The sequence below is a fragment of the Dipteris shenzhenensis genome, chromosome 27 (genome assembly GCF_047967505.1).
Source record: "Dipteris shenzhenensis isolate YYH24624 ecotype China chromosome 27, Dip_SZ_1.0, whole genome shotgun sequence".
Taxonomy (NCBI): Eukaryota; Viridiplantae; Streptophyta; class Polypodiopsida; order Gleicheniales; family Dipteridaceae; genus Dipteris; species Dipteris shenzhenensis.
The window spans coordinates 21,814,305-21,886,393 of NC_141622.1; the positions used below are offsets into that span (position 1 = coordinate 21,814,305).

The 72,089-nt window shown below is 41.5% G+C and overlaps 1 protein-coding gene across 1 annotated transcript; it reads right to left on the bottom strand.

The window, feature by feature from the left end:
* Positions 1-14,810: 14,810 nt before the first annotated feature.
* Positions 14,811-16,494, bottom strand: LOC147884040 (ubiquinol oxidase 3, mitochondrial-like). Its single transcript, XM_087398304.1, has 4 exons — positions 16,152-16,494; positions 15,942-16,070; positions 15,074-15,562; positions 14,811-14,983 (listed from the first exon to the last, which is right to left on the bottom strand). Exons 1-4 carry the CDS (start codon positions 16,362-16,364, stop codon positions 14,924-14,926), a joined length of 891 nt encoding a protein of 296 aa, XP_087254430.1. The 5' UTR covers positions 16,365-16,494; the 3' UTR covers positions 14,811-14,923.
* Positions 16,495-72,089: the final 55,595 nt, after the last annotated feature.

Genomic DNA, 72,089 nt, shown 5'->3' on the forward strand with positions numbered 1-72,089 from the left:
GCATGGATGGTGAATACGGCTCCACCAGTGCAGGCGACAGATCTTATGAAGATGGCGACTTTCATCCCGACACTGCAGAAGCAGGCGGCAGTATGGATCGCGCAATATGGAGCTACCCATTTCGCCACGTTTGATCTACTGCGGGATGCCTTTTTGCTCCGGTTTCGGGAGGACAAGACCCGTGTTCATGTCCTGGCCAAACTGGGGAAACTGGAACAGAAGAACCAAGAAGTGGAGGCGTATGCGGCCAGGTTTCGGTCGTTGATCCGCCGCCTCGATGCAGCAACTACCCCGGCAGTCCCCATCCAAAATGCTTACTTCATGGAGGGGCTGAATAAAGGATTGAAAAGGTCCCTGGCATCGTTGGATCTGGAAGCTCTTTCATTGGAAGAAGTCGTCCAAGCAGCGGTGAGGGCGGAACAAGTTCTGTTTATTTCCAAGGGAAGGAAAGGAAAAGTGAAGTATGAGGAGGCTGAGGGAGACTCCGATACCGATACTGAGGAGGAGTCGGATCAGTCGGATGAGGAGGAGGACAAACGTTCCATGAGGCGGAAGGCTGGAAAAGCAGCAGGGAAGTTATTTCCGGAAGGATCTGCTGCCGGAGCCAAAAGCCGGGATAGTGGAATAGGGTCCTCTTCAAAAGTTCGCAAGGATACTTGGTGTAATCGGTGCCGGAATGCAGGACACTTAGCAGAGGAATGCGGTTTGAATGAGCGGTGGTGTGCGATTTGCCAAACAGCGACGCATACCACGGAGATCTGCCGCTATAACGCACGAATAGCCCCGACACCAGCGGTGGCGGCGGTAGTTGCGACACCAGCCGCAGCACCAGCCGCGGTACCAGCCGCACCGGCGAAAAGACCTTGGCGGCTGAGAACGGCTGGAACAGGTGCAGATGAACCAGCAGGGGAACGGACGTTCCTATGTTTTTATTGCAATCAACCCGGACATCGAAAGGTAGATTGCGAATTATTCAAGCGCCACAAGGCGGAAAAGGAAGCAATCCGGGGATCCGGAGAAGGCAAGTCCGCACCAGCACAGTGAATGCGGTTCTGATTATCGAATGCGATGATGCCAGTCAGCAACAGGATAGCAAGGAGCCTAGTCCGAAGTCCGAAGAAGTACCGGAAGTACCGGCGGGTGTCCCTGTTGAAGGCAAAGTGGGAGGAAGTGCGAGCAGAGATGTGCTCGTGGTCACACGATCCCAGGAAAAGGTGCGGGAATACAAGGCCCAGCAAGAGAAGGGGAGACCTACGGCGTTGGACTGGCAGGCACAACAAAAGGTGCGGTCGACGGTCGGTGAATGGGTCCAGAAAACCCCAACGGTGTTACCTAGGCCGAGCGCGGAAAAGGCAATCTCGGTGACGGAGAATGGTGCGAAGGTGGCAAGGCGCCTGCAAGGAGAGCAGCCAGAAGCGACTTGTCTACCTACCAGTCAGAAGGACAGCCTGATGACCGGCGAGGAGGGTGTTGAACCATATGATTTATGGCAGGATTTGCGGAAACAGCAAATACACATGACAATGGAGCAATTGTTAGCATTGGTACCCAATTTCCGGAGTTCTCTCATCAAACAATTGACGGAACCAGTCAGGGCGATGGAGTCGGAGATGGAAGCGGTAACAATGGAAGTGTCGTCAGACGGATCTGCAAAGCCTGAAGCGGAAGTACAGCCTCCTGTTTTTGACGAAGCGGTCCCGGTAATTTCCGTAACACTGGAGAACAGCCGTGTGGGAGGGGTGTTGCTGGACGGAGGGTCTGGGGTCAACATCCTGTCTGAACAAATGCTGGTGCCATTGGGTATCACAAAATGGGAATCAGCACCCTTCGCCGTTCGGATGGCAGACCAACGGAGAGTGCAGCCGTTAGGATTGCTCCGTGGATTGAAAATGGAGGTTTGCGGCGTGAAGTTCGAAATCGCTGCAGTGATTCTCCGGATGGAGGATATTAGCGGGTCATACCCGTTATTGCTCGGAAGACCGTGGTTGCGGCAGGCCCGTGTGAAACAAGACTGGCAATCAGACCGCATCACCATTCGGAAAGGAAAAAAGAAGCTGAAGCTCTCGGTACATACCAAACAAGGGCTGAGGACACCATTCCGACCGACGATGGCGGAAGGTATCCATATGATGGACGGAATGGGGGTCGAAGAGGAGGATGACTACTTCGGTAGGAATACGGAGCTGGTAAGCTTGTTCGAGGTCGATGTGGTTGCCGTTTTAAAGCAATATCAGCATCAGATTCCCTCGGCTACGCAAGAGTCATCCAGTTCCACGAAAGAACCAGTCGAAGGGAGTCTACCGGAAGGCACAGGAGACATGCCGGACGAAGCGGGAGTGGCGGAGGCGGAAAGAGTTTTCGAGCAGGAACTCCATCGCTCGCGGAGGGTCAAAGAAGACGAGCTGCTGGATCTTAACCTCGGGACGGAGGAGGAGCCAAAGAACGTCCGTGTCAGTGCGAAGCTCGATAAAGGATTTCGGGGAAAATTGGAGACATTGCTGAAATCCTTCAAAGACGTGTTCGCCTGGGACTACACAGATTTGCTCGGCATCGATCCCAAATTCTATCAGCACAGGATCAATCTGCAGAAGGATGCGATACCGGTTCGGCAACAACGGTATAGAATGAACCCGAACTATGCCCAGAGGGTGAAGGAGGAGCTGGACAGGCTGCTAAAGGTCGGGTTTATCTATCCGGTTGACCGTGCAACGTGGCTTTCGCCAATAGTGATTGTTCCGAAAAAGAATTTGAAGTTGCGGGTCTGTGTTGACTACAGAAAGCTTAACGCGGCGACAATCACGGATCCGTTTCCCTTGCCGTTTAATGATACTATGCTGGATACAGTAGCAGGTCACGAGATGTATTCTTTTCTGGATGGCTTCAGTGGGTATAACCAGGTGCGGATGGCACCAGAAGATCGAGAGAAAACAGCCTTCATCACGGAGTGGGGAGCATTTGTTTTCCTGGTGATGGCATTTGGGCTAAAGAATGCTCCGGCAACATTTCAACGCATGGTCCAAGAAATATTTGATGATTATTTACTAATCTTTATGCAGGTATTTCTGGACGATTTCAGTGTTTTTGGGAGTCGCGAGCAGCACCTTGAGCATCTGAAGAAATGCTTAACCCAGTGTAGGGAGGCACGGTTGTGTCTGAACCCTATGAAATGTGCATTCGCCGTGGGCAGCGGTATGCTGCTGGGTTGCATTGTCTTGGCGGAAGGCATTGCGGTAGATCCGGCGAAGGTCGAAGCGATTCGGCAGCAGGCAAAGGTTCCTGGCAACGGTAAGCAGCTCGGGAGATTCCTAGGGCAGGTTAAATGGCACAGCCGAATGCTGCGGTATCTGGTGGATGTGGCGACACCACTGTATGACCAACTCAACAAAGTACCGGTAGTCTGGTCTCCTGCTTGTGACTTAGCTTTTCGACGGCTCAAACTGATGTTGGCGACAGCACCGGTGGTTCAGCCGCCAGATTGGACGAAGATGTTTCATGTCTTCGTGGATGCCTCGGACGTGGCTATTGGTAGTGTCCTCATGTAGGAAGCGACAAGCAAGTGGTTCCGACCGGTGTATTATGCAAGTCGCAGGTTGTCAAAAGCCGAACGGAATTACTCTACGACGGAGCGGGAAGCATTGGGGATGATTTATTCCGTAACAAAGTTTTGTCACTACCTGTTGGGGAATCGGTTCACGTTTCATGTGGATCATTCCGCCTTGTTGTATTTGGTACACAAGCCCGAGCTCACTGGAAAGTTGGCCCTGTGGATGCTGCTTTTACAGGAGTTCGACTTCACGGTGGTCCATCGACCAGGAAGTACACATGCCGTAGCGGATTACCTTTCGCGGTTGGAATCTGGCGAAGACCCGATGGGTGTGGAAGACGATTTTCCGGATGCCCAGCTGTTCGAACTGGAGGCGGTGGTACCGGCAGCTCCAAAGACGTGGTACGACGACATGTTTCACTTTGTCGACACGGGCCAGATGCGCGACGGAATGTCGCGAGACCAGCGGAAACGGCTCGCGCTCAAGAGCAGAGACTTCCGGATCATTGCTGACCAATTGTATAAGCAGGGGCTAGATGGTGTGTTGCGACGGTGTGTGTACCCACATGAGCAGGAGGTCATCCTGGAAGAGGCTCACCAAGGAATCAGCGGTGGACACTTCGCAGGAGAAGTAACCGGACGGAAGGTACTCCAAGGAGGTCTGTGGTGGCCAACATTAATGGGGGATGCGCATAGGTTCGTCAAAAGATGCGATGTGTGCCAGAGGTTGGGCCAGCCATCAGGTCGGGACCGGATGCCGCATAATCCCATACTGGCCCTCGAACCGTTCATGAAGTGGGGGCTGGACTTTGTAGGTCCGTTTTCGCCGCCGGCGCGGAGGACAGGTAACCGGTATATCCTGGTGGCGACGGATTACTGTACCAAATGGGTGGAGGCCAGAGCACTGAAGGATAATTCGGCAAAGGCTGTGGCCAGATTCCTTTATGAAGCCATTATGACCCGGTACGGATGTCCGGTTGAGCTCGTCACGGATCAAGGTGGGCATTTCCTTAATGCGGTGTTACGGGAACTGGTTACCCGGCACCTAATCATTCATAAGAAGTCCACAGTGTATTACCCTCAGGCAAACGGACAGGCGGAGTCCTCGAATAAGGTGTTGCTAGTCATTCTGAAAAAGCTGGTCAATGAAAATCGGACAGATTGGGATGAAAAACTTTACTCCGCATTATGGGCGTTCCGGACTTCCTATAAGGTTGCGACGGGGTTCACGCCATTCAAGTTGGTTTACGGAGTTGAAGCAGTGGTCCCCATGGAATTCCTAGTACCGAGTCTGCGGATTGCAGCGGCAGAGAAATTGGGTTGGGATGAGTCCGTAGACCGGAGGATTGAATAGCTGGATCGGCTGGGTGAGGAGCGGTTCAACAGTGCGTATCTTGCACAGGTAGTCCAGGACAGACGGAAGGTCTGGGTGGACCGTCATTCAAAGAAGAAGACCTTCAAACGGAGAGATGCCGTGATATTGTTTAACACTCGGATGGGTCCGCATCCGGGTAAGCTGAAGTTACGGTGGGGAGGTCCGTATTGGGTGCTGGAGCGTTATGGTGACGGCACGTTCCGATTAGGAACATTACAGGGGGAGCTGTTGCAGAAGCCGGTAAATGGATTTCGTCTCCGACCATATACAGGGCCCATGCCACCTTACCCATTTCCGGAGATACCACCTGTGAAGATCATTTCCAATGCATTTGTAGCCATTTCGGTGGAGAAACCGATGATGGGGGCTATTAGTACGCACGTGTGGTATCACTCACTTTATTCCGAGAAACGGTGGGAGCAAAGCTTCGGGTTGCGGAGCGAGGACGTCGCCATGCAATCTACTGAATCTTCGAAGTGGGGCTTTTATCAGGATGATGGGACACTTGATCGTTGCATGCAAACAAGGAGTTCACCAGGGCATCCAAAAGGCAATTTGGAAGCAAAAGGGGGCTTATTTCCAACTCTTTGTTTTCCAGAACTCTTCTCCCTCGCATCCCAGCTTCTCGCCGCTATGGTGGTCTTCCATCTGATCAATCCGTTACCTGTTGGGGATGAGGCTGTGCAGTCTTGGCTGACACGAACTCGTCTGGTGGAGTTCGCGGGTTTGCCATGGGCTACGACACCAGTTCATCCATTGGCGCAAGATATCTTGGCGCAGCTTGCACGCGGGCGCAAGGTCGTGGTGTATGGAAAGACTTTCACCTTGTGCAAGGAGCTGGTCGCGGCCCGGTTGCACTTGCCGGTGGATGGTCCATGCAAAGTCACGAAGCTTACCAGCAGTGCCATGGAGGCAGCTCTCGGCGCAGGTTGCAAGGGGGAGTACAACATGAAGAAGCTGGATGCTTCGAAGAAGACATGCTACAAGTTTATTGCGGAGGCACTCTGGCAGAAGGTGAAAGCAGAGCTACTGGGACAGACCCAGTTTACCTATTTCCAGAGGGCGGAGCAAGGGAAACCGGTTCCCTGGGCGAAGCTGATGGCGGACAGAATTCTGGAGGTGGCCAAGAAGCTCTTGAAGCCCACGGCAACATCCCGGATGGGGCAAGTCTTATTTCTTTTGTTCGGACCAGATGCGGAACCGGTAGTCCCAGGGTCGTATGTGGAGGTGGAGGAGTCCACAGACGATGCTTCGGACAAGGAGTCCAAGGAGGTGGAACCAGCAAGATCAACAACGGAGGGAGCTCTGACGCCAAGGAACCAGGTGACTCCGGTAGTACCTGCGGTGGAGGTTACGGCGGTAGTACCTGCGGTGGAGGTTACGGCGGTAGTACCTGCGGTGGTGGTTCCGGCAGAAGTTCCACAGGGCAGCCAGAGGAGTAGGCCAGCGGTCTCAGCAACATCGAGCCGCATGGCCAGTTTATTGAAAAGAAAGTTGGCTCTCGTGCCGGAAGGAGCAATGTTGAAGAAAACCCGCCCGGAAGCGGAGGCCTTGCAAGGGGAAAGCTCAGTCCACACTCGGGAGGACAGTTCGGGGAGACAGGCATGTCAGGAGGAAACCCGTGTAGTCCCAAGGGGGAGTGGTGAGCTGCAGCTATCTCCGCCGGTGGAGACATATGATTTGGTCACGGCACGACGGTTGGCGGAGCGCTTGTTCCAATGTTTTCAGAAGGGGCAGCTGGAGGAGAATGAGGCGAGGTTGCGCCAGGAAAATGCCAGGCTGCTCGAACGCAATCAACAGCTGCAGGAGCAGTTGTTACGATTCCAACAGATGGATGCACGGCGACAGCAGGATATGGAGGAAGCAAGGACGGCGATTGTCGCCCAAACTGAAGAACACCTGCGGCTGACGGAACAATTGACGGAGAAGGCTACAACTGCGACCGCCAGGGTGCAGTTGTTGGAAGCGGAAGTCATGGGGTACCGGCAACCCTCTAGCTCTACACGCATGCTGGACGAGGCACTTTTGTTGGATTTATCGGAAGCCTTCGTCGCAGAGATGCAGGGTATTTTTCTTGATCATCAACGTCAATTGCGAGTAGAGCTGGAGCGGGCTTGCAGGCCTCTCGATCGACGGTTGGCCTGGAGGGATGAGGATGATCCGGCGGGAGGGGGCGCAGGAACAACATTTTTACCACCAGTACCGGTGACGGAAACTGCGGCACAACTGGAGGGTGGAAGTTCTACATCGGCAAATACTCTTGGGAAGCAGACAGCGGCGGGACCGGTGGATTCTTCCGAAGTCTATGTCAAACGGATCGCCGAACTGGAAGAAGCCCTCCGAAGAGCGAAGGCCCGAGGAAAAAGACCCGAGATCGCACAGGTTCCCGCAATGAAGCCACGACCCCAAGTGGACGCAGCAGCCGCTTTTGTGGCAGCTTTTCCGGAGCCAGCGGACGGGGAATCCTTTGACGCAAGGCACTTTTTGCAGCTGAAAGAACACGTCGCGGTGGTGCAACAGCAGTGTGACGATGCCAGATCTCAGCTGTTGGCACTCAAGCTCGCCCGAAAAGAAGAGCACCATCAACATGAAGTTGAGGTGAAGAGCCTCATGGCAGATTTGCTGAAGATCAGAGCTACTACGGCAGAACAATCAACAGGTGCCCAAACCAAGGAATTGGGGCGGGTAATGAAACGACTGGATGGTGTGGCGAAGAAAGCAGATCGCACTATGCGGGTAACCGATCTCGAACTCGCTCTATCTGAGAAGACCCGACTGCATGAAGAGGAGCTACAACAGCTGCGGAGAACGAGTCATGTTGAGAGAGCAGCTCTGTTGGTCGACCTGCGGACAGCATGCCGCTATATTCATCGGATGGCGGCAGTAGCTCAGCAGGCGGGGGCGGCGGCACCACCTTTCTATGGACAGCTCCAAATTTTTGTGGATGCCCATGCTCTCAACCCGCATCAGCTACCTTTACTTCGACCGGCGCAAGTGGCTCCGGCAGTACAAGTACCGGCGCCGGCGGCTCCAGCAGTTCCGGTGGCAGCAGCGGCGGCGGCGGACGATGACGGTGGCGACGTCGAGGATGAACCGTAGCGGAGAACCGGTGGGTTCGGATGCGGATCCGGAATCCGATTCACCGGGAGTGCCAAGTGTTAAGGGCAAAAGCAGCAACAGCAAAGAGGAACTAGGGGGGGAGTCCTTAGATCATTAGTCCTTAGATCATTAGTCCTTAGATCATTATCATTAATACGTTGTATCTAGTTTATAGTGAGATATGAAAAGACGGAAGTTCTAGGACTAGGCGGAGAACTGAAGAGGCACGGCAACCGTCACGGCAACCGTGAAGGAGTTATGTGTGCCGGTTAGATAAAAGAGAAGAGAGCGATCGTTCAGGGGGCTCATTGATGAGGATCGGAGCAAGGATCAGTGCTATGTATCAGAGAGTACGGTGTTGTACTGCTCGGAGAAATGTAATACAGAGATTCTATTGCATCTACCTTATTGTTTTATCATGAATGATTCTGTCGATCACTGTTCTACTCTATGAATTTTCATACGCAGTTCTGAAGTACGATTACGCATGTAAATCTGTCGCAGTAGTGCGTTTCGAGTTAGTCTTCAGAGTAGAGAGGGCTAACACCCTCCCTTGACTGAAATGGGAGTAGCATAAAAAATTGTGGACATCGTAGTCCCAGTGAAATCTGGGCATCATAGCCCTACACAAAATTCTATCATGCATCGTAGCTCAGCAGTGGCATCGAAGCTAATATGACGATCATAAAAAAGACAACCAGGGACACATATTATAACTCAAAATAAACTTGGACTCAGAAAGCCCAGCCTTGATCAAGGAGATTGTTGGATACAAACACCCTATTGCAAAATCTCTCTACGTGACCTTGTTTGCCATAGTAGTAGCATGTTCGCTTGTCTCTGTTCGAACTTTGCCTATCCTTCATCGTGTATGCTATATCTCTAGGGACAAATTTTCATCTCGCTTTTCCCTTGCCATAAGAAGTCCCTTGCAGTCAATAAAATCTGCCTCATAATCTAGTTGAAGTGAGTATTGGAGGGCAAACTTTTTAATAGGATTGCCTTTTGATCTTTGTCTTCTATATTTGAACCAAGATAAGCTGCTTTAGCACTGATTGCATACGATTTACGAAGGTGGCTAGATTCTCGTTATTATTCATACATAAATCGTAGAGTTGTTGCTTCAAAGTTGCCTTTGAATGACACATTTTAACTCCAAACAGTGCCTCAAGAATTGTCCTAGTTCGCCGTAGCATTTTTTGACATCTCAAGGTGATGAAAATAATCCTCACCTAGAGCATGGCCCATCATGCCAATGGCTTTATCACTCTGCTTCCTCCAAGCTTGTTTCTCTACTTCTGATCCATGATCCAGAAGTCGGCTCCTTCTCTGTGCCAGACACAACATCTCATAAAATCTTTTGCATGAACCACAACTTGGTGGAGAGTTTCTAGCTTGCGAAGTTTCTCCCATTGAACTTGACAGTCGATGCCTCAAACTTCGTCTTCTTCACCAACTCCATAAACTTGTGAAACTATACCCAATTGGTCTTGAAAGCACGCCTCAGCCAACACGTTTGGACCAAATCGTCTTCTCCGATTGTACTTGCTTCTCGGTCTTCTTAGTTGCTTTGGAAACACCAAAAGACGTCTCTTAAAACTTCAAGGAGATCCTTTCGACATGCATGTAGAGCTAAAGAACTTGCACCACTCTCTCAACCTAGGACTTGATTAATCCTGCTATGATACCACTGATAGCACTTTAACAATATTCAACTTGTTATTCATAAATGTGATTACTCAGATTATGGAAGGATACTCAATATGAGAAACAACGCGATGCCTTCTCTTCTATATTATTGGCCTCAACCCTATGAGGTTTGTTCCAGCTATTACAAAGACAAATGAAAATGACTCGACTAGGGACCCTAGAGAGTAAGCTCTAATATTCTAAACTAGACGACACACAGACAGAAAGCCGCAAGGGCTTGAATAAAAGGAAAGAGCTCATAAACTGTACTAGGCTATATGGAAGGAGCCACCACCCATGTTCACCACCAGCACGTCATGAGGATTGCCAAGGGTTGCCATGCACCAAAGTTTCTAAATCCACCACCGTAGATGTCTACCAAATGTCTTCTACCAGTGACATGATCTGACCATTGTGCATGGTCCAATCACAGCTTGTTAAAGTAAACATACCAAGTACGTGCACCTAAGTCTCCCATGAGGTCGCACACATCTAACACCTCACCTCTCTCTCTCTCTCTCTCTTTCTCTCTCTCTCTCTCCCCCCCCCCTCCCCCCACCGCTCAGCCTCTCCACCTGTCTCATCGCTCAACCTCTCCACCTCTTCGGCCGCTCAACCTCCCCTCAGCTCAGCCTGTGTGTGTGTGTGTGTAGTCCGCAACGCTCCTCTAGCACTCCCTCTTCCGTCTCTCTCTCCTCCCTCTCTCTTGCTCTCCTCGCCCTCCCTCTCTTTCTCTCTCTTTCTCTTGTGTATTGCCATGGCATTGCGGCTTCTCCCTCCCTCTCCCCTCTCACTCTCTCTCCCTCTCTCTCTCTCTCTTTCTCTCTCTCTCTCTCTTCTTTCTCTCTCTCTAGAATTAAAGGTTCAAAGATGAAAATTTGAAAAAAATACCTAGAATAAAGTTGAGATTGAAATGTGTGGTTGTTCTTGCTTATGCTCTTGCTCCTCCTCCTGCTTCTCCTCTTGCTCTTCCTTGTTGAAATGGGAGAAAGAATGAGAGGAGGAGGGTATATATGAGAAATGCAAGGGTTTAAGTGCTTTTCTCTCATTGGTCCCTACATCTCATTATCTCCTCTCCCATTGGCCCCTCCATCCAACTCACTCGTCTTCCATTGGTCTCTCCTACCCTCCACTCTCCCACCTCCCCGTCCCCCTCTCCCACCCACTCCCCCTCCGACTCCCACTCCCAACCTCCCACGCCCACCTCCCCCTCTCCCACTCTCACACTCCCACCCTCCCTTTCTCCCACTCCCATATAGCTTTACTCCTACCCTCCCTTTCTCCCACTCCCATACAGCCTTACTCCCACCCTCCCTTTCTCCCACTCCCATTCTCGTCATAGCGAATTCAATTCCTCTCTCAAGTTCCTGTTCTACACTTGTCACTTCATAGTTTGTAGTAGAGCATTCTCCTATTGTCATCGTAGCAAAATGTAAACCTTTCTCATGAGCATTATCACACGTTATGATTCTTCACATGTCGCTTCAAACTATCTATTAGAGCATTCTCTAAATCTTAAATCTTCAACTCACTTTATTCGTAATCTTTCACCTCACTCTCTCATTATCAAACATTATGATTTGTCACATCATCACTTCACACTATCGAGTAGAGCGTTCTCTAAATCTTTATTTCAAATATTCAACTCACTTTATTTGTAATCTTTTACCTCACTCACTCATTGTCAAACATTTTGATTCTTCACATATCACTTCACACTATCTGCAACTCACTTTATTCGTAATCTTTCCCCTCACTCACTTTTCTTGTAATCTTTAACTTCAATCACTATATTTGTAATTATCTTTCATCTCACATTATGGTGTGCACTCTAGAATCCTTAAATTCCTATCTTTGACATGCCTTACTCTCACACTCTTAGCTCCTTCTTTCTCCTTTCTCCTATCATTCAGCCTTACTGTTGCTCTTTTGCTTCCTTCCCCTTACTCTCACATTTTCAGCTCCTTCTTTTGACTTTCTCCTACCCCCTCGTCCTTACTCTCTCTCTTTCGCTTCCTTCACCTTACTCTCACACTCTCAGTTCCTTCTTCTGCCATTCTCCTTTGCCCTACTCTCATCTCTCTCTTTCGCTTCCTTTGCCTTACTCTCACACTCTCAGTTCCTTCTTCGGTCATTCTCCTTCCCCTTATCTCACACTCTCAGTTCCTTGTTTCACCTTTTTCTTCTTCATCTCAAAGCCTTACTCTATCGAACTCTCCTTCTTTTGCCTTTTACTTCTTCATTTCACAGCGTTACTCTCTTAGCTTAAAGCTTCATGGATCTTTTCAAAGTCATCAATTCTGTGGAGGAAGCCATTAGCACCAATAAAGATTGGATCACCAAGAACAGAGAGCAAAGAAAGAGACAACGAGCTCCATTAACCCAGGAGGAAAAGGAGGAGTTTGCTCTTCAAAAGCACCTAGAGAAGGAGGAGAAAGAAAAATAAGTAGGTCTACTAGCGAAATAAATAGATTACTTTCATATAGGAGAGAGCTAACAAACTTTCTAAGTGAGGTTACTTCTCATAGCAATCGTTATGGGAGATTTCCACCCAATGAAGTGCAAGTCATATGGAATTGAGAAAGTGCTATCCAGGGAAAAAAAGTATAACTCCTTACTTCTCTTGTGTAGTTTTAACTATATTCATCATGATGAGATGGTATCAACACAAGAATGGGTTGAATCTTGAATAAAAATGGCAAATATTAATGCCTTCTAGTGAGAGGCTTCTTGTAACTACTTTGAAGGAGTTTGTTAACACCATTATATATATTATGAGAGTTTTCTTATTGTAACTAATATTTTCCTTCTAGTGAGAGGCTTATTGTAAGTACTTTGAAGGTGTTTGTCAACACCATTATATATTTTATGTGAGTTTGCTTATTGTAACTTTTGAAGGTGTTTGTTAACACCATTATAAATACTATAAGAGTTTACAACTGCTTCTTATCTTTTGGTGTAACTTATCTTTGCCACCTTAAAATTTATAATTTTGATTTCATTTCCTTCAAAAAGATCTAAAAAATTGCTTGTTTTTATGTTTTCATCTATGTTTTGTAGAGTGGTTTTTTATGCAAAAACTAGTCCAAAAGTATCTATAAAAATGAATTTGTACATTGACAAGTCCAAAATTAATTAAATAAGTGTTTCCTTCTCTATGGCTTGTTGAGCTTGATTGTATATAGATCTTTCCAAGTATTTTTTGGTTTCAGCTAGCTTACAGAGTGACTCTTGTAATTTTTGTCGCTCCAAGTCCAACGCCTTTCGCTCCAAGTACAATGCTTTGGCTTTATCATGAAGATCCTCATTCTAACTTTAAAGCTCTTGCATAGAGTTATGCATTGCAATTGTTTACCCGATTGCAATAACTAAGCAACCTCGCATGTCCATTTCCAAAAAACCAAACTACCTCATGCATTGTAAGAAAAGGACTTGGAGTAAAACAACGTCTACCAGGAGGGGCATCGATCTGGCCACCACGCTAGAGCGAATCGGGCATAACTTTATGTAGGATCTTTATGATAAAGCCAAAGTAGTGGACTTGGAGTGAAATGCATTGCAATAATGGTGCTATTTCCTAAATGTGCTAGCATCTCTACTTGGGCTCTACACATCTTGCTTGCTTGCATAGCCATTGACTGAGCATTGTTTTAACCGATTGCAATAACCAAGCAACTCTGCATATCCATTTCCAACAAACCGAACTAGCTCATGCATTGTATGGAAAGGAGGGCTCTTTTGGTTAGTAGGATCTAAAGGATACAAGGATCCTTCTACCCAAAGGTCGAGATGCTTCTTTCCTTGCGAACGAAGACTATGGATTTTAGAAGCTCCCCTCAATCCCAGACTATGTGTGCTTGCATATTCAACCTCCAACCTCACAACCCTCTTGAAAATAATTGAAAAGCTATTCGGTGCATAGAACTTGAAGCCTCAAGAAGAGGGTGAGAGGATGATAGAAGAATTGAGAAGGTTTTTGCAGATATGGTATTGCATTTGGCCAAGTAAAGTTTATGAAAGATGAGAACAAATCTAGAAAACCAAGCAGTGTCAAAGCTTTAAATTTTCTTTTTGCAAAGAAAAAGAATGATAGGCTCAAGCATGTGGATGAGTTTGATGTATGGTGAAAGCTACACAACGCCTATTGTGAACAAGTGAGAAGGGGGTAAAAAGATTTAAAAATCATTGTTCCTTGATATCTTGGTACCTCCACTACTACAAAAGAAAAGGTTTAATGAAGGTGATTTGGAGAGCCTCATCAATGCTGTGAATGACTTTTGCATCAATACTAAGATCAATTATGGAAAGAATCATCTCACATAGTACATGGTAATCTCTAATTTCAATATTGAGAGAGCCACTTCACAAGGCAGCTAAGAAGAGGAAGGCAATGGAAGACTTGCAATTTCTCTTCAATGATCCTGATACAAGGCCCTTGACTATCACAGAGCCCCTTACATCCACCCTTACATCCACATTGGCAAACATATCTTTTAATCCAACAATTGAAATTTAGTCATTGGCCCCAATCATTATTGAGGGAGAGAATACCTATTGCTCCATGTCATCGAGACTATTTTAGGTTTGAGAGAGGACGAGATACTGGGGTTTTATCAAGTTTTGATGTAGCATCAAAGATCCTAGATTTTTGAGATCAAGAAAAGATTGGGATCAATTCCTTATCACAACACTTGCAAATTTGAAGGATGGAGACACCTGGACGTATGACTTGCTACTACATGTACCATGAGCCAAAGAAACTTTGACCTCTTAAAAAACACAAGTTGTAGTTGACAAGACTATTTTCATTGGAGATGATAAAGGTGCATAAAGGACACTGATGTGGTGCTAAGCAATGTAGCATCCCATCTTTAAGTAATCTTTGAACTAATGTAGAATGCCTTTGAGATTAGAAAATTTCCTCTTAAAGGGTCATGCTTGCACTACCTTTGGTAAATTGGTCACTCAACTGGCACACTACATTGTCCGTTTGCCCATAGGTATGATGGTGGTGTTCCACAAGAGCTCTTAACCATATGGATAATGAAGCTGCTTATAAAGTGTATGGTGATTGTAAGGCCCTATCCCTATCACAAGAACATCTGAAAGGTACGATGGTAAAGTTGTTTGAATTGTGCACGCCAGAATCCTATTGCCAATACCACAAACTTATTACATGCACGTGTATGTCTCTTGAGATACTTTCTTGAGCAACTTTAATGGTAATCGATCGGAGCAGGCGCAAATCGAAGCTCCTTCCCTTCAGCGCAGATGTCCTGGTAGCCCCCAAAATGAAAATGGAGTGAGTGCTCAAGATTACAATGAGATGTAAGGCAAATGAACAAAGAACGGAGGAGACTTCTTACCGCAGCGAAGTGATTGACATCTCGATGATGCGCCTCATCCGCACGAATAGCCAACACTACGTCCCTGATCTTAGCATCATGAGGTAGTCTCCAATAGTCAATGGCGATGGGAGGAGCAGGATCGTTGGGCAGCTCCTTATTATCAATGGCTTGGAGAAATTCGGTATAGGACTGCACCGCTTCTTCTTCCAAATAACCGGCAAATCGATGGGCAAGACGAGGAGATAGAGCATATAAGATGAAGTAACAATTAAAGAAGCCGCCCTGGACGGCAAGAACGAGAGCCCTCTCGAATGCGTTGGGCTTGAGCACCTCTATCCAGGTCATGAGGTGCATCCTTTCGTTCTCAGCTTCGCCAAGAAGCGTTCGAATCCATCCCCCGCTGTGTTGGAACTTCCTGAGGGATTTGCAATGCAATAGCATACCGCCCACCATGCCCGGAACGGCAGCCACCGTCTCTAGGAGCAAAGCGTGACTGACATGACGGTTCTGCAAGGCAATCAGAAATTGTGAAGTGAGTAGGACTGCTGCAGAAAACACCGAATGAGAGGCTTAGACGAGGCATGGAAGAAGGGCATTCCGGGCCGATCACTCACCTCATCGCTGCTGACCAGGATCGAGCTGGTGCTTGGCGTTATCCATAAGCACCTCTCCTGGCTCGCAGAGAAGGGCGGAGAGCCCGTGTTGGATGCCTCTCACATCCATACCAGCAGGAAACGAATTTGCGAGCGGCCAAACAGTCGCTCGCATCGTGAGCCCTGCTCATAATGCCCACATCCCTTGCCATCGACAACGGGAGGCAGAGTAGGAGCAACAAAAGCTACTACATACAGATTCTTACCCCAAAGCACGAAAACCATCAATATACCTTGAAGATGAGATCCCGAGGGATCCTCAGAGAGGCAACGGTGTGCTGTGCAAGCTTGTCCACCCACTGCTCGGCTTTGTAATGCTTAGTGACATCGATGGACAGATCCGGATGGTAAGAATCTGCAGGCTGGAAGCAAAGAAACAAATGAGATCCTGAGAATGGACGAATAAAAAAAGAAAAGGGTGTGGAAAGGAAGGGAACAGGTACCGTGAAGCAATGCCAAGGCCAAGGGGAGCCATCATCGAGGGTGGTATTGTTGGGAACGATAGCCCAATTGGAGCTGCTATGCTGAGGGAGGGGAGGTTGAGGGGCAAAAGAGCTGAGTTTACAAGATGGTGCAAGAGCATCAAGGGGAAGGGAGCCTCTTTGAAGCAGGGCACGGGAGAGCAAAGCTGCTGTTGGACGCAGACGGCTCATCATCTTTACCAACAAGGAGAACTTGAGTGATGTTTTAGGACCCAAAATGTAAAGAGTCAAAGAAAGTGGCTTTGGAGTGAGCACAAAGAATGAATAGTCAAGGGTGGCTTACTAGGAGGACTCAAGGCAAATGATCAAATTGGGGTGCCTAGCCTTAGTTTCACTCCTTTATATACATACATAGAGACACGTGTCCCGTGCTTGAATAGAGAAGCTTCCCTTGCACGTGTCTCGTGCTAGAAGCCTCCCTTGTTGGCTTCCTCTTGTTGGAAGCTTCCCTTGCTCCTTCCTCTTCTTGTGGGTTCCTTCCCTCCCTCCTTCCTCTCTTCTCTCTATAAAGTCATCTTGTTCAAATAGGACTCTATATTCCTCTCATTAGGATAAGACTTAGTAAAAAGTCTATGTCATATCAAGGACCTTGTTGACTATTTATATCATATTGGGATAAGCGTTAATGTGATAAGATTGGATCGTATGCAAGAAAACATTGACATTTCTATCATTAGTACTTCACATCGCTTAGTTTTAACTTAAAGGATTTTGTAAGTAAATCTACTAATACGAAGGATTATTGAACTATCAAAAGGTTGATATGCCTTATCTATATTGTCCTAAAAGCCAACTCTAATATAATGCAACCCAAAGACAAGCCCCTCGAGATATTGCTCCGAAAAAAGAGAAAATGTGTTAACTACTTGGGAGAAGGATTTTAAATTTATGTAATCACTAAAACTATGTAAGTCTCATAGTAGATTGCTATGTATCTAGCAACATGAATAAGATTGCACAGGTGCAGCATGTGAGCCTTTCCTCTTAGTATAGTTGAAAGCAAGCTCTTTTGGAAGCAAACGAGAAACTAAACGATTTTTTAATGGGTTTCAAAACAATTTTTAAAAGGGCTTTGGGCTATTAAAAGGCAATTCTATAGGATGATCTCCACAAGAGTGCACAAGTGCGTGTGAACATTGGCTCTTAGTATAGTTGAAAGCAAGCAATTTGGATGCAAAAGAGAAAGCAAACAATTTTTTAAAGGGTTTCAAATGATTTTTAAAGGGTGTTGGGCTATTAAAAGTTTATAGGATGATCTCCATAAATTAAATTTGAAACACATAACTTCATTAAATTTTTTTAAAAGTACATGTGAGAATTCACAAAGGAGTTTCAATGCTCCACTATAGCACTACCTCTAAGGAGGCAGTGCTAATAAATGCTCCCCCTCTCCCACTCTCACACTCCCACCCTCCCTTTCTCCCACTCCCATATAGCTTTACTCCTACCCTCCCTTTCTCCCACTCCCATACAGCCTTACTCCCACCCTCCCTTTCTCCCACTCCCATTCTCGTCATAGCGAATTCAATTCCTCTCTCAAGTTCCTGTTCTACACTTGTCACTTCATAGTTTGTAGTAGAGCATTCTCCTATTGTCATCGTAGCAAAATGTAAACATTTCTCATGAGAATTATCACACGTTATGATTCTTCACATGTCGCTTCAAACTATCTATTAGAGCATTCTCTAAATCTTAAATCTTCAACTCACTTTATTCGTAATCTTTCACCTCACTCTCTCATTATCAAACATTATGATTTGTCACATCATCACTTCACACTATCGAGTAGAGCGTTCTCTAAATCTTTATTTCAAATATTCAACTCACTTTATTTGTAATCTTTTACCTCACTCACTCATTGTCAAACATTTTGATTCTTCACATATCACTTCACACTATCTGCAACTCACTTTATTCGTAATCTTTCCCCTCACTCACTTTTCTTGTAATCTTTAACTTCAATCACTATATTTGTAATTATCTTTCATCTCACATTATGGTGTGCACTCTAGAATCCTTAAATTCCTATCTTTGACATGCCTTACTCTCACACTCTTAGCTCCTTCTTTCTCCTTTCTCCTATCATTCAGCCTTACTGTTGCTCTTTTGCTTCCTTCCCCTTACTCTCACATTTTCAGCTCCTTCTTTTGACTTTCTCCTACCCCCTCATCCTTACTCTCTCTCTTTCGCTTCCTTCACCTTACTCTCACACTCTCAGTTCCTTCTTCTGCCATTCTCCTTTGCCCTACTCTCATCTCTCTCTTTCGCTTCCTTTGCCTTACTCACACACTCTCAGTTCCTTCTTCGGTCATTCTCCTTCCCCTTATCTCACACTCTCAGTTCCTTGTTTCACCTTTTTCTTCTTCATCTCAAAGCCTTACTCTATCGAACTCTCCTTCTTTTGCCTTTTACTTCTTCATTTCACAGCGTTACTCTCTTAGCTTAAAGCTTCATGGATCTTTTCAAAGTCATCAATTCTGTGGAGGAAGCCATTAGCACCAATAAAGATTGGATCACCAAGAACAGAGAGCAAAGAAAGAGACAATGAGCTCCATTAACCCAGGAGGAAAAGGAGGAGTTTGCTCTTCAAAAGCACCTAGAGAAGGAGGAGAAAGAAAAATAAGTAGGTCTACTAGCGAAATAAATAGATTACTTTCATATAGGAGAGAGCTAACAAACTTTCTAAGTGAGGTTACTTCTCATAGCAATCGTTATGGGAGATTTCCACCCAATGAAGTGCAAGTCATATGGAATTGAGAAAGTGCTATCCAGGGAAAAAAAGTATAACTCCTTACTTCTCTTGTGTAGTTTTAACTATATTCATCATGATGAGATGGTATCAACACAAGAATGGGTTGAATCTTGAATAAAAATGGCAAATATTAATGCCTTCTAGTGAGAGGCTTCTTGTAACTACTTTGAAGGAGTTTGTTAACACCATTATATATATTATGAGAGTTTTCTTATTGTAACTAATATTTTCCTTCTAGTGAGAGGCTTATTGCAAGTACTTTGAAGGTGTTTGTCAACACCATTATATATTTTATGTGAGTTTGCTTATTGTAACTTTTGAAGGTGTTTGTTAACACCATTATAAATACTATGAGAGTTTACAACTGCTTCTTATCTTTTGGTGTAGCTTATCTTTGCCACCTTAAAATTTATAATTTTGATTTCATTTCCTTCAAAAAGATCTAAAAAATTGCTTGTTTTTATGTTTTCATCTATGTTTTGTAGAGTGGTTTTTTATGCAAAAACTAGTCCAAAAGTATCTATAAAAATGAATTTGTACATTGACAAGTCCCAAATTAATTAAATAAGTGTTTCCTTCTCTATGGCTTGTTGAGCTTGATTGTATATAGATCTTTCCAAGTATTTTTTGGTTTCAGCTAGCTTACAGAGTGACTCTTGTAATTTTTGTCGCTCCAAGTCCAACGCCTTTCCCTCCAAGTACAATGCTTTGGCTTTATCATGAAGATCCTCATTCTAACTTTAAAGCTCTTGCATAGAGTTATGCATTGCAATTGTTTACCCGATTGCAATAACTAAGCAACCTCGCATGTCCATTTCCAAAAAACCAAACTACCTCATGCATTGTAAGAAAAGGAGGGCTCTTTTGGTTGGCAGGATCCAAACAATACAAGGATCCTTATACCCAAAGGTCGAGATGCTTCTTTCCTTGCAAATGAAGACTGTTGATCTTGAAAGCTCCCCTCAATCCTAGACTACCTGTGCTTGCATATTCGGCCTCCAACTCTAAGTGAACTTGGTACTTGTTGGAGATGTACTTGAATGGTGCCATCAGTAAAGGAGTGTAGAGAAGGAGAAGACATGGAGAAGCAGGCTTGAAGGAGCAGCATGCAGAAAGGGGGAGGGCGAGGAGGAGGAGTGATGGAGGGGGAGGATCAGCAGGCATGGAGGAGGAGGGAAGGGGGGAGGACCAACAGGTGTGGAGGGTGAGGAGGAGTAGGCATGGAGGAGGAGGGAGGGAGGAGCAGGAGGGAGGAGGGACGAGGAGTAGGTGTGGAGGAGGAGGGAGAGGCAGAGGGAGAGGAGAAGGAGCAGGCGTGGAGGAGGGAGGGAGGGGGAGGAGGAGGGAGCGGGAGGAGGGAGTGAGGATGAGGAGGGGGAGGGAGGGTTGAGAGAGGAGGGAGGGAATTCAAAATTAGAATTTAGAATTTAGAATTTATTGGTTTTCATCTAGGAGTAAGAGTTGTGTAAGAGGTGTAAGAGTTGGGGTCACATGTGGGCTTAACCCACCCAGATAAGGGGGGGTTAGGACTTTTTGGGCCCTACTATTGTCTTTGTGCCAACATGGACTTAGGTGGAACAGAATGTGTGTAGAGTAGCGGCAAAGCTTCGCTTGTACTTGCATAACGCTAGAAATAATCCCTCTTAGAAATCCAACTTGCATATTCTACATGCAAGTTCTACATACGATTCCTACATGCGAGTTCTACATGCAACTCCTACATGCGAGTTCTACATGCAAGTTCTACATGCAAATCCTACATGCGATTGCAATTATGAATGAATAAAGTAATAACTAGTTGAAATTTATAGAATAAAATAGGTTGCAATTATAGTTTATTGAACTCACATGTGCATTCCATCCGACTTTGCAAACTAACAGTCCTAAAACAATAAGTAGGTTTCAATATTTTAAATAAATCCTTCCATTTTAAATAAATCCCAAATGAAAAATGAAATTAATTGTACATATGTTCCATTCTAAAATATAAAAGAAAAGAGAAAACTAGCATATTGTTAATTCTTATGAGTGTAGGATTTAGCTAAAAGGTCTAAGTGTAGAAGGTAGGTGCTGAGAGAAATGAGAAATAGTTGATAATTCTCAATGTTGACCTAGTGTTGGAGCACAATAGCTTGCGTGCATGTAGGATTTAGCTAAAAGGTCTAAGTGTAGAAGGTGGGTGTTGAGAGAAATGACAAATAGTTGATAATTCTCAATGTTGACCTAGTGTTGGAGCACAGTAGCATGCGTGCAAGATAAATGCTATTGATTCAAGCATGACAAACTATATAAAGTAAACTTTAAAAGCATTTTCTATTTGCCATTGATTCAATCATGACAAACTATATAAAGTAAACTTTAAAAGCATTTTTTATTTGCCATTGAAATATAATTATATGCACTTTCATCACAAGCTCTCTCTCTCTTTCTCTCTCTCAATTAAAACTTATCTCTAAATTCATTCAAAAACAAAGTTACCAAAGACAAGAAATATCACTTTTCATATGCTTCTTCTGCTCGTCATTGCATAGGCTTCTATTTCATATGATGGTGAGTGGTATGCCAGGTGCCATGCTCTTGAGAAAATAAGCCTGGTCAAGAGCACTACAATTGGCATTACCACCCAGAGGCCTATGTGATGGTGACACGGAAGAATCAAGTCTTCAAAGTCAGAACCCCGAGCACAAGAAATTTACAATGCACAATACCATATGGCCACCCATCAACAGCATGCATGACATGATAGAATAAAACTTCTCTCTCTCTCTCTCTCTCTCTCTCTCAATTAAAACTTATCTCGAAAGTCATCCAAAAAGAAAGTTACCAAAGACAAGAAATATCAATTTGCAAATGCTTCTTCCAATTGTCCATTGCATAGGCTTCTATTGCATATGATGGGAGTGGTATGCCAGTTGGCGTGCTCTTGAGCAAATGAGCTTGGTCAAGAGCATCGCAATTGGCATTACCACCTAGAGGCATATGTGATGGCAATAAGGAAGAATCAAGTATTCAAAGCCCAAACCCTAAACACAATATATTTACAATGCACAACGAGACAATACCATACTGCCACCCATCAACAGCATGCAACGAGACAATACCATACAGTGCAAAATTCTTATCCCACCCTAAATCACAACTTGGAATCAAAAAACAAGAACACATTTAGAATACAATGAGACATTCAAAACCCACGATCAACATCATTGCCATAGTTCATGAGTTGCTATCCTCATCATGTTTGTCATCAATATCCTCACCTTCAAACCCATGTGGAAGGTGAATATTATTTCCTTCATTTTCATCCTCTTCATCCTCTTCATCTCGCTATCCTCCTCGTATGTTGCACCCCTGTTGCACCATCAGTCCTAGTTTCATCCTCTTCTTGGGGTTTTGGAATCTGCAATGATGGGATTACTTCAGGTTGGATAGCATCAGGCGCAATATCATAGGTCCATTTTGGAACTTTATCCTCATATCCCACATCTCCTAATGTTTCCATGATTTTATGATTGGCATAGATGTACACTAACTTCTCAGCCCGATCCTCCAGAAGTCTATTTTGTAAAGCACTATGTACTTGTAATGACTCCAAATTCTTTCTCAACCCAAGTTTGAGCATGTATGAGAAAGAACCCTCATTGCAATTGGGCGTAGAAGCTCACATGTGCCACCATTCATCATCCACCATTTCCAAGCAGATGTAGTTTCTCCAATGCTTGAACGCTCGATGCAAACAACCCCTCCTTGCATCGATACTTGGCTAACTCGTTACAACACTTTGCAAACTCATGGTTTTGGGGATAATACTATCGCACCACCTTATGAAAGTCATGCATAACAATTAGGATCTCTTTTGGCTTCATATTCCACCACTCGGGGTCTAAAAGGTACCCAACACTATGCAATGGATTGTGAGCTTGCTCCCATTGAGGCCTAAACAATTGTCACAATTCCTTGCATTTTGTAGCATTAAATGGTCTTCTCTCATTCTCTTGGCCTAAGCAAGCAAGGGGTTTCCTCGCAATAAGAGCTTGCTCAATACTCCAAAAGTGCATCCATGATTTTCCAATTGTTGGAGCCTTTGGAGTCCAAAGCCATAAGTGCATATAAAATATGTTTCATAACATTAGCAACATCCTCAAAAAATTTCCATAATGAAGGGGATCCAAATGTTTCTTTCTAGTCATGCATTTTCTCCTTTGTTGTCCTATTGGTCAACTTTGACATCCATCATTAAATGCATCACAATGAAATTATAAGAAAACTCCTATTTTTCACCATGGATTGCAAAGTGTAGAAATACATAGAAAATCTCATGGTTGCTGGCAATTGCAACATGGTAGAATCATCATGAGACATAAAGATTGCTCCAAGATGTTGCTTCAATCGTATTAACTTCACGATGTCTCGAGCCTCACAAACAATCTCTTTGAGCCATGGCACTTGTTTATATCAATCTTTCAATGCAAGATTTAAAGTATGCATACAACATGCAGATGCATATAGATTGGTATACTCCCTTTGCAATATTCTACCTACCTTTTTACAACTCTTGGCATTATCCACGACAACCTGCATAACCTTTTTAGGGCCTAATGCTCTTATAACCTTTGATAATACACCAGTCATATATGTCCCCGACTTCTTTACATGTGAGGCATCAATTGACTTGTGTAAGGCCTCCCCATGTAGTGATATAACCATCATATTTAATAAAGCATGGAGTTTTATGCTTGTCCACCCGTCTGAGACAATTGTGCATCCGGTGTTATGCAGTTGCTCGAAAATGCTACGATTTATGTGTTCTTGCTTTTCTGCATATGACTTATCTAACAATGCCGTATGCAATGTGTGGTAAGAAGGCGGCTCGAAGCCTGGTCCATAGTTAGCAATGCAATTCCATGCAGCTCTCATATCATTGTTATCGACCATATTCAGTGGTGGATATCCTGACCACAAGATTGATCTACCAAGTACATACTATGCATTCTCCAAATCTTGAATCCGATTGCTCTCAACTATCGTTTGCAATAAGTAAGATATTAGAGGTTGCAGACTCTCAAACCGTCGACCCGGAGCTCTCGAAACTAGTAAGCCCACAAGAAAAGGAGGCCGGGATTTTTTCATGTATGTCTATGTCTTGATCACTGGAAATTGTTACTGCATTTCATGTTGGAACTCGTTACTCCATTTTGCTGAGTGGCTGGTGTTTGTTGGGAAATATACGTGACCATGTGACAAACAAGTTTGTGGTTATAGTGGACTCTAAAATCTAATCCCGCATGCCTGCATTGTAGAGCAGTTGGAGGAGTTGGTAGATGAGATCCTTTTGCAGCCATGTCTCAACGCAAAGATCACTGAATTGGGCAATACCACTTTGGACCTACTTAACAAGTGTACACCTACTAATGAACACGATTGGAAAAAATAATTTGCCAAGATGTGGATGGCACACTAGATCAGTGTAAAGCTGAAAACACGAGGTACAAAGGAAGGGGAGGAATTGAAAGATTATGAAGATGAAGAAGCAGACCCAAAACATGAGAATGTACTTGAAAAGAAACACAAGGAGGACAAATTGTGGGCAGATGCTGACACATGCACCATTGACGAAGGAACAATGATCTTGGCATTAGCATTTGTAGCATTGTTTATAGTGCCAGGAACACTTGATGCAACTGTTTATGAACTAGCCCATAATACAGCCTTTTGTGTATTCTTGTTTAGCACCTCCTTCGCCTGTATAATGTCCCTTTGGGTCATTCTTATGGGTCTCACGGCCCTCCCCTCTGATGAGGCCACTCGTGCTTTCTTTTTGCTCGTCTGCCTTATTCTCGGGGCTACCATGGTCGTGGCTTACAACATCTCTATTTACTTTTACATCGGTCCATACCTCACTGTCATCTTGGTCACCTCTGTTGTCGTCATTGCAGTGATATCTACTTTTTTGATTTGGTTTCTTGGGATGAAGAGTCAGTATGTTGGTCTTTATCGTTCAACATTTAGAGGGCCAGGATTAGTGTTTAGGGTGTGGGGGTTAAGGTTTTTGGTTTAGAGGGCTAGGATTGGGGTTTAGGGTTTGGGGGTTAGGGTTTAGGGTGGTTTAGGGGTTAGCATTTAGGGGTTAGGGGTTTAGGGTTTAGGGACTAGGGTTTAGGAGTTAGGGAGTTAGGGTTTTGGGTTTAGGGGTTAGGGTTTAGGGATTAGGGTTTAGGGGTTAGGGTTTAAGGATTAGGGTTTAAGGTTTAGGGATTAGGGCTTAGGGTTTAGGGATTAGGGTTTAGGGGTTGGGGGTTAGGGCTTAGGGTTTAGAATTTAGGGTTTATGGCTTAGGGCTTAGCATTTAGGGTTTAGAAGGCTAGGATTAGGGTTTAGGGTTTGGAAGGAAAGGATTAGGGTTTATGGTTTAGAAGGCTAGGGTTAGGATTTAGGGTTTAGGAATTAGTGTTTAGGTTTTAGGATTTATGATTTATGATCAAGGGTTTAGGGTTTAGAGGTTTTGGGGTTAGGGTTTAGGATTTATGATTTATGATTAAGGGTTTAAGGTTTAGGGATTAGGGTTTAGGGTTTACAATTTTGAAGGCTAGGGTTTATAGTTTACATGTTTATGGGTTAGGTTTAGGATCTAGGTTTTGGGTTTTGGATTTTGGGGCTAGGATTTAGGGTTTAGAGGGCCACAATTAGGGTTTAGGATTTAGGGTTTAGGGATTAGGATTTAGGGATTAGGGTTTAGGGTTTAAAGTGCTAGGATTAGGGTTTAGGGTTTGGTTGTTTAGGATTTAGGGTTTTAGGAATTAGGGTTTAGGGGTTAGAGTTTAGGGTTTAGAGTAGGGTTATGATTTAGGGTTGGGAGATGAGGGTTTAGGGTTTAAGGTTTATGATTTATGGACTTAGAGTTTTTGATTTATGGATGAGGGTTTAGGATTAGGGTGTAGTGTTAAAGATTTAAAAATTAAGGTTAAGAATTTAGGATTTAGGATTAGGGTTTTGTTTAGGATTAAGGATTTAGGGTATAGAGGGTTTGGGTTTAGGAAATTGCTAATTACTAAAATTTCAATCCTTTATTGAAAACCTAGATTTCTACAAGATCGAGATTTCTAAATAATTAATAAAGTAGATTATTGAAAAGAGACTAATGTTCTTTATAATGGTTGTTACACCTTGCTTGCAAAGGAAGCTCACAAAGGAGATGGCTACAAATTTTATTCCGGAGATGGAGGTTTTTTTTATGTTGTAAAAGAGAAGTAGTTGCATTTGCTACAATCCATGAAAGTGATCAAATTTCTATTTGTCACTTTAGAAGACTTGGTGAAGATTAGGTGGCAATTATTGTATCAAAGATTCTTAGTGCACATGTTGAGCTAAAGCATAAGTGTAGGGATATGGAAATCCTTACAGATGTTATGCCCTATAATACTTCCAACAAAGCATTTATTGCATGAGACAAAAATGAGACTCATCCAACACATGTCATCAGGAATACAAAGTGCATATCTTTGGATTTTAGAGTGGGAGATTTTTTACAAATGATATCATTTGCAAATAAGAATGTAGTAAAAGGTCAAGTCTTGGGATTTGAACAAGTGGAACACTTGACATTACCATAGATGAGAATTTAAAAAGTTACTGATGATGGTATGGATGATAACTCAGTCTTATTGGATGGTCCCTACTATGAGGTAGGTAAGGATTTGAGAAGGAGCATGCAATTATTAAAGATTGGAAAGACTCAGGATGTGGTTTTTAATGATAAACATAATGTATACTACAATATCAAAGAATTGAAAGAATATGCCAACGTACCAAGCTCTATTCCTTTAGAGATGGATGATTCCGATGCACTCAACTATAGCACTAACATCTTATTAGGAATCACTGAGTTCATTGGTACTGAGAAAGAAAAATATTTCACAAGTGATGCCTTATTTGGAGTGGATGAATTCATGCACATTGAGAACTTGGGCAAAGATTTCAAAAGTGATATCTTATCAAGCATGTATGAATTCATGGATATTGATAAAGTTCTTGGAGCCAAACAAAGTAACTATGGAATTATGGAAATCATGCACAACGATATAATGAGTGATGTTGTCTCAGGAGAAGAGGAGTTTCAAGACTACGGAGTTATGAAATCCATAGAAAGTGCATCAATGAGTGATGTTCTCTCAGGAATAAATGAGTTTGAATGTCATTCTGGCCACTCTATCATCGCCACTGATAGTTAATGCAAATGGTTCTATGACTGTATCAAAAGTAGCGATGAGATCAACAAAGGACTATTCGGTATTTGATTTTGACTGTGATAAGATCAAGGATGCAACATCCCATGAAAACAATTAATGCAAATGGTTCTATGGTTTTATCAAAAGTAGGGATGAGATCATTAAAGGACTATTTGATATTTGACTTTGACTATCATAGTGATAAGATCAAGGATGCAACATCCCATGAAAACAAAGTGACAAATAAATCTTACAAGAAGAACTGCACAAATCCAAATAAGAACATATAGAAGGAATAAAAATGAATATACAGATGCATGACTCTAAAAGTGAGTCCATGCAGATCCAAAAAAGAAACCAAAGAGAATAAGAGTAATGAATGAAGATGTTATGCTAAAAGCAATGCGATCTACATGCTATAAGCGTAGATGTATGTGCTCCATTAACTTACATGACATCAAGGGATGTAGAGATCATGTCTGGCAAAGGAGAGGGAGAAGAAGAAATGAATATCTAATCATAAGACTCTCTTGCTTTCTTATAAATGACAGGAGAAGGAAAACTTTGGGACAATAGCTAAGGCCTCTTATAAATGGAAATAGAATTTGCAATAATGCATATCACATCATTATAGAATTATCACATGGCACATATTGGAATTTGGCTAATAAAGCAAAATATGGAGTAAAATGTAACATTCATGGAAACACAGGAAGGCCCAAAACAAGAGCCTTCAACGGTTGCAACAACAACAATTTTGAAAGACTACATTCATGAAAATGCTTCACCTGAACCTTGTCTCTTTGAAATGCATCTTCTGATAGGTTTCACAAAAAAAAAAGTATTCAACTCTATTGGAGAAACACAGAGGCAAAGAGGGCATGCTCCAGCATCTTTTCATACTTTGTAGACTCTTTGGAAAAAGAGATTTGGACATAGTAAAGTCCCAAAGAGGCAAAAAATGTCAAAGTGCAACGACTGTGATTATGTAAAGTGAGCACGTGAGAGTGCAACGTCTCCAGAAAAAAAAGAAGCATTAAAAGAAAGAGATAATTTAATCATGGAGGACTTGTTTCACATTCTAGAATAAAATATGCATTTTGGAAGGAGTAAGCTATTTCTCATCCAAATGAGTACATGTGCATTATTGTAGATGGTATGGATCAAAATACAACAACATTACCTCAATTTGTTAATAATCCACCTAAGCTACAAGGAAAATACTTTTTGAAGACACATCTATGTGGAGTGTTAGTGCATGGATTTAATTTTTTTGCAGACATATGGATTGATTCCTTGCATCTACATGATAGAAATCAAGTTATAATGTCCATTATGAAGGCAATTCACAATGTACATGCAAAAAAAGGTCACCTACCAGCAACTTTGAGAGTACAGGCAGACAATTGTGGATGAGAGAATAAGAATGTACTCTTCTTTGGATTTTGGTCAATGCTAAAATCACTCATCGAATATTCAATGAGATTGAAATGGGGTTTTTGTTGGTTGGGCACACACATGAGGATACTGATCAGGTATTTAGAATAGTCTCAAGAGAGCTAAAACACAAGGACATGGAGACAATGAATGACTTGATAAGAAAATGTGGGAGGCAAGTTGGTGGCCGCAAGGAAGGTACAATATGCTCCATGGACGAAATAATGTGGGAGGCAAGTTGGTGGCCGCAAGGAAGGTACAATATGCTCCATTCCACCTTTTTTGTATGAAAGGTACAATATGCTCCATCCCACTAGAGAGTATACAAATAGGTACTTTGCACACATAACTGTGAGTACTTGATAAGTTGTATTTGCATCTTGTTTATGTTTGGAATTTAATTATGCAAGAAGTATTTGCACGGTGCATTGTAGAAGCTAAGAATTTGCTGTTAGAGATGGGATTCCATGGAGGACATGTCAAAATTAAGGAGGATAAGAAAATGTATGGGGCAACACAGAATATTTTTGCCAAAGTGTCCATGGGTGGAGCGAAGGCAAGGACTAACCACAATCTCGACAAAGACAAACATACATTGTCTCAAAGCAGCTTGGGTGGGAATATTGGAAAGCATTGTGTGAATGCATGACAATAAGGCTTCTCATCCTCAAGTAGCATCTTTGAGAGCTAAAGTATGGACAAAGATAGATGCATTGATAAAATTGCTTTGCCAGGTTCAAATCAATGAGATGTATTATGAAAGGTTTGGGATGGCTCTAAAAGAGTTTATGCAATTAATGGTGAAAGCATGGGATGCATTACATGGTAATTTTGTCACCATCATAATATTTAGTACTTGCTTTATTAAAATTTTTTATTGCTAAAATTATGCTTTTCATGTTTGCAGCATATTGTCTATCTAGAACATAGTTATGAAAATGTCATCCTATGTGGAGGGTTCATAATGGGGATTATACTCTATCTAGAACATAGTTAAAATGTCATCCTATGTGGAGGGTTCATAATGGGGATTATACTCTATCTAGAACATAATGGATTAGGGGACGATTATGAAAATGTCATCCTATGTGGAGGGTTCATAATGGGGATTATACTCTATCTAGAACATAGTTAAAATGTCTATCTAGATATGGATAAAATATATATTCAATCTAAAAAGGTATAGGAGAAAAGGTCGTAATTATTGGGATGAACGGTAACTAAAAAGAGGGTAATCTGCACAGGGTGAAAAGAGAGATTATCAAAAAATTCCAAACAGAAGATGTATCAAGGATAGATGTGCTAAAAAAGATAATGAAATGTGAATGACTATCTTATCGTATTCATCAGTTTGTTGGATTGTCTCCGATTATCTGTTTCCTAAGTTTTCAAGTTATGATGAGAGAGAGAGTGTGTGTGTTTCCTGTTGTACATGAGTTCATAATGCGTCTGATTGAGATGAGAGATCATGCAAAAATGTTAATTCTTCACCTGCAACCCATTCAACCTAAACTAAATGTGGAGTATTTAACCCCGTTAATAGTGGCGATCCTGGGGTTTCAAAAACTCACTCATGCTCGGTGATCCGAGGACTAGATGAATGCCAACTCTACACTATTGCAGAGATCGAAGCTCATGCTATGATTCAACTAATTTAGAATGGGAGAAATCTAAGAGTGATGTTGGATGTACTTTGTAGTATTATAATGGTGTCATACCCTATGGGGTGAATAGAAAATGCTTTACATTTAAAAGTGAAGCTCTCTAGCTTTATTTTCAAGTACCACAAGGAGTCATACTAAATTTATCATGCATGGGCAAAAAGGAAATTGGAGAAACTAAAGACTGACGTTGGGATGTACTTTGTAATATTAATACTACATGCAATATGCGTGGGTGAAAAGAAATGCGAGACATTTGTGAGTGATGTTGAATAGTAGATGAAAATGGGAGACGTTGAGGAGTGACATTGAATAGAACATGGCAAGTAGCAAATGTAGTTCCTATCACAAAATTGAGAAGGGTTGTATCTAGGAGAGATAGATGAAACAAAAGTTCTAATTCCTCAAAATGTTACATCGAGTCTCTAACCATGTTGGACCACCAAATGAGGTCCTCCAAGCTATCACACCCCTTTAAACCTCCATTTCCCCTCCAAACCAAAGTGCCATAAAAGGGTCTCGAATGAGCCACCAAACTCTTAACAACATCATATCTTGAAAGTTTAAAAGCGAAGTCTGACTTGTAATATAAACACCTGCTAGCTTGTTTAATAAACCATCTCAAGAATTGTCTCCATAGTTCTCCCTTACTAAAGCATCAAACAATCTTCTTAGTACATAAAGCTAATAATTTTACTCTAAGATTTAGCACCCCAAGATCTTCCCCAGCCTTTAAGCATCGATAGCCTACTATATTTAACTTTTATCCATCATCTCCTCTGTCGCATAAACCCCCTCAAGCCTCTGGGTTTCCCCCCTCTAACGATACACGTCAGCAGAATCAAATATCCCAAACAAGTGTAGTGTGGCCTAAAATGCTTCAAAATACAATAGGCCAAAGGACATGCTATTCGGTTTAATGCCGTGTATTATGAAATACAATGACCTTTGGCATGCTTATGAGCCATATAGCAAGAAAGTACATGGAAAAAGAAACAATCCAAAATTGTAAATATTGTTGGATTTACTAAAAGATCTGCGGCACATGCAAAAATTGCACATTTTCAACTTCTTCCATTTTAGGGTGAATCTAGATACCAATATCAACAACTATCAATGCTTTAAGACCACCATGTAGTAGTCCCACTAGTTTGGATCCAAATTTCAATCTATTTTGGTTTTCAAAAAATCTAAAAAAGGTATGGAGCATGCCTTCAAATGGGTGTGCATCACGTTAGCACAACATTGGAGGCCAATTAACCCATGCCTAATGTCCTCATTTAAGTGTGTCATTGGGTTGAGGAGAAGCTCATGTAGTGTAATTTTGAATGATTTTTTGGTTGCACATGTGTGTACAGCATAAAATTTTGATGTTTTTGAATTAATTGCTATATCCTATAGTCTTTAGGATGCATGATTCACATGCACCATAGCACTTGTAGTGCTTTAACAGTGTCCTTACAGATCCTTATTCATTAATTTTTTGGTCTCATGTTCAAGTTTGGAATGTGTACTACAACTTCAAGATAAAGTTTACCAAATTCCTTTTAGCAATGCATAAGTTATGGGTCATGCAAGATACCTATTTATAGAAAATTCCATGAACCTCACCAAAAATGGCTACACCCAAGCAAACAATGACCCATCATGCCTTCAACGCATGTGATATAGATCATTTACATATAGTGACACCCATGAGCTTTCTACTAGCATAATTCTAGTCATATTGACAATGTAGAAATACAAAATTACAAAAAACATGAATGATTCCTATCTCAAACAAAAAGTCCCAAGAGTGAAATATTAAAACTTATGTCTCTATGGACCCTAATAATTTGCTTGGCAAAAGGCCTTCTAGAATGGAATGATTATGTAATAAATCCATGGCTTGATGTGTGATTTATTGATGCATCTGTTCTAGTTAGGTTGCATGCAAGCAGCAATGCAATAGCATGAGAATATCCTTATTAAAAGTGCCCCTCCATCACATTTTTAAAATCTTTGAGATTTGTGCATGGAGCTTGGGGCGCTTACTCAATATGTAAGATGTTACTACCCTCATCTAAAATCCAAGGTATGGAAGGACAAGGTCCATATATAATATGCATGGATTTCCTTAAAAATTTTCAAATATGCAAGGGAAAAATATGAAAATTTCATGTCCCCCCTTCCACAAAATATAAGGTATATACCTTGAAATATATGCAAGATTTTAGATTTGTACATATTTTTCATAATATGTGAGGCCCAAGGGGGGGGGGGTTTTGGATGAGGGGGGTAATATAAAAAATACATTAAAATATGAAAACCCATCTCCTTTAAAATTAATGTTACTTTTTCATGTGTTACCCAAATTTCAAGGTGTAAAGACATATTTGAAGCTCTTTTAGTGTAGAACACAACATGTTAATTTGAATAATTTCTACTCATGGCATATTGTTAAATTCATCTCATACTCAAGATTTTGATAGGTTTTGTTACTAAAGGGAGTTGGCAGGGCTAGGGCATGGAGTGAGCTATCCCAATTGGTTTATAGTCCTTTTTATTAGATCTAGTAACCTCTCCTTCTATGATATCCTAATGCTACATCCCTCTCTTTGTATGTATATCTAGATTTGGTACTGTGAGACAAGTTAGCTCTCAACAAATCCAAAACTTGTACGACATGGTACAAGTTTGCTCCATTTGTCAATTGATTTTTCTTAAGAAAGGAAACTTCCATGATAAGTATGAACTGTTCTTGACATGGAATAATCATTAATACTTGACCATCAAAGAAGTCCCTCATGGGTTATGGTGGAAAATGGACTTCAAGGAGGTCAAGCAAAGGGAAGAGAGCATCAAATGCCACCACATGAGGTCATACTTCTAAAAGCTCCTCAAAACATGGAGCTAACCCTTTGCTTTACAAGGGGTCACAATGGTTTGACTGCATTTGAGAAAGAATAAGAAATAAGGTTAGAAAGTGGCATGGGCAATGTCTTGGCTTTAATGCCTAGATATTATTAATACAACATGTACTTAGTGTTTCTAGTGTGTATTTGGCATTGGTTTGGGGCTTCAAGAGGATGCATTGATCGGAGGTTGAGAAGATGCTTGGGAATTGTTTATGGGCCGAGGAAGAAGGCCATAAGAGTTGTATTTCATCCCTTGGGATGCTCTAAAAGTCACAAAAAGTAATGGAGGCATGGGATTTGCTAATATATTGTTGAGAAACTAGGTATTGTTGTCAAACTGGTTGTCCAAACTCTTTCTGTGCACAATGTATGCAATATAGTGGAAATGGTAAAGTTGTATGTTTATGGTTGTAAAGGGGTGTGGGTTTGTTCTCAAATTGGTTCAAACAGTTATTTAGATATTTTAAGCATTGTTGAAGTCTCACATTGATTTTGAAAGTACAAAAATGATCTTTAAAATGAGATTTGTAACAAACTCTAGCATCTACATCTTGGGGAGGGCACTAAGAAACATGTAAGGCAGCACATGCAACCAAGCAAAGGGGTTTAATAATTTATGGAGTCACATAAAATATACATACATAATGAATTCACCACTAAATGAAAGTCCATTTTCAACACTTTTTTTCCAATGCTTACAAACCTCAAAATTTTTTTTCATTGCAACTAGCGAACCATCAATAGGGTTTGCGACCGTGAAATTCATTGATATTGATGTTGATATATGCATCGGTATAGTCATTGGTCTTTATGTTGGGAACACTTCTATACTGGTGCATATATCGACACAGACACCAATATTTATACCAACAATGATATTCTAGATACCAACATAGATAATGATACCTATATTAACAATCGCATTCATTGATGAAATTATAGAAAGTAGTTTGCAACAGGATTTAAAATCATTTTGAGCTACACGTTTGATCATTTTGAAGATAAAACTTTCAAGAACATGTACACCTATATTGCGATCAAAATATTCATATATTCATAATGATCTTAATATAGGATTAACATAGTGAAGGTATAGACTTGTGAAAGGGCCAAGGATCTGAAGTCTTATTGATGGAAAAAGAATATTATTTACTAGTATTTACATCAAAGTTTGCATCTTGATAAAAGACCATCATGCCAAACATATCTATTTCTAATTCTATTCCCAACTCACATATATCATGAGACTAGACACTACTTTAAATGTTCTCTCCCTATTTTTTTGTAGAGGGGCAGAGATTTTTTTTGGGGTAATCACAGGACTTGATGAATTATTAATATAAGGTCCTTGCCCTTGTGCAGATAACACACCTAAGGCATGTTTTTTCAAGGTTGTGCATCACACTTGGGGACAAAAGATATTTAATGCATGATCGACCATGCAAAGCATATTCGATGGGCACTGTGACATGAAGTTGGGGGTAATGAAACTTTACACACCTCTTAGCTTCCTGCTCTTCCCAATCTTAATAATAGAGACCCTTATCACTTGGAAAGAGAGATGAAGAAAATATTTTCATGCAAAGAAAACCACAACATATTTTTCTCCTTGCTTCCCTTAGAGGAGAATGAATATGATAACATCCCAAGTGACATTGTAGTCCAGCATCGGGAGAAGAAAAGGATCCACAGAGGCCATTATCTCACCAAGCCAGTTGGCACCAAAGAGAAGAGTGATGCGTTGTTGGAAGAAGATCTTTCAGCTACACATGACATGAGCTGATATATATCTAGGGGCTTGAAGGGGCTGATTTGGCTGGATGCGTAAATTTTGGGGAAACATGGCACCTCCTTCATAGAAGCCTCTAGAAATGGCTCAAAATCATTCTACAAATTGCTAGAAAACATAGAGGTCTATAACTTCCACCAAAAAACTGTATAAAAAATTAAATTACATACAGGGATGTGCCTTGAAGTGAGCTTTGTATTGATATAAGTTTCATTGAAGACAGATAACTGATTGAAGAGATATGGATAGTTTACTGAAAGGAGGTAAAAACTATCATGAAAATAGACTATCAAACACAGAGACTCATTACTTTTTGCAATAGTATTTGATACAAGATCGAATCTTATAACAACATGTGCCTTAAAGAGAGCTTTGCACTGATATAAGTTTCATCAAAATCTGACTACCGAGCAGAAAGTTATGAGCAAAAAACTAACAGGGGGTCAAACTATCATAAAAAATGCCTTCCACCCATGCTAATTTCGCTTGAGCAAACTACTCCCTCAAGGATCCACAATTATTAACGATTCAATACCCCTAGAATTTTCCTAAAAAAGAGGAAGAAGCTTGCATGGTGGCTTAGGAAACAGATGGACCATATGTGCACAATGAGCGGCCGAATAAGAACTACTTTAGAGACTTAGATAGAGAGAGAAAAGAACATAGGAATGGAGACTCAAGGAAAATGATAAGAAGTGACTTTTATTGCCATGAGAGTAAGACTCCACTCAAATACACTCAAAATGCTACAAACACAAGGAAGAAGAAGAGGTTTCACACATACAAGAGGGAGCGGAAGCTCCAAGACTACTCATAGAGAGAGAATAAACTAGAGAGGGATGGACTCAAGAGTCTACATAAGAGAATGTCTACAAGAGGGAGAGAAGACTCATGGAAGAGGTTTGAGGAGACAAGAGCTATAGCAACATGAGGCCTAATAGTGGAAGAGATGATGAACAAGGGAGAGGAGGGATCCTTTTATAGAGATTTTGTCACCCTCCTTCACCCATTTACAATTGCTGCTTGTAGATTCATTTCCCCATCAATAACGTAAGCTCGTATGTCACCATCCATGTCCTTTTTTGCTACTCTTGCCATGTGTCCCATCAAAAGATGCTCAAGACTCTTAAAATATTGAGAAAGTCAAGAGTCTCCCCACATGGAGCCCATAGGGACCCTCTGTTTTCCATATGTCCACATCCTCCTTATTCCATAAAGGAATTCGAGAAGGATTCCTCCTGACTCCACACTCCTCCACAAGCCTTCCACACGCTTGGCATGTGGCCTCTCTTATATTATTGGAACACATGGACATGAGCCTACCTCTTTATATGACTCACTCTTTTTATTTTTAAAAAACCCCATAATATCCCATACACAAATAACTCTCACCCCATACCAAGGTATTTATCATTTATACACATGGTGTTTACAATGATCCATTCCACTCATCCTCTCAATCCCATACAATATCTTAGAAAATAGAAATAAGTGAGAGCCGCTAGGCTATCACTTGATACTCAAACTCTTGTCAAACATAGAGAAAAACAATACCAATGCCAAATAAGAAATATCAATTTTTGGCGTCACATCTTTCTCCCCCCAGCAGGTCCTCTCTAGTGATAGAGAGGGTCTGCTAGCCCTCAAGGTGGTCGAGCATAGAAGAATTTAAGGCGATACTCATTGGTGCATTAGAGTATCACCATGCTGTCAACATCCTCAAGTTGATAGGTTCCATTGGTGACATTCATATACATCCTTAGGGAGGCGTGGCCAAAAGTAACCAATCTTTGCTTCTATTGTGGAGTTAACCCTCGAGAAACATGCCTTCTTTCACATATTGCTGAACATCTTGCAGTTCTGGCCATTGAGTGTCTACCAAAGAAACCACCCCCTAGTCTTGTACTACAATGGCTTGAGTAGCCAACTCATCTGCCCTTTGATTTTCTTTTTTGTTTATATGAACAAACTTGCAAAAATCAAATTGACTACATAGTGCCATAGCCTTTTGATTAAGCTCCTTGAAATGAGGACTTCTTGTCTTGTAATGCCCTTGCATTTGCTTTATAATAAGTTGAGAATCTCCTCTTACTTCTAATTCTTTAACTTGACTTTGAAGACAACCCTCCAAACCAAGAATCAAAGCATTATACTCAGCTGCATTGTTAGTTGTGATACCTGGAAGCTGTTGTCCTGTTGCCCACACCTCTTGACCTTTAGAATTCATCAAGACTATCCCCCCGGCTCCTTGTTGGTGTGAAGGACTAAAGCCCCATCAAAATGCAAGACAAAAGCTATTGATGGTGTCTCCCTTTCATCATTAATGTCCTCCTTATATTTATTTTCTTCTCTTAGATCCTGCTGTCCTGTGAGCAAATCTACCATAGTGGACCTAGTGGTATTTTCAGTGACAAAAAAGAAAGAGAACTCTTGAAGCTCTAACAACCATTTTGCAAATCTCCCCCCAGGATTAGGCTTGAGAACTAGATATGCTAATATAGACTGAGAGATAAGGAAGAAAAATGACCGAGGTAATAAATAAGAGCGAAACTTTCTGATTGAAAACACCAAAGAGAGGGCTTGCTGCTCCATTTCTTCATACCTTGTTTCCACCTCTGTAAGCTGTCAGCGGCTGGCATAATAGATGGGTTGCATTCTACCTTCCTCTCGTTTTTTTAGCAATACAACACCAACTGAATGAAAAGATAAACTTGGATTTACATAAAAGTCTTGAGACCAATTAGGGGGCTTCAATATTGAGCCCTTACTCATGGCCTCCTTAAGTTGCTGAAAAGACTCTTGTTGCTCCACACCCCATTGGAAAGAAACTCCTTTTCTTGTCAACAAGTTCATGGGATGCACTATCTCTGCGAAATCATCACAAAAGTGCTGATACTACTTGCTTTTTCCTAGAATTCTACGAACATGAGTGAGACTCTCAGGACTTGGCAATGGCATGATTGCTTGAACCTTGTCAGGATCCATTTGCAGGCCTTCTTCAGACACAATATGTCCCAACAAGACTACTTTTGTTTGAGTGAGCCAAATGACACTTGCTAGGATTTAGACACCCTTTTGCTTCATCAATCCTAGGTAAGGCCATCTTTAACTTCTCCATGTGATCTATGCGTCGAGAATAATTGCAAAAGTCATCCAAAAACACCCTTATGAACTTTCCCAAGTAAGGCTCGAGCACTTAACTCATGACCCTTTGAAATGTAGTTGGTGCATTGGTCAACCCAAAAGGCATCACTCTGTAAGCAGAAACTCCCCAAGGTGTGATAAATGATGTTTTCTTTTGATCTTCCTCCCGAATACGAATTTGAAAGTACCCAGAATACCCATCACATACATAATACATCTCATGCCCTGCTACTTGGTCTAGTATTTCATCTTGGAATGGCAAAGGAAAATGATCCCTCTTAGTGCATGCATTCAAAGGATGAAAGTCCAGACAAACCCGCCACTTATTTTCTTTCTTTGGTGTGACAACTACATGAGATATCCATTCTAAATCATCAACAAGAAAGATGAATCCTGCCTCAAGCAGTTGTGTTACCTCTTTCTTTAGTGCCTCAGCTTGGATCACCCCCAATCGCCTTAAGCGTTGCACAACTAGCTTGCTTTCTGGCTTCAACTCAATCTTGTGCTCCACAAGAGAGACTGGTCAAACCTGTGAATTGCTTGTTGCAAAGAGACATGGAAAATCATCTAACATATCCAAGTACTGGAGCTTGTCACTACTTGATAGAGAATCACCAAGAAGCTCTTCATTGCGTTGGCGGCGTTTAGTGTGCTCCACATCCTCCACATGAATTGTCTCTATAGGATCGTCTTGTACCACCACCTTGTTCCCTCCTAACTCATCTCGATCAACACCAAGACAAAGACCAAAGGCCACTCCTTCCACCTCACCCTCTGAGCTGGACTCCTTGGAGCTACACCCTGTCTCTTCTTCTTCATCGGTTAAGTCAGAGCTCGAACTCTCTGATGCTGAAGACTCCTCCTTCACAACTTCCTTTTTGCAGCTTCTGATGTTGTAGCGCACCTTCTTATCATTTCCCTACAAAATCAATTCTCTAGTATCCCACTTTTGAATGGCCTTCACCTTGCATAGCCAAGGCCTTCCCAAAATCAATGGATAGGCATGTGCGTCTGGCTTGGTAGGGATCACCTGAAAAGTAGTCAGCACAGAAATTCCACATACATCGACTTCTAGATTCTTCACAACTCCCAAGGTTTTAACCCTAGTGTTGTCAGCCAATTTGATGCGATTAGGAGAGGTAGTACTAGAATATTTTAAATCAGCATCTATCATGGTCTTCTCACTTATGACATTAATTGATGCACCTCCATCAATGTACACATTAGAAATTACTTGACCATCAATGATCACATCAACCACAGGTACATCATCACCAACATCTATATCTACCTTTTGAACAATAGGAATGGCATTTTTCTTCTTTTTCTTCTTTAACACTCTTGTGCTTGGTATCTTTCCCCATTCCTTCCGTAGTTTTGGAGACAAAGCAAGTAATTGACCAAAGGCGATATGAGCTTCCTTTTCTTTAAGGTCGGACAACAAGTCATAGCTTCCAATGCCTTGTCCTAAAGGAAAGTTTGACTGGCTAATTAACCTTCTAGATGCCCTCTTTTTCTTAATACGGCATTCCTCTTCTTGATGTTCCTCATCTACTTCTTCCTTGCTTTCTTCTTCTTCTTTTGCTTTACCATGCCCCTGTTTAGCCATCATTTCCTCTCTTTCCTCATCCCCTGAAGAAACTTCTAACAAGGATACTTGTTTTTATTCTTTCTTTCTCAATCTAGGGCACTCAGGGTGATAGTGACCTTTTTCATTACATTCATAGCAAGTGATCCCACTCTTATCTCGAGGCCTATCTTCACTATTTGGTGCTCTAGGTTGTCATGAATGCAATTTCAAATCAGCAAACTCTACCATCAATTGGGAGATATTATGATCTAACTCAGACGACTTTGGTACTTGAGGAGTGCCCATCACCTCCACCTTAGAAGTTGAAGCTATTGAAGACACAAAAGAGGATTAGATCTTTAGAGAAGCTTCTTTCTTGGTCACAATGCGAAGTGCCTCCATGTATGTTATTGGATCTTTACTCATTACTTTTGAATGAAAACGAGGCTCTAAAGCCATAACAAATTTGCTCATCTTTAAGTGCTCCATCCCTTAGAGACTTTGAGGGGCCGATGATGCAGATGCCACAGCTCGCAAAGCTACCCTTTCATACTTTGTCCATAAATCAGATTGCCAACGCAGAGACCATCTCACCCTCTCCTTGATAGAACCGGTCCAACTGCAACATCAAAGCATTTGGCGACTCCATTGTCCCAAATCTCTGCTTCATTGCTGCCACCACTTGGTCCCAGTCCTCCTTGGTAGAGTTCGGCAAGGCCTCGTGCCAACTCAAGGCTACACCTTCAAGAAAATCAGCCAAAATCTCCACCCAATCCTTCATGGACCATCCAGAAAGCCGGCATCCTCGAACAAAATCTTGAAGATAAGACTCTGGGTCTTCCCCTTGGATCCCTCAAAACACTAGAATCTTCACCATGATGAAACATAGAAAGGAAACACCAAGATCGAACTAATATCCCAAACAAGATCCAAACAAGATCCCACAGAGCCTTAGTATACCAAGACCAACTTATTATGCATAACCACTTGTTGAAAACCCTCCACAATGTGATCCTCAACAAAATCTTCAAAAATAAGTGACCAACCAGCACCATGAAAACATTGTGTATACATGCATTCAAGAATCACCCTTCTCACAATCGGAAGTGTACATAACAGCTTCAAGATATTATACTCTTCATCATTTGCATAGCAAAAGAAGTTGAAAGCATTGAGAATCACCACTCCACTGTTATAGTCAAAAACTACCCAAAGACTCAACTCTTCTTCACACCAAGCTGCCAGTGCATGAAACAATCCCCAATCTATGATTGTGCCTGCTGACGGCATTGTTGATTCACCAACATATTCAAGAGTGCAAACATAAAGGATATGATCATAATGACCATGCGAATAGCTTGAGCATCACCTTCACAATCTTCAAGTTCTTTTAAACAGGCTGCGATCTCCTCTAATGGAGTTCTTCCAGGCATCTTCTTTATCACATCAGAAACACATGCCTATACTAGGCATAACATGCAATCAAGTACAATTGAGACCATTTAGTAAGGTGGGATGAATCCAATACCAAACGTACCCGGTGTCTCCACCAAAAGATGTGACATGAAGTTGGGAGTAATGAAACTTCACCCACCTCTTAGCTTCCTGCTCTTCCCAATCTTGATAAGAGATATCCTTATCACTTGCAAAGAGAGATGAAGAAAATATTTTCATGCAAAGAAAACCACAACATATCTTTCTCCTTGCTTCCCTTGCATCAGGAGAAGAAAAGGATCCATAGAGGCCATTATCTCACCAAGCCAGTCGGCACCAAAGAGAAGAGCAATGCGTTGTTGGAAGAAGATCTTTCAGCTCCACATGACATGAACTGATATATATCTAGGGGCTTGAAGGGGCTGATTTGGCTGGATGGGTAAATTCCGGGGAAACATGGCACCTCCTTCACAGAAGCCTCTAGAAATGGCTCAAAATCATTCTACAAATTGCTAGAAAACACAGAGGTCTATAACTTCCACCACAAAACTGATATAAAAAATTAAATTACATACAAAGATATGCCTTGAAGTGAGCTTTGTACTGATGTAAGTTTCATTGAAGATAGATAATTGGTTGAAGAGATATGGACAGTTTACTGAAAGGGGGTAAAAACTATCATGAAAATAGACTATCAAACACAAAGACTCATAACTTTCTAGAGTAGTATTTGATCCAAGATTTAATTATGGAACATGCGCCTTAAAGAGAGCTTCACACTGATATAAGTTTCATTGAAATCCGACTATTGAACAGAAAGTTATGAGTAAAACACTAACAGGGGGTCAAACTATCATAAAAACTGCCCTCCACCCATGCTAATTTCGCTTGAGCAAATTACTCCCTCAAGGCTCCACAATTATCAACGATACAATACCCCTAGAATTTGCCTAAAAAAGAGAAAGAAGCTTGCATGGTGGCTCAGGAAACTGATGGACCATATGCGCACAATGAGCAGCCGCACAAGAACTACTTTAGAGACTTGAATAGAGAGAGAAAAGAACATAGGAATGGAGACTCAAGGAAAATGATAAGAAGTGACTTTCATTGCCATGAGAGTAAGACTCCACTCAAATACACTCAAAATACTACAAACACAAGGAAGAAGAAGAGGTTTCATACATACAAGAGGGAGCAGAAGCTCCAAGACTTCTCATAGAGAGAGAATAAACTAGAGAGGGATGGACTCAAGATTCTACATAAGAGAATATCTACAAGAGGGAGAGAAGGCTCATGGAAGAGGCTTGAGGAGACTAGAGCTACAGCAACATGAGGCCTAATGGTGGAAGAGATAATGAACAAGGGAGAGGAGGGCTCCTTTTATAGAGATTTTGTCACCCTCCTTCACCCATTTACAATTGCTGCCTATAGATTCCTTTCCCCATCAATCACATAAGCCTGTATGTCACCATCTATGTCCTTTTTGGCTACTCTTGCCATGTGTCCCATCATAAAGATGCTCAAGACTCTTAAAATATTGAGAAAGTCAAGAGTCTCCCCACATGAAGCCCATAGGGACCCTTTGTTTTCCATCTATCCACATCCTCCTTATTCCACATAGGAATTCTAGAAGGATTCCTCTTGACTCCACACTCCTCCACAAGCCTTCCACACGCTTGGCATGTGGCCTCTCTTATATTATTAGAACACATGGACATGAGCTCACCTCTTTATATGACTCACTCTTCCTGTTTTCTAAAAACCCCATAATATCCCATACACAAATAACTCTCACCCCATACCAAGGTATTTATCATTCATACACATGGTATTTACAATGATTCATTCCACTCATCCTCTCAATCCCATACAATATCTTAGAAAATAGAAATAAGTGAGAGCCGCTAGGCTATCTCCTGATACTCAAACTCTTATCAAATATACAGAAAAACAATACCAATGCCAAATAAGAAATATCAATTTTCACTATGCTAAAGAGGATTCAAAAAGGCAAGATACAGAAGCTTCTCGTCACCAACTAAGCTCTTCTATGAAGTCTTTATCTAATAGCGTCTTGTCTTTGCACCTCATTTTCATGCATGCACAAGATGAACATGCATTTGTATTGACGGATTCTCTTCCTCTCGTCTTTATAGAGGCCCTCTCCATTAGTTTCACAATGGAGGGCTTCGAGCTCATTTTAAAAAAACCACAGTCTTACATTTCGAAGTTGGATGCTACAAACATGTTAGGAGCTTGTTCAAAGTACATTCAGCCCTGAACATTTTAGAACTTTACCTTTCCAACCAGTAACATGAAGCAAGCCCAAGCATACATAATCATGGTCGGATCATAGTCGGAAGACACAGAGCAATCCAAATATAGTTTCTCATCAAAGAATAGCATTCAACATTGGAATAGAAGCAAAAGCTAAATCCTTTTCCCTCAAGAACATGGACAAATGTCCTCTAAATTAGCGTATAAGCAACCTTGAGCTTGCCAAAAGGAAATATGCAGGTTGAATGTAGTCAAACAACAGTCTGACTTTTACATATCAAGAACTGTTACAAAGAAGATCCCAAAAGGAGTTATTACTGCCCACTATGGTTCTTTGTAACTGCCACTCATGTATATGACTTGTGACCTTCCAACTTCCATATGACTTTGACTTAGCCTAGGTGCCTAAATACCCCTCAACACCTGGCACACCCGGTGGTAAAACATTTTATAAAAAAGTGAGAGACTCGAACCCTTCCTAACCCCCATGGTGTAGGTTTTACTAATTACAATTGTACCATTTCATGGCTACATGCCAGGGCTGGGAACCCATGAAATAGAGTAGCATCCATGCATGCTCATTAAGCAGAACCATGCATGAATCAACATGTTCACATTCCACTGGCACGGAATGGATACAGTGCTCCGATCAAGCAAAAATGAATATGTCAATGAAGCTCCAACATCCACAACATATGTCGGTGTAGACTCCTAAAAGAAATCATTGATTTGTCTTTGAACCATCTGCATTTGAGCTTGATAAATCCATTGAAATACTGAATTCTGAATCAACTTTAATTCCTTGACTGAATTCTGATTTATGTCTTGAATCTGACATAGTCTGACAGACCAATTTGACTGTCAAAATCTTTTTAATTATATAATCAGAAAACATATCCATAAAGCTCATATATAGCAGAAACTTGCTATCAAGTTGAATTTTGAAAAATAAATCAGAAATAGGAGAATAGATAGTCAGACTATCTGTAGGCTAGAGTCAGCAAACTACTATCAGATTATCATCAGATTGTAGTCGAATTGTTGGATTGTTTGTCCCCATTATGCCAATTGTCTGGTCATTATTTGCTGAACTAAAGATCACAAAAATTACTACCAGACCTTCATAACTTTGTTCTACTGAGATGAGTTTGAAAATCCATCTTTTGAACTGTTTCCAATCTTTAGAATGCATCCAACTACTATCATGCTGCCTAGAACTGTCAGACTATTGTAGGACACCATTTTTTGTCATAAAGAACATAAAAAGAGACAATTTCAATGCATCCAGGTTTTTGAACTTGCTTTTACTGATATTAAACCTTCAAGGCTTTGTTTGAAGTGCTTCTGACCTTCGGACTACATCCGACTTCTTTCAGACTGCCTAGAACTGTTGGAATGTAGTTTGATTACTTGCTGAATAACTAATTTTTATTTTTCTTTCTTGCAAACCTGCATGTGCTGACCTTGATCATGTGTGAAGTGTCGAAATATTTTTGGTATGAAGTAGAGGTGATTAGGGAACTCCTCTAGGCTCTTTTGGCTCCATTTTGGGCTCTGTTGGTAAGCTCCTCCTTTTTCCTTCATCTTTCATCCTTTGAATTTCATTATCATCATCATTATCATTTTCTGATTTTGTTTTGGTTGTCTCTGAATTTGAATTTTGTATTTGTGCATCTTCCCAAACTATTGGAACTTTGCCACAACTAGGATCTAACTTGTAATCTCCATTTGACTTCTTTTCTTTGCTTGCTTCTTCTTCAACATTCTGAATATGTGCCATCTTTGTAGCATCTTTTTGATGTCTCTGGTTATCAACTTGAACAGCATCATCAGAAAGATCATGATCTGAAATATTATCTTCAACATTGACACCAAACCATTGGTTTATTTCTAGCTTTGATTGTTGATTCATTTGTTTATCCTCAATAGGAAAAAGATGAAAACATTAGCTTACTGCATAATCATCAATATCTTCTTCATCATTATCACACATGAAATTTGCAATCTTTGCATAATCAATATCACAACAATCAAAAACAACATCAGCTTTATTGCTTTGACATACTTTAACATGATTGGTTGGAATTGAGTTAGGAATGTGTGAAGATAGTGGGAGAGAAGGAAGGAAGCTCACTTGCGACTTTCTCACATACAAAATTAGGGAATACACACAAAAGTGGAGGCTGAAAACAGTTTTCCTCTTCTTAGTTGTGTAAGCCAAAAGAGCTCTAGTACAAAGAAATAGAAGAACCCTATATGTGGGTCTCAAACTAAACTCAGCTAACTAAGGTGGCATACTAACTAAGCCACGAACTAGAGTACATAAGGATAGCTATCATCCAGCTATTATTCATGGGTGGTGTACCAACCGCATCTGCAGCTAACAAGTCGGTGACATAAATGCACAACGGTCACCCTGGCATATCACGAGTGGAGCTCGATATCTCAACACTCCCCCTCGAGCTCAATCCCAATTCCTGCGCACCAAGCAGGTCTCTGAACTTGCGCAGCTTCTCTGCGCCCAATGCCTTCGTGAATATGTCAGCTACCTGATCCTCTGTGTTGACATAAACTAGATCAATAAGACCTAGTAAAACCTTCTCCTGCACATAGTGATAATGCACCTCAATGTGCTTTGTTCTAGCATGATAGACTGGGTTATTTGACAAGTGTATACTGCTCACATTGCCACAATAAATGACAACTGGCCCATCTATAGACTGATGCATATCATAGAGTAGCTTATGCAACCAAGCTACCTCACATGTAGCCATTGCTGCACCCTTGTACTCAGCCTCTGTGCTCGACAAGGCAACTGTAGATTGTTTCTTGCTGCTCCAAGTGACTGCAGCACTCCCAAAAGAGAACACATATCCACTGGTAGATCGTCTATCAGAAATACTACTAGCCCAATCAGCATCAGTGTATCCATGCAACTGTATCTGAACCCCAGTCTCATAAAATAGTCCATATTGCAATGTGGACTTCACATACCTGAGTATGCGTCTAGCCGCATCCAAATGCGGTTTCCTTGGAGCCTGCATAAACTGACTTACAATCCAATAGCATAGCTCAAATCTGGCCTGGTAATAGTCATATAAATCAAACTTCCTACTATATGCCTGTACATAGTAGGGTCTTCTAGAAGCTCACCTGCATCTGCGCTCAGCTTCACATTCTGCTCCAAAGGAACTGAAATAGGCTTACAGCCTGTCATCCCATATTTGGATAGCATGTCCAATCCATACTGCCTCTGCAAGAGCCGTATCCCACTTGGTGATCTAATCACCTCAATGCCCAAGAAATAATGCAGCTCTCCCAAATCCTTCATCTCAAACTTATGCTTCAATAGCATTTTCACATGAAGGATATCTTCATAGCTATCACGTGTGATGATCAAATACGATGGCATCTTCCCCTCTCCTCTTGCTTCCCATCCCCTCTCCTCCCGCTTCCTCTCTCCCCTCCCCCTCCCTCCTTCCGCTTCCCCCTTCCCCTCTCCTCCCTTCCCCTCCCCTCCTCCTCTTTTTCCCTGTCCTCTCCCTCCTCCCGCTTGCCCTTCCCCTCCCTTCCCCTCTCCTCCCACTTTCCCCTCCCCTCCCCTCCCCTCCCTTCCTCCCTTCCCCCTCCCTTCCCCTCTCCTCCTGCTTCCCCCTCCCCTCTTTTCTGCCCTCCCCTCCCCTCCCTTCCCCTCTCCTCCCGCTTCCCCTCCCCTCTTCTCCTGCTTCCCCCTCCCCTCCCCTCCCCTCCTTTCCTCCCTCTCCTCCCGCTTCCCCTCCCCTCTTCTCCTGCTTCCCCCTCCGAGCAGTGAGGGGGAGGTGAGGGGAGGGGCGGGGTGGGGCAGGGAACGGAGGGGGAGGAGAGGGGAGGCGAGGCGAGAGGGGAGGGGTGGGGGGAGGGACGAGAGGGGAGGGGCAAGGCGAGGAGGGGAGGGGAGAGGGGAGGGGAGGGGTGAGAGGGGAGGGGAGGCGAGAGGGGAGGGGTGGGGCCCTTCGGGGCTCAAAAAAAAAAACTAAAAATATAAATTTAATTAAAAAAATAAAATAAAATTAAAAAAATTAAATTAAAAATTAAATATATAAATAAATAATTAAAATAGAATAAAATAATATTAAAAAAATTAAATTAATAGATTTAATTTAAAAAATAAATAAATAATTAATTAATTAATTAATTTTTTTTTTGTTTTTGATTGCTTTGCAGAAAACTATGGCTTCAAGTTTTGGTTCCAAGGTGTCTTTTAAATATCTTGAACATGCTTGGTATTTTATGGAGCGCAAATCAAAGTATTTTTTGGTGATCACTGCCGAGAATGTGTCAAGTGTGAAATATTCTCGAGAGGTAGTAAGAAATGGTGGCATGGTCTCAACCATCAACATTAAAGAAAACAATTTGATAGAAGTTGTGTGCAAAGGGAAGAATGATGATGTGGTCTACAAGTTACGAGTTACACACAAGCACTTCTTGAAGCCCTTACGAGATTCAATTGAGGGATCCCAAGAATTACTTAGTTCCTTGGGAGCATTGAAGAAAATGTGGAATGCATTTCCAAGTGGTGGTGTTGTACCTTCAGTAGTAGTAAGTATGCCATCTATAACATGTAACCCTCAAGTTGTACCACCAATATCTACAGCGATAACTACGGTATCTCTGGCAAGAGTAACTACAATATCTGCAGTAGTAACTACAGTATCTCCAACTGTACCTACACCATCGACTGCTACAACTACAGGAACAAGGAGTGATCATGGAGCAGATTCAAGCTCCATAGCTATTCCCAAAAAGAGAGCAAAAATAATTCCTACTCCACGTGCAGATCATTCAAGTGCAGGTTATCTAAAACTAGGTAAAAATTTGGATAGTGATGATCAGGAGGATGCGCAAGAAGAAGATACAAGTCTCGCAGACTTTTCTATAAGTGTGGCAGACTTACATCCTCCAAAGGATGAGGGGTACATTTGGGGATTTTCACAATTCAGCGTGGCCACAATGCTTTTTGATTGAGCTTCATTGTTCACAAATCAAAGAAAGCTAGATAAGACATTTGCACACAAATTGTATGAAGATACGAGGAAAACAAGAACTCTAGTTGCCACTAATATCACTCTTCGTCCTATGGCATTTAAGAGACTTCAAGAAGGTGATCCTATATTGCCTGATGATTTCAAAAGCGCATGGACTTTCTTGATGCTTTTGAGAACTTTAGAAGGAATGACTTTGTTTGTGCAGAGTCTTTGTACCAAAGCCGATATGGGACTGACATCGAGAAGAGATACATGCTGGCAAAGAATACATTCTTGGAAAGATGCAGGTCTGAGCCCATTGATGGGCAACACTTTTGTGAAACTTGCAGGATCGCCTTTCATGAGGGAAGAAAAGGAAACTTGCCACAGATTGAGTGGATGGAAAAGTTTCAAGGGTCTCATGTATGCATATTTAAAGATGACTCAAAGTACATTCTAGAATCAAAAAGGCTGAATTCTGCTCATTTAGGTTGAAAAAAAGCTCTTCTCTTTTTGAGATCCTGATAAAGGCAAGGGAGTTATGGGTGGGCTGTGGAAAGCCACAAACAATGAAAGACAGGAGACCTACATCTAAGTACATGGCAAAGAGGACTCGGTTTTATAGATGATTGGAAGGTGTTGTAAGCAATAGGTAAGGCATACCAAGTAATAAGGTTGAGGAAAAGGATCTGACCATCGCCGTTGCAAGATACAAGGATGTTACTTGCATTGTCTTCTATGAGGACTCAATGTTTCAGAGCATGGTGGATGTTTGCCAAGCATATGAAACATGAAATATATCCTTTGAGGCACTAGAGCACACTGCAACTCAAAGGAAAGAAATAATGAAATCGATGTCTATTGTTTGGTGGAGAGCATTAAGGTTTTGTCCAGATGCAATAATAGAAGAAGTATGCAAGAAGATCCTAAGCTGTGACTGCTTCTTTGGAAAGAAGAGCAAGCATTGCAACTTGGATGAAGCGGTCACCCAAATGATTCAAAGTAAGGCTGCTCTCTCGGCACTATTGTTTTTATTGAAATCTGATGATGAGTTAGCTGGCAAGTCAATTAATGTGGATAAGAAGAAAACACTTAGCCTAGGTCAACTCCTTGATAAGACATGGGCTAGAAAGTGGTTGGCTTCAATGGATGCAAATGCCACACCAACAAAGGATCTAAGAGCTAAAATGCCAAAGATTATTGAGACAAAATATATGGACATCAAGAAAAAGGCCTTGTAGTCCACTGCCCAAGGTAGAGCAATTGGTGGTTTAGATGATGGTTCTCCATTCAACTTCTCCTATGATATCTTGCTATCAGAGAATGATACAAATTTTGCACACATCAATGGCATTGATACAGAGCATTTCATAATAATGAGCGGTCATGCTTGGGAGAAGCCATGTGTATTTTTCATAGATCAACGTTGGTCCTATTCATGACAGAATCACAAAGGGATGCCTTGTATGCAAGTTTGACATCTGCATTTGGGCATTTACTTTCAAAAGTATACCATGGTATAGTCCTACACAATCATATGACTGTCTTGGAAGGCACTACCATTCAAACCTTGTAGCCTTTCTTGATATGCTTCTTATCCAGGGGTCGTGGCAATCTCATCAAAATTCCTTTAAGGGCTCTCGAGCTTTATTACTTTGAGGACAATAAGGTTAAACTTGATGCAACAATGGTGGATTACAGAAAGTTGATGGATCTTGATGTGATACTAGAGATGACAATGAATTTATTGAATGATGGGTGGGAAGTAGCATTGTATCGAATGGGTTTTGCTGCTGAGAAATTGCTACACCAAGGTAGAAATGTAAATGTCATTGATACCCCCCATCAGATTGAGTTCTTTGACACATTACATTGCACTACCTTCTTTCAGGAGAAAAATGTCAAAGAAGAGGGTAGTGAGGAAAATGTCAAAGATGAGGGTAGTGAGTATGAGGGTGATGATGAGGATGAAAGCTTTGCATCCGATGACTTGCTACTGAGACTCCTGTCTTAGAGTAGCCTATTAGTCAGGACCCTAGTAGTCAAGGGCGCATTGAGGACATTGGTACTGTCTTAGAGCAGCCTATTAGTCAGGACCCTGGTAGTCAAGGGCCTGGCATTGAGGACATTGGTACTGAGGAACATGATGGCCGATGGCTTGGTAATCACAAGTTTTGAACTTTGCAAGTTTTGAACTTCTATGTAAAGCGAATATCTAATAAAAAGTTAACTACTTTTTTGATTTCTTTACTCTCATTATTGTGTATAAAGATTGTTTATGAGGTCAATTTTATACTTAATGGTGTATTTTAAACTTTATGTCAATGTATTTTTATAGTTAAGGGTGTTTTTTAATACCAAGTGAGGTGTATATGTACACCACTTACACATAAAAGGATCTATGTACACTACCTTTCTAAGGGGTTTATGTACACCACCTTTCTAAAAGAAATGGTCATAAAGGTGCATTTCATAAAGGTGTGTGCACACCACTTATACATAAAGGTGTTTATTTACACCACCTTTCTAAGAGAATTGGTCGTCTATTGATGTTCTTAGGTGATAGTAGCTCAATTCATAAGAAGTTATGAAGATGTTTATGTAGACCACCTCTGTAAGAGATTTGGTTATGCATTGATGTTCTTAGTACTTAATCACCAAATCTTTTGTTTGTTGTCAAATCTAGTTCAAAAAACAACATTACTAGTATATTCAAAAATTTTGGACTATTTTTTAGTCCATTTCTCAAATTGGACTTTACACAAGTCCAAAAATTTTGAATAGTGCATTCATTGCAAAATTAAAAAAACATAAGCTTTTGCATACCTAAGACCTGGTAGTAGTCAATAATCTTCTCTCTGGAGTTACCAATGTATAATTTGAAAGCCTCTCTATTGTCTTTACATGTTGTCCTATATAAAAATTATTATTAAAAAATGCATGCACGTAGACTGCAACATAAGCCTAACAATACAAGATACACATGATTCAAAAAATAATAACACAATAGTGAGCTTTTCTTTAGGACATATACTGCCCAGAATAGGCCACAGTGCCCAAAAGTCAACCACACAACAAAACACAAATGCAACTAAGACGAATGGCCTCCTCAAGGATTAGTTCTTCCCAACTCACTATAGGACAACTAACCCAAGATTCATCCATTGCACAGTACCTATGTTAGAAACATCACACGAGGAGGACTACTGCCAATAATAGGTCTAGTAGCCCACAATACACAACAAATAGCATACAATCACAAGCAACACATGAGAATAGATATTAGGACTACTCACCCAAAGAAGGACAAATGGCCCAAATACCTAAACACAAACTCTACAATTAATAAATTGAGTGTCAAAGGTCCTTGCAATGATATGTATCATGGACTACCCTTGCCCAACAAAGGATAAATAGCCCAATTTGCATAACAAGGTAGGTCTCATCAACACTTTAAAGAAATATCTATATCAAGGACCAACACAGCCCAAGAGTAGGACAAATGGCCCAATCAACAAATCATTTCAGAGCTTAGTTCTAAGAACAATGAACAACCAAGCCTTAACAAGGGTGTGCTGCCCAAGGAGCTATCTCTAAACGCTTCTCCAAATATGGGGGACTATATTATGTATTTAGATAGCCCATCGGGATTTAGCCATCTCCTATCGGGGCCCGTCGGGCTATTGCGCTAGCCCATCAAGAATACATTGCTCATTGGGAAAATGGATTATCCCAGTGGGCCCTAGTGGGATAATCCATTTTCTCGGAAGGATAATTAAGTAGCCGGTTTACAGGTTAACGGTTATGATAACACACATGTTATTAACATGAGTTTACAACGTAAGTATACAACATTAACAACATGTTCACGTTTATGATATTACATTAACATAATCCCTGGCCCCCAAGGTTCCATCCATATTAATTGTAGGCCACCATGGTGGAATCTTAGGCACCACCCAGACGGGATGGTAATCATTAAGAAGATGCCATGTGGTGCCACTCCAGTGCTCTGCCAGTCTGGTAGAATCTTAGCCACGACAGACGTGGCTGATGAGCACCACCACCACTGAGCAGTAATTCCCACAAAGGTAAATCATGAATCTCTTATCACTCATTACCATGCACTCTAGTTCTCTACTAAGCATGTGAGCCTGGTGACTAGTAATTTTTACTGCACTTGTAGTGATCATGCATGCTTAAGTGTGGTGGCATGGTGGAATTGTAGCCATGACACACATGGCTGATGATAGCCACCACCCTCGGGAAGGAATTCCCACAAAAGTAAATCATGAAGCCTAATCACCTCTAATCCCTTATTACCATGCACTCTAGTACTCTCATGAGCATGAAAGCCCGATGACTAGTAATTTACTGCACTCAAAGTAATCATGCATGCAAGCCTAGTGGTGGTAATTGAAAGCTGAGTAATTGTGGGCCACTATGGTGGTTGGTAATTAATTGCCAGCCCGGTGGGTCTTAGCTGCCACCACAGATGTGGGTAGGAATCTTAGATGCCACCACCTCCAATCATTCTTTACCTAGAAAGTGTAAAACCCATTACGGCATGAATTTGGGCATTCTGGCAAGTCTAGAATGCCCAAATTCATGCTGTGGTGGGTTTTAGGCTTTCTAGGGTCCTGGCAACATCCCAAACACTTTTGCCTTCTGTGTGATGCTGAAATTCCTTTAGGATTTGACAGAAATGAACTTTTGATACCTAGAATTGGTGAAAATGATACTAAATTGGCTAGAAATGTATCAAATTAGCACAATTAAAATGATGGAGAAAATATATCATCAATGATTTAAACAAAATACAATGGAATTCATGACGAGCAACGATAACTTAAAACAAATAATAAGGACCTGTAGTCATGTATCCATTAAAATATCTATTTAAATATATGTTTATATGCTATCTTTCTTCTTGGCTAGTTCGAGTACATTGAGAATAGGGGTCTTTGAATCCCCTAGTGGATTCCTAAATATAAATCTAGCCGCAACAGCACTAACATCCTCCTCTCCTGCTACCAAAGACATAGCCGTTGCTGTCAATGCCCTGCCATGAGTGTTCAATCCAAAGGCATTGATAGTAGCCAAGCGGTGTACCAAAATGACTTTGTCGGCATTCCGAGTAATGTTGGAGTATCCAATAGCATGCAATAATGCCTTGCACTTCAGCAGCTCCGAAGGACCTCGAGGAGAAAATTTGTTGTAAAAGACCATGATATGCTCAACGACTTTGCCAAGGTAATGGGCCAAAGAATGATCTCCGCCCAAATGTGCTATGAACATTACCGAGTCAAGATGAGAATTCATCAAGATCAAACGCGTCCTACAACAATTCAACAAACATTAGAAGGCCAACAAAAAAAATTATACTGAAAGAACATCAAAATAAAAAATATTGTTTGAACTTACCACTACAGCATCGTCGGCTTCTATCCCTTCCTCATTTGCAATGTTGATGGAACTAGGTGCTGTGTGATGTTCCATCTGGGAGGTGGATGCTTTCTCCTGACCTAAGAGGGTTGTGCATCATATACGAACATGTCTACATCCCTCATTGAAACCAGCATCGTTAAGAGAAACTCTTCCATTGTCTGGTATTTGGAACCTAAAACCCCGGGATCTTTGACACTTGTGTCAACATCGAACCCCGATAGGACTCCGAGTGCCTCATCCTTTCATAGTCCAAAAAGAACTTCTATGTCATGGAGGAATACATACTCTTCTCCATCGATGATGAGGGGGGACAAGGACCATAATTCTAATTTTGGGTCAGTGGTCTCCAACGCAGATTCTTGCTCTACTGGGGCTCTTGAAGTAGGCTCAATGCTTGAGCTGCTTCCATCTCCTTTGTTGCATCATCAAGACTCTCTTCCATGTACATGTCTGAGTCTAGTCTAGGGACGACCAGATCAATAGTTCTACTAGAGGGCATGCTAGACGATGAGGCTTCTTCCTCTAAATTTCCTTCTTGGAGAAGGAAGATGAATGTCATCTCCCATGAAAGGAGTTTGGTGCCTGTATTTCCTATGATCCCCGCATCTAGGATGTCTTGAACTTCGACTGTCCTAAACTATTCCTCTGTAAGGTTGTCACAAAAGTGGGACAAGCGCTTTACAAACGTGGGTTCCTCTATAAACAGATACTTTATGTAATCTATGGGAACCCATCTCTTTGAAGAGTGGTCAAGTGTATAAGCAAAATTTGAGAAATTATCTTGCATGTAAAGGATGAGATCTAACAAGTCATCCTTGGCTCGCATATGGGAGGTAGCAAGCTAAGGGTGTCCACTTCCGGACCACTTTCGGGTGAGTGTGACACCCGCTCAAGTGAAAATACAAAGGTTTTGCTTCGGTCTCCAATACCTCGATCGAGGTATAAGCTCCAATGAAAATCACACACGAGCACAACCGAGCCTAGCCAATACCTCGATCGAGGTACGTAGCTTTTTCACCGGACCGAGCCTCTACCTCGATCGAGGCTTGCTGGCAAGCCAGCTATACATGCCACATCTACCTCGTTCGAGGTATCGTGGCAATCCAGCTCAACCTCGATCGAGGTCAGGTGGCATGTCCAGCATACCTCGATCGAGGTATGTGCCATCCAACAGGGCAGCCAACAGGGCGGATGACATACCTCGATCAAGGTATACTGGACACATGACTTGGCATCCCGCTTCTGCCAACACACCACGATCGAGGTATCGTGGCATGTCAAAACCTCCATCGACGTGGATGTACCGAGATGTATGGGCATGTCACAATACCTCGATCGAGGTATCGTGGCATGGCAATACCTCGATCGAGGTAGATGTACAGAGATGTATGGGCATGTCAAGAATACCTCGATCGAGGTATCGTGGCATGCCAACGAGATGTATGGGCATCTCAAGAATACCTCGATCGAGGTATCATGGCATGCCAATACCTCGATCGAGGTAGATGTGCCGAGATGTATGGGCATGTCAAGAATACCTCGATCGAGGTAGCTAAACCCTAATTTTTCTTATAAAAGGAGAGCGACCCCCCTCATTCCGCATACCTCGATCGAGCTCTACCTCATCCACCGATTTCGGATTTGCCGAACTTCGACGGAATTGCGCGAGCGACGGAGAGCCACGAACGGACATCGACGGAGATGGACGGAGCAGGAGCGGGAGAGTCCAGGTAGGGTTTTTTTTTATGTAGCATTTTCTTTTATGTAGCATTTTCTTTTTGGTAGAATTTGATTAAATTTTAGTTTATAAGAAAAATTATAAAATGCATTTTAATGTTTTTCTGAAATTTATGAATTACGAGATTTTTTATTTAAAATGTGAAAATTAAAAAAAAAATTTAAATAGAGCTTTTTTTAGTAAATAAAAAAACGTTCATATTAATAATTATAAAATATTTATAAATTTGAAATGTATTTGTAAATTTTTTTTTTAATTTTTAAATTACGACATTTATAATTTAAAATGTGAAAATTTTAATTTTAAAAAACGTAATTTAAAATTTTAGTTTATAAGAAAAATTATAAAATGCATTTTAATGTTTTTCTGAAATTTATGAATTACGAGATTTTTTATTTAAAATGTGAAAATTAATTTTTTTTAAATAGAGCTTTTTTTAGTAAATAAAAAAACGTTCATATTAATAATTATAAAATATTTATAAATTTGAAATGCATTTGTAAATTTTTTTTTTAATTTTTAAATTACGACATTTATAATTTAAAATGTGAAAATTTTAAATTTAAAAAACGTTTAATGAGGCATTTGTAGCATTTTCTTTTTGGTAGAATTTAATTAAATTTTAGGTTAAAAGAGAAATAATAAAAAATTTCTAAATTTCAAATGCAATATAATGTTTTTTTGAAATTTATGAATTACGACATTTTTTATTTAAAATGTGAAAATGAAATTTTTTTTTTTAAATAGAGCTTTTTTAGTAAATAAAAAAACGTTCATATTAATAATTATAAAATATTTATAAATTTGAAATGCATTTGTAAATTTTTTTAAAATTTTTGAATTACGACATTTATAATTTAAAATGTGAAAATTTTAAATTTAAAAAACGTTTAATGAGGCATTTTTTATTCAAAATGTGAAAATGTTCTATATTTCTGTTTTTTTAATGTAGCATTTTCTTTTTGGTAGAATTTAATTAAATTTTAGTTTATAAGGAAAATTATAAAAAATTTCTAAATTTATAATGCATTTTAATGTTTTTTTGAAATTTATAAATTACGACATTTTTTATTTAAAATGTGAAAATGAAAAAAAAAAATTTAAATAGAGCTATTTTTATTAAATAAAAAAACGTTCATAGGAATAATTATAAAGTATTTATAAATTTGAAATGCATTTGTAAATTTTTTTTTTATTTTTGAATTACGACATTTATAATTTAAAATGTGAAAATTTTAAATTTAAAAAACGTTTAATGAGGCACAAGACTCGCTCGACTTATCAAATTAATAAGACATTTTGTATAAGACTCGCTCGACTTATCAAATTAATACACAAACATAAACCTACTAGTCAACTATTGGAGTTGGACATTAAAGATTGACTAGTGACATGGTTGGTGACCAAAGCTTGAAGTTGACTAGACACTTTGGGACAAGCAAGTTCTTTAGAAGGAAACTAGGTTTAAGCTTGGGTAATCATCCCTAATATATTGGGAAATTACTAATGATAAATCATCCTTTAACTATTTGTGGCAATTAGTAAGGATCGATTCTACTAGGAAATATGTTGAAGGCATATGTCCCCTATTAGTCAATAGATTGATTAGACTAAGCATGCATGATAAGGCTATAGCTTGGAAATGCCTAGATAGTGGCTTAGTCCAAATCTTCAATATCCCTTAAGAAGACATGAAATAGTGGCTTAGACCTTAAGAAGACATGGAATAGTTTGCAAATGTCTAATTCTTCTAAGTTATGCATAGACTCTAGCATAACTGAAAAAAGAATATTACAAGATTGAGAATATTTGGATGGGTCTTCAAGAACTCGAATATTACGGTCTGTGCCTATAAACTGTTTGAGATTCTTATGCTATCACTATGGCATGCTTTAGATCTAGCACTTTGATCATGTTTGTTGTCTAGTTCCATAATTCATCTACTTCTCTTATATGTATAAGAAGAAAGAAATACGCCATAGAGAAACTGAAAGTTTAACTAGAATACCTAACATTCATTGCACATGGGACTCTAGTGGATCTATATTCATTCCACATTCATGCTAATATATGCAAGTGTTTTGATCAACTATAGACCTAAGTTCAAATAGAGCCTGTTAATGACTGAATCTCTCCTAATCATCCCTTAATGGTCATAGATAATAGTATGGGCCACTATAAGGATTGGTTAGGAGCTATTTTTGAAATGCCAAACTTTGAAATGAAGTCAATATTCATTGTGTTGAGGAAACTTTTGTCGGGTGGATCTAGTTGAAGAGAGAAATCCATGTTGCATAACATTTGTCTGAGTTGAGCAGCCTCAAATCGACTTAAGAGAGAGAGAACTCCATAACCTTCAAGAGTTGACATTTGAAGCATCCCATTCCATGTTGTTTGCTACATGGCAGCTCGCCATGTGGCACACATACATCCCTTTTTGCACTATAGGGAAACCTATGACTAATGTTAACAACATTTATCTTGTCTTTTACAAAAAGACTTTGTAACAATAATCACATGAACCACCTCATAACCAAAATAGTATGGATGCTACATATCTCCTTTCCCTCGTTGAAACTATGTCACACATGGAATGTCAACCACATGCTCAAGGAATTATATGCTAGTTTCATTGTAAGCAAGGGTGGTCTCTTTCTTGCTAGTCCAACCATAGGCAACGGTGACGCTTATTACTTGAGCTCAACCAAAATCAACATTAGTTATCGTATGCAACCCTTCCCATTGCATAGGGACAAAGGATTTAATTTTCAAAGTTTTTGAATCCTCTTCTAGGGATCTTGTGCCCTTTGTTGTTGCTACATATGTGGATGATCTCATTCCAAAACTATTTTTACAACTAGAAGTCGAGTGAGTCTTATACAAAATGTCTTGAACCAAGTGATGATCTATAGGAATGGCCACTAGTTGAGGTGGATTGCCCAACCAAAATAGATAATATTGAAAAGGCTTAATTATTTTCTCAAAGTTCTCGCTTTAAAAGGTCTGTAGTGTGAACCCGCTCTCTTTTTTAATGTGTAGTCCGAGAAATACTAGATGCGCCTTGCTTGTGTATCGTTCAAAGTAATGTATTAGGTATCCTTCTATCTCCTCCATATCTATTGCAAACCCAAGGCAATAAAGCATTCAAAGAAGGTCTTATTAATCAAACCTCTCCACTATCTGTCCTTAGTATAGGGGCCATTAGTGGACAATGTGGTCCTTACACCACATGTGGAAAAGTTTCATATTGGATAAAAAGTGAAAAAAGGGAAACATATAAGGAAAAAATATTTGAGACATCTAAGTTTTAAAATGCAACGACTAGAGTGAAAAAATTCTAATCAAAATTAAGAATTATTAATAATATTGATTAATATTGAGCCACACATTTGGCCCATCTACCGGTAGGTGCATAGGATCTACCTCATCAAGGAGTACGTACAAATAGTTTTCATTACGTAAATAGATTATAAGTCATATTGAATAGAATATTATTTTCATTACCCAAATAGAATATTAATATCCATGTGTTTTTTTTGTGCATGCGCACAGGTTCTAGCACCACTATTCGTATGCAGATAGAGATGCTGAGAGTTGAGATGAGGGCACTGCAGGATGCTAGGGCACCCCCTCACTTGGTTCCGAGCCTGGATTCAGTTATTGAGGCTCTGAGTCGATTGGACACAGTTGAGGACGTTGTGGATAGCTTTCAGGCACAGGGCACAGGCTGAGGCGGAGATCACTGGTGGTGGCTTGGATTGGAGAGCCATTCGACAGTTGTTTGAGCGGGAGTCACATCACAGGGAGGCCTTGGAGGACATGTTTTGGGATGGTCACACCGAGGCGATGCGACCACGATCAGGGCTCCCCTTGCATATTTTACGGTGTAGGCACCCCATCATAGCAGCACACATTTATCCAAGATATCTTGCTGTGAATGGTGGTCGATTGCCTCACAACCGCTAGATAGCCAGGTCGTTTGCCATGCAGCTTTACGCTGAGTTTGTCCTTGGTCATCGGGTGGACTACCTCAGTACCCGTCCAGGATCAGGAGCGGGATGTGGTAGGATGGGGCGTCAGGAGCGTCAGATTGTCAGCGTCGACGCGAGGGACCAGAGTTGCACACCATCCCTGCACCGGCATTGCCAACGGTGGGAGGACAGATTAGGGGGGATGTTCATTCAGTGGCATCATCCTTGCAGCACATGGTCTCTGCCCTATCGAGATCTATTGCGATTCCACCTCCCCCACCTCGATCATCGATGGAGCATCCCACATCTACACCACCTCCCACATCTACGGTGCCTCAGCACGAGTTGGAGGCTCGAGACAGACGGATTGAAGAGTTGGAGGCTGTGTTGGCCGAGTCTAGGGACGAGGTTAGTTATTTTGATTATGTTAGTTTATTTTTTTGTAGCGTGTTTTGAACTGAAGTTTTTTGGTTAATTCTCACCATGTACGCGACATGTTTGCATTGCAGGCACATCTATTACATCAGGAGATGGAGTCTCGCGTACGACTGTTGCGTACGACTGTTGCAGACAGATTTGGAGGAGCAGAGGATTCGGACACGCATAGCATACCATCGCGCAGAGCACTATATTTTGTAGTTGAGGCATATTAGTCGTGATCCGTTGCACCATAGGATCGACCCCAGTGTGGCCCTATACCCTACTCCTCCTGTAGATGTGCCGACTAGGACACCCATAGACGCAGCAGTCGTAGCGAGGCTTCCTACTGCCACTTGTGTCCTCTGCCACGAGGACTTTGACACCGTAGGGTGGTTTGGACTAGGGTGCGACCACATCGCACATCTCCATTGCATGACCCGCCACATGGTGGCACGTTCAGTGTGCCCTGTATGCTTTGCTGACATTGATGTGGCGACATACAGAGGACTGGGCATGGATGATCTATATCCTGGTCATCGTCAGGCTGTTGATCCATTCGCCCGTGTAGTCTTGACAGAGCACTACAGGGAGGAGGCACAGAGAGCATTGCTGATGCAGGAGGGTGCGGATACATCGGTGGTTGCATCATGCGTTCCACGACGCTTTTCGTACGGTGATTTCATGCCAGGTGACGAGGCACGAGCGGAGGAGGCACGCCGAATTGAGCGAGAGGCAGAGCTGCAGACATCATTGCAGCAGTGGGTGGAGCAGCAGCTAGGGCGGGGCCGAGACCAGCGTCTTTCACATGTAGAGACGATTACTCGCGCTGGATTTGAGGCACGAGTATTCGCAGATGCACGGCTATGGGAGCTGAGATGCGCATACATAGAGGAGGCGAGGGAGGCAGAGATGGCAGCAGTGGCGCGTGTAACATGCCCTCCTCCTCATCAGGATGAGGCTGGCCCATCTCATGCAGGTGATGAGGCTGGCCCATCTGAGCTGGCTTTGCCTGAGGGCACACAGCGGACGGTTGGGCAGCGGGTCATACAGGAGCCACATCAGCGTTCCACTAGAGGATCATATGTAGAGTTATCAGATTCGGATTCAGATTGATTGTTTAGGCTTCACACGTTTCTTGTATAGGGATGCACTTTTGCAGCATGATGATGATGATGTACAAATTTATTTTGGTACTTTCATGATATTGTTCCCACTTTTATGATGTATGAGCATTTTCGTACTTTCATGATGTTCTTCACACTTTGTTTATCTCAGTTTATCTCAGTTTATAGTTTGTTTAATACATAAGGTATTTAAAAAAGAATGCCATGTGAAGTAATTGTAAACATTAAACATTAATTGTAAACATTAAACATTAAACATATCAAAATTCATCTTTTTTAGGATGAAAATTTTATTTTGCTGATAAAAGTTTTTCATTTTTTAAACAAAAATTTTATTCTATTCATGTTTGTCAATAAAGTGTGTTTCAAAATCCAAATTTTCATCAATTTTTCAAAAAGACAACTATTGTCATATTCATGCTTCCAAATCTAGCCTTCCGATCTTAATATCAAAATATGTTGAAATTCAACCATTTGATAAACTAATTTGTATAAAAAGAAAATTACTTTTTTTAGACAATGCCATAGCCCAATGTAAAATTGTTTCATCAAATGAAATTAGATATTAAAGTAACATCAATTTTACCAACTTTCAATTTATGCTATTTACAAAAAGTATTCTAGAAATGTATATTGGTACAAAACTTATCCATGACTCCGAGGGCAATGTTGTTACCTATGTGTAAATCAATTGATAAAAAATTCTTTCAACACCAATGAACTTGAGCGAATGTGTGATCTAGAGATACTTAAACAACATGACAAAAGGAAAAAATTCGAGAAATCACCAATGTGTGGACATGCTTAGTTTGTAGGGTGTAGAAATTCTTGTATATGGATTTGATATGGGCACTTGCATAGAAAACAATTGGTATTTCAAAGAAAAAGCTCTAGCAACTCTCTTAGTTGAATGAAGCAGTTTCTTCTCCTTTGCAATTTGTCATGTTTTTTAAATTAAAGGAGAGAATACTTTTTGCAAATGATAATACTAGACATTTTTAGGCTCTGCAATAAAATATAAGTAATATTTTATGCATTCTTTTTTCACAATTCTAGTTTTTTAATATTATTAACATGAAGCATATATTTTGTCCCTACAATTTTTAAAAAATATAAATTTTTTGGGGATTTTTTTCAAAAATGGAGTTAGACTTGTCCTTTGCATGATTTTGCTGTTATTTATTATGACTCAGTGTTTAATTTGTCTCTTATTGTTAACAATACTTGTGCTAATTGGTGATCAAAGAAAACAAGACCTAATTATTTGTCATATTCGAACCACAATCACATGTGCCTTCCAAATCACAATCGCATATGCCTTCCAAGTTTCTAAGGACTATTTCAATTTCCTTAATATGACATTTGCCAATGCGCCAATCTAATTATTATGCATGTATAAAAGATAATGAACATAAAGAAGAGAAATCAACACAATTGGCAATTAATGCATGTATACGGGAATACAAGGAAGGTGTGGCATGCTAGCCCACCATTTTATTTCACTATTTTCTTTTGCATTTAGTGGTTTATGTACAAGAGAAAGGATTGGCGGTTGGTATAAGGAAAAGTGTTGGTATTTGGTTTATGTAAAAAGAAAGGGTTATTGTGGCTATGCACCAAAAAAATATACACATATTAACAATCCCACTTCTCCCTTTTAAACTCTACTCATGTATGGGAGTACAAGGAAGGTGTGACATGTTAGGCCACAATTTAATTTTACTATTTTCTTTTGACTTTGGTGGTACGCTAACGTGTAGTCGTGCTAGTAGGGATTGCTTCTACGTGGCGCAAACCAAATCAGTTGGAGACCAAATCTTGCGTGGATGTACATCTAGGGTAGCCTAAGAGGCATCTGAAGTTTCGTCCCCAACAGGGTTTAGGATTTAGGGTCCAGGGTTTAGGGTTTAGGGTTTAGGGTTTAGTCGTGCTAGTAGGGATTGCTTCTACGTGGCACAAACCAAATCAGTTGGAGACCAAATCTTGCATGGATGTAGTACATCTAGGGTAGCCTAAGAGGCGTGTGAAGTTTCGTCCCCAACAGGGTTTAGGATTTAGGGTCCAGGGTTTAGGGTTTAGGGTTTAGGGTTTAGTCGTGCTAGTAGGGATTGCTTCTACGTGGAACAAACCAAATCAGTTGGAGACCAAATATTGCATTGATGTATGTCTAGGGTAGCCTAAGAGGCGTGTGAAGTTTCGTCCCCAACAGGGTTTAGGATTTAGGGTCCAGGGTTTAGGGTTTAGGGTTTAGGGTTTAGTCGTGCTAGTAGGGATTGCTTCTACGTGGCACAAACCAAATCAGTTGGAGACCAAATCTTGCATGGATGTACATCTAGGGTAGCCTAAGAGGCGTGTGAAGTTTTGTCCCCAACAGGGTTTAGGATTTAGGGTCCAGGGTTTAGGATTTAGGGTTTAGGGTTTAGTCGTGCTAGTAGGGATTGCTTCTACGTGGCGCAAACCAAATCAGTTGGAGACCAAATCTTGTGTGGATGTACGTCTAGGGTAGCCTAAGAGGCGTGTGAAGTTTTGTCCCCAACAGGGTTTAGGATTTAGGGTCCAGGGTTTAGGGTTTAGGGTTTAGGGTTTAGCCGTGCTAGTAGGGATTGCTTCTACGTGGCGCAAACAAAATCAGTTGGAAACCAAATCTTGCGTGGATGTACGTCTAGGGTAGCCTAAGAGGCATGTGAAGTTTCGTGCCCAACAGGGTTTAGGATTTAGGGTCCAGGGTTTAGGGTTTAGGGTTTAGGGTTTAGTCGTGCTAGTAGAAATTGTAAAAATGTATGCATTTGTCCTTCCACGTGGCGCATACCAAATCAATTGGAGACCAAATCTTGCGTGGATGTACGTCTAGGGTAGCCTAAGAGGCGTGTGAAATTTCGTCCCCAACAGATAAGTCCACGTGCGTATTTCATTAGTACGTGCGCCATTTTTCATACGTAGTCACGAGTGCTAGTAGGGATTGTAAAATGTACGCAACTGTCCTTCCATGTGGCGCATACCAAATCAGTTGGGCACCAAATCTTGCGTGGATGTACGTCTACAGTAGCCTAAGAGTCGTGCGAAGTTTCATTTCCAACAGATAAGTCCACACGCGTATTTCGTTAGTACATGCGCCATAGCTCATACGTAGTCGTGCTAGTAGGGATTGTAAAAATGTACGCATTGTACCTTCCACGTGGTGCATACCAAATCAGTTGGGCACCAAATCTTGCGTGGATGTACGTCTACGGTAGCCTGAGAGCCGTGCAAAGTTTAATCTCCAACAGATAAGTCCACATGCATATTTGGTTAGTACGTGCGCCATTTCTCACACGTAGTCGTGCTAGTAGGGATTGTAAAAATGTACGCATTATACCTTCCACGTGGCACATGCCAAATAAGTTGGAGACCAAATCTTGCATGGATGTATGTCTAGGGTGGCCTAAGAGTCGTGCAAAGTTTCATTCCCAACAGATAAATCCACATGCGTATTTCGTTAGTACATGCGCCATAGCTCATACGTAGTCATGCTAGTAGGGATTGTAAAAATGTACACAGCTGTCCTTCCATGTGGCGCATACCAAATCAGTTGGGCACCAAATCTTGCGTGGATGTACGTCTACGTTAGCCTAAGAGCCGTGCAAAGTTTAATCTCCAACAGATAAGTCCACATGCATATTTGGTTAGTACGTGCGCCATTTCTCACACGTAGTCGTGCTAGTAGAGATTGTAAAAATGTACGCATTATACCTTCCACGTGGTGCATACCAAATAAGTTGGAGACCAAATCTTGCGTGGATTTATGTCTAGGGTGGCCTAAGAGTTGTGCGAAGTTTCATTCCCAACAGATAAGTCCACACACGTATTTCGTTAGTACATGCGCCATAGCTCATACGTAGTCACGAGTGCTAGTAGGGATTGTAAAAATGTACACATTGTACCTTCCACATGGCGCACACCAAATCAATTCAGACCAAATCTCACGTGGATGTATGTCTAGGGTGGCCTAAGAGTCGTGCGAAGTTTCATCCCCAACAAGCAAGTCCACACGCATATTTCGTTAGTACGTGCGCAAATTTTCTTAGTCACGTTTTTAAAATGTCCTAATGCACAAAACAAATTACAACATTACTACTAATAAACAATTTTTTGTATTACAAACACAACAAATCCCATTGAGAAGACATCGGACATCATGTTAAAAATAGAATCTAATACAATGATGTGTATGAACGTGTATACAACCATCATAGTGAAATACAAAATATGAGTCCATGAAAATTACAATGGTACAGTCACACAGTGAGCCTATACATATCGAATACAAAAAAGTGTAATCAACTAGTGATACCCAATAAAAATCAATCTGATCAACTGATGATCCCAAAAAATATGATATGTAATGTGCTACTCCTCAGGATCAGCTCTCATGCCAATAGTTGCAAGTAGCTCTCGTGATCCGCCACTGCAAGGCGCCATCATGGAGTGGACGTCGCCTTGCGAGTGCGAACACGACTCAAAGTAATCTTGATCCCAACAACAAGATGAGAATACATGTATGCCTCCTGATCCGCCATGTACTCCTGGAACTCAATATAGCGACCATGCCTCTGTATCTGCTGAAAATAGTGGCCACCTACGATCATGCTATGAGCATTGAAGTGCATCCCATGCCCATCCACTGTATCCTCATTCAGCACACTCTTCAGCATAGAGCATCGCAACAAGTAATAATCCACACCCTCCTCATTGCCCTCCGAAGCAATAACCGCGAAGATATCACCAATATGCAAAATATCTGTAAGCTGGTCATAATCTCTAGAGGAACTGAATCCCGCATCCTAATCATCATGTATCTCCTCCCAAGGCTGGAAGGGAGAAAGCACTCGCCGTACCCATGGATCGGCCCATGGTATCATGGAGCACCCTCCCCAATCATCATCAATGCATGCAGAGCAAAAACATGCAAACCGTTGAGAAAAGATCGTGGGGTGAGACTCACCTATGCTCCTGATGGAATGGAAATCAAGAGTGCCAGGCACAGAACGACAATCAAAAGGCCTCGACCGATCAAGACTCCCAATGTCCACGCACCAAAAATACCAGCTCACCACCCTATCATCACGCGACTTAAACGAGGACATAGCACTAGTGGATAAGTGCTGGCTGCACCACCGCACCACATCATGTGCATCCTTGAAGCGATCGGCACTGTGACGCAACTCGTATCGACGCAAAGCACGCTTCACGCAAGCACCTGCACCATCGTGCTCTCCCTTACCGTGCCCTGTCTCGAAGTAGCTCCATGTGATCGGAATGCCTGTCTCACGGTGCCATCTGTAGAACCAATAAAACTGTCTAGCGGATTTGAACTGACCACCGCAACCGTCTGACCAGATCCAGCGCCGCTGCCATGTGACACCATGATCCCTCAAGAAACTATCATGCAAAGTGAAGCAATGCTGCACAAAATGGGCATCATGCGATCGATCATCACTAATGTAGAAGTGATACTCTCGCACAATGATGCATGAGTCCATGGTGCTATCAATGCCATCCACATGAGCCTGTGCATGACGATAGCTAATGTGCACAAATATAGCAACCTGCAATATGGCATTGAAAAAAAAATATGACTATTGAAATAATTTAATATAATGAGGTGGGGAAAAAATCAATACTCAATCACGTGTCACCACTGAGACAACCACCCCTATAGGAAATGTCCTCAAACATGCACGAAACTGATGATCCTCCCATTTCGCAGTGTGCGAGTGGCGTATGTAGCGGTACAGCTTCCCTTGAAAACAGTCAATGAATACAACACGTGGTGTCTCCTTCCCCACAAGCTGCAACCTCCTCGACTGTGCACCACCATCTAATGTCAAGGTACAGTACTCATACTGCTGCCAACGAACCATCTGCACATCACAAGTATCTAGTGCAACTCGTGGCACTCTAGCAAAGTCACCACAGAAAGTACACGTGCCTTCCACACAATCAAGGGAGTGGAATAAAGCATCACCATCTCGTGTACACAATATGGAATGAATGAAGTCGTGAGGGCTAGTAGGAACCACTCCCCTATGACCATCAAGGGAACGGAATACGTCATACATCAATCCAAAATCCACATGGTAGCGACAACAGCATGTGTCACGCTCCTGAGAGCATCGCACAAACCATGGCCTGCATCGCTCAAATGACCTCTGCCCAATCTTGAACTCCGGGTGTGCCTCTACAAACTAAGTGTACAACTCAGTCTGGGTACACTCCAAAAAACATGCACCATGCTCAATGTACACACCGCGTGACACCCTCTTCCGCAATGCCTTCTTGAACACCGGGGATGCTCTGCAATGCTCCTCCCAAAACTGTTGTATGAAGGACCTAGTGGAATCATCCAACAATCGATCGCTGCGAGGTGCACGACCACTCGAAGCCCAAAGAGCATCAGTCTCACTATCCTCTAGACTCTACCTTCTAATGATGCCTGCTCGCAATGTGCGCGGTGTAATCTGAAGAAGACGTGAAGCGGTACGCACATGGCCTATCATATGAGGTCTACTAATGGCAGCCACAATAGCATGATGTGCTGCCAAGGCATCACTGGAGTTCCTATGCTTAATAGAAGCATAGGAACGTCGAACACTGCTAAGGACCTCGCTAGATACAACCCTATCTCTATGTGCACCAAGACCAGCAAGCCTCCTACACTCTACCAAGTCAGGGTGATCAATCAGGGACGTAAGAAGAGAAGATTGCGAAGCTGGCGTGAGGTCAAAAAAAAGACTGCACAATCTTGCTAGTACGACGATGGATAGTGGACTTCGGCAAGTCACGTTGTGAAGCAACACTGCTGCTGCAAGGTGGGGCAAGGGGATCAATGGGAGGGGGAGGGGGAGGGGGAGGGGGGAGGGTGGAGGGGGAAGAGGTAGAGGTGGAGGCCAAAATGTAGGTGGCTAGGGGAAGGGCGGAGGCTAGAGGTAGGGGAGCGGATGAGCATGGGGGGACAATGGAGGTGGGGGTGGGGGTGGAGGTGGGATGTAGAGGTAGAGCTGGAGGTGGATCAGTGGTGGCAGCGTGAGCTCGAGCTCTAGAGGCTCTCTTGCACTCACGAGCCTTCCGCTTGCGCTCCTCGTCAATGAGATTTGGGGGGGGGTTCCTACATCTTTCACGTCTACTAGCTCTACGGCTTTGAGAACCCATTCTCAATGAAAGTAGGATGGAAGGTGTGACAAAGTGATGAGGAGGCAAGAATGGCTAAGAATGGGTGAAATGAACCAAAACGTGGTGTCTTATAGAGAGCCTCAACTCATCCACTAGATTGCTCTTAGATTGCTCTTCATTATTATTGGTGGAGAGGTGCTAAGATTGATACTATGGCTTAGTTTTGGTGGAGAGGTCTGCTATGCCCAGAGCCCCGATCAGACCTTATACCTCGATTGAGGTATTTAGTGCATTGCGCATGTATGTATGAACCTCGATCGAGGTATCTCTAGGTGTCCTCGGTCACATACCTCGAACGAGGTATTGTATGCCTCACCCAGCATATGTACCTCGATCGAGGTATTGTATGCATCGCACATCATCATGTGTATACATCTGGCTGATGTGGCACCATGCATGGTCATGATGTGGTAATATAGTCTCTTCCTGCATGGTCATGATGTGGTACTGGGCCTCTTCGATGACATTGAAAGGTGATGTGGCATGATGAGTTGGCATTCATGAGGTGGTAGATTGACATGGCAAATTGAGGTGGAGGGATTGGTGACGTGGCAAGGTTGAGGAGGTATGCCAAGGTGGCATTGTGTGATCACATGGCTGATGATGTGGAATGATGAGGTGGCACATGTGGCAGCACGTGTGGCAATGTAAGGTGACATGGCAAGGAGTGATGTCACATCTGCTTGATGAGATGGCACCACGTGGTCTAACAACGTGGCATGGATTTGATGACTCAGCCTTCCACATGGGCAGCATGCAGACTCCAAAGGCTTGCCACTAGGATCGGTGATGCTCCTAGCCTACCTCACCAAGCCTAATACCAAGCCTACCTTGTCTTGGTATTAGGCTTGGGTGGCCCTTTTTCCCCCACAAAAGGGAGATTTAACTGTTGGAGGCCATATCATACGTTTCCCTTACTCAAATTTAACCAAAATTTTTTCCTCTTATTTATCATACAGAGGACTGAAAATATTGACATTTTTGAAATGTTTGGTTATGTTTGAGAATTACTAGATTTATTTTTAATATTCTTTATTGATCCTCTAAGGAGTAAAAGTAGAAATTAAACTTCAATCTTCCTAAATCTAACCGTTGGATTTGGGATTTGATGATTCAACCACATACCCTTATGTGCCTACTAACCTTCCACCGAATTGGATTTGCTTAATTATTCAAAATACTAAAAAAATGTGGTGTGCTACTAAAATGCATGTATTTTATGACTTTATTTATTTTAAATAATTATTTATAATTAGATAAGTCATTCAAAAAATTACCAATAAATCAAGTTAAGCTCTACATAATGCAAAGAGACCACTTACAAAGTTTCAATAACATTTAATCTAAAATGAGTGAGAAATTTAGAATTTAATATGACACTCTTTGTTCGTGACAAACGTGTGACCACCCTGGAACCATGCCGTGTGACACAAAGAAATTTTTTGTGTGTGCATCGAATTTTCGATCAGACTATACGATTGTGTGCACAATAGCAAGTGTGATGTTGTGTCAGAAGACTTCAAAGACTAGATCCATAGGGAAGTAGGTGAGATTTGCATTTTTGTGTGCTAAAAAGCTTGTTTTTCCACCTCCTTAGGATTGGGGAGTGAACAAAAAGTGGACACCCTTAGCTTGCTACCACCCATATATGTGCCTACGTCATCTAAAGTCCTATCAAACACTAAAAATAGCACTTCCTCATGATCTGCAAATGCAATTCGTGAGATGAAGTCATGGAACATAGTTCTAGCTTAATCCATGGCAAATGGCAACTGATGGAGGGAGTAACCTTTGAGGATGGGAGTTTCTATGGCTCTCTAAACATGAAAGTGAGAATGTGATTAAAAAGGGCTCTTACCCCTTAATATATATCAAAACCTTAAAAATTAAAATTAATCATAAAATGCCCAAATTTTTTGAAAAAGATTTACCATGAACTGAAAAGAGAAAACATTAAAAGAAATAACATTTTAATTTAATTGTCCATCATCTTTTGAAGCAATAACTAGGATTTGACAGACAAAAAATTAAATGTTGGACTAGTCAAACACATTGTTGGCAATCTTCAAAGTTGCAGGAGGAATAAAATTGGCACTATGCATGCACTTCTCCACACGGCGGTTGATCTTACCACCATTTAAGGTAAAGTAGAAGGACTCTGACATGCTATCCTCCATGACCAATAGGTGTTCTCGCACATCCCTTAGAGTCCATTGCGATGTGACATTTACATTCTTGCATCTCCCTCGTCAACATCAATAGACAAACTTACCCCCGTATTGTGTTCATCATTAGAGTCTAGGGGAAGCCACCAGCCGTTTGTTTTCTTCCAACACCTGTAGTGAAAAGCTAAATACAAAATTTGGCATGACAAATGGTATCTAACAACAACATTGTATTTACATGCGTGACATTGAAACACATAACCCTTTTGGTCACCTGAACTGGTTCCCAAATTCATCCCAAGTAAATCTTCAAGAGCAATTTCATCTACATGCTTGCAAGACCACATAGTTTTTGTTCTATGCATATGTATATTCTGAAATAAAGAAGCAAAAATGTGCAGAGGCTTTATTTTCTTGGGGGGGGGAAAAAAACAATGTTAAGGAATATAAAAGGTCTTTGAGTTCATTTGAGCCATTTTTTCATCCCTGTTGCTTGCTACATTGGGACAAAAAAATACCTAAGTCCTCCCAAGATTTTGAGGTGGGCTAGTTAGTAAGGCTCATTGAAACCAAACACCACACTTTGTATGGCCATTTAGGCATTCATGAACATCCCAAATATTCATGAGGGGCTCTCTAAAAATAGATGGTTGAAAGCCAATTCTTCTCCTTGTGATTCTTCCAACGTGGAGAAAAAAAGGAACATCTCAATGCAAAAATCTTCTCTTACATGAAATATTTTCCCTAGTGGGAGATATAGTGGTTTGCCCCCAAAATGTTTAGGCAAGCTAGAGCTCTTGCACCATTGCATGCACCAATTTGAATCATTCTACAAAAATTTTCTTGTAAATATTCTCTTATTTATTCCATGAATCTTTCTAGCTCAAATGATGTACAACGATGGGGATCTTAGCATTTGAGCTTCCGAGGTGTGCTCATTATACTGCATCTGACAAACCCATTGCAATTTGGTAACATTGATACATCATTTAAGTGTGTTGGCAAAATTGATGTTGAAGTCTGAAAGGGTCGCGTACATCAAGATTTGATTTGTGTTCATGAAAATTCCAATTCGAAGATACCATAATCTGACGTAAAATGTATGGGTGAGTATTTGATTGCCACAAATCTTTACTCGGCAATGGACAGATCGAAAACTCTGCATTCTGAATATCCGTGCAGTGCATTTAATTAAAGTTGTTGGGTGGCAGTGGGGCATATACATTCAAAATTTGTGTGGTACTGTGATGGGTGAAGAGTCAAGACCGCATACTTTAAACATCCAAGAGCTCGTTTGAGAGAGAGAGAGATAGAGAGAGAAGTTGTTTTGCACTAGGCACTAAGCAGAGGTGAAAATAATGCAACCACCATGACCTTGCAAGATATGTTGGTACCTACCACCTGTTAGGATAGTAGTTACCATTTGGCATGATGCTAACTTCTAGCTATTTTATGGATTGCTACCACCTGGGTAAAATTATGCATGGTGGTAGCTACCACCTGTTATGTTGGTAGTTACCATCTGGCAAACATTATGCTCTTTGTTATGGTGGTAGCTACCACCTGGCAAAAATTCTACTCATTGTTATGATGGTAGCTACCTACAACTTGACTGCTAGAAACCAACTAGAATAG

What these genes read in the sequence shown, in the direction of transcription:
- LOC147884040 (XM_087398304.1), bottom strand. Translation starts at nt 16,364, where the DNA reads ATGATGAGCCGTCTGCGTCCAACAGCAGCTTTGCTCTCCCGTGCCCTG. An exon ending in GGCCTTGGCATTGCTTCACG is followed by an intron (nt 16,071 to 16,151) that starts GTACCTGTTCCC and finishes CTTTGCTTCCAG; the next exon opens with CCTGCAGATTCTTACCATCC. An exon ending in CTCGGGATCTCATCTTCAAG is followed by an intron (nt 15,563 to 15,941) that starts GTATATTGATGG and finishes ATTGCCTTGCAG; the next exon opens with AACCGTCATGTCAGTCACGC.